The following is a 72089-nucleotide window of genomic DNA, read 5'->3' on the forward strand; positions in this document are numbered from 1 at the left end:
GCGTCATGGTGATTGACATCGAGGGATGGGTAGAATTAACATTTACATTTGCAAGCACAACTTATCAACCGATGCTCTACATAGTTTGCGCTGATCCTACTTCCCAAATTCCATCTTGATTTATTTGAGAAGCTACAGAGCAAGTTGCATTCTGACACCACCACTAACTTGGGAAATAAACACATCGAAGCAAAACCTGTGGACTGCCTATAATTCCCAGTTAGATTATTAAATTTCGTAAAGGCAATCGGATAACTCTACTTTCTTTGTTTTGTGTATTATATAATTCACAGCTTATGTATTATTAGTATTTTTTTTGTTTTTTTTTAGGATATGTTGAACTATAGAACTTCATTTTTAGCTAACCTGAATCAATATTTTGAAAAGTGCGCTTCACATGTAAAGTGAAGCGCATCCCGTTTCACTTCGCTAAAGCAAAACGGTCGGTCCAACACAATTAGCGAGAGGGAATAAAGGGCTACTGAATTAATTTAGCATGTTCTATGAAATTTGATATTTTATTGTTTTATACATGCTTTCAATTTTAGATTTTGTTTTGATTTGTAATTTTATTTAGACAACTTTAAGCTTTTAATTGTTACAACAAACTACTAGGAATTGTTCAAAGTGTTTATTTGTAGGTTCACATTTACTATTTTCCTTCAAGTTAGATATTGCACCACACTATTTTTCATTTTATATCAACCTTTAATTCCTGCTTTATATTTTATAATTGTTAATGAAGGTATTTATGCATCAATAGTTTTTTTATAAAATATTAGTATTTTAGTTAATAAATCGCTGCTTCGCTTTGCATTTTGCTTTTCGAATAAAAAATAGTCATGCGTATCATATTACATTTTGCGCTTTGATAACACTGACTTGAGCCTACATATAATGCAAATGTTTTCACTGCTATTAATTTTTTTTTTAATGCAAAATACAGGGTTGTCTCATTGCCGTCAAATCTGGACTTTATGATCTTCAATCATCGTGGCAAGCTGTCTCCTTTTGATCCCGAGCTCAAGTTGAAAACTTAAACTGCCTTCGATCCGGAAGCGTATTTCTTGCCATTGTCCTCTATCCAAAAGAACAAAATTTTAAGAGAGATTTTAGCATATCTTCTCCTCTTTATTATTGGTGTTACCAAAACTGCGAAGAGTTAGTTCATTGTAACCTTCAAACTGACAATACTTTTGTTTATCTTATTAATTATTTTCCTATGTAGTAGCTACTCTTGTGATTCTTTGAATCAAATATATATACCTCTGGGTCTCTTTGTGAATGCAATGCAATACCCAGTTGAACCCTTCATGTACTTGTATTGATCTCTATATGTTAGGTTAGTTCTTTAACGAATACATTGCAAAATAGATCTGACTATTTACATGAGGTCATTTTAATCAAGAAGTCTATAAAATGCTAAAGTAGTATGTCTGACTGAGCCTCCATTAAAAATTGAGAATTAAATTGACACTTCTATCGACGAAAAAATTTAAATAAAATTAGCACTAATGATAATTGGAGATCTACTTAATTAGAATTATGCATCTATAGATCCTTGACCACTTACTCCATTTGTTTATTCAAGCCACATTCATGATCTATTTATTAATCATATTAAATTCATCAAGAAATATGATGGCCTTCTCCTAAATAGAATATCGTGCGCAACAACAAAACCTTGTTAAATTCCTTATAAAAATGCATATGAGATGTTGTAGATGGAGATTAAACAGAAGGTATACACACCTAAAGCCAATGAATTTAAGTTTTATTTAGAAAATATATACTCACTTACAAACATTTATTAAATCATCCTCAAACATTTATATTATACTCCTGAGGTCTGAGCACTCATTGGCCCAAAACAGTTGTGTTAATTAAGTTAGCAAAAAGACACCCGTTGTCTCCTCTCAAATCTCTTTCTTGACAGCATATTATTGGAGTCCGCACGTAGAGTTACGTCATGAGTTCCGACGAAAAATTTTTCTTATAAAAAGACGCCTCACATACTTCATCCCATTATTACCATGAAATTTTTTCTAGAGAGAGAGAGAGATTAGAAGATGGTGTTCTACAAAAAAAGAAGATAGTAGGTTTGATTATAAAATTCTTAATTATTTTGATTAGTTTAATTATTATATTATTAACAAGAATATATAAAATATTATAAGTTGATTTTCTAATTAGTATATTTAGAATCATGTGTTTTTAAAAAGAATTCTCAATCATATACTATTTATAGTAAAAGATAAAATTTTCTTCTAAAAATAAAAATATGATTATTTAAATAAGATTATAAGAATTGCTAATTTTGGGTTGCTATAATTTTATAATGCCAATAAGAGCCGGCTTGCTCTTTCCACCCCCAAAGTCTTACTCGAAGGAAATCCTCACATACTCCAACTCATCTTTTTAACAAATGAGAGGGAGAGAGGGAGAATAATAAAAGATTGAAAGGTGTTTTCCAACACAATGGAAGATCATAAGTTCTGATTATAAACCTCTTAATTAATTTGATTAGTTTAATTATTTTTTTAAAATAATAATTAATTAAATAATTTTCGGCATATTATATAATTAGTAAAATTATGACCATGCGTTTAAAAATAATTCTGAATCATATAATATTAAGTAAATTTATTTTTATAAAAATATTTAGAAGTTTAAACCTATTAAATCATGCCCCATCATTCCAAATATCTAATTTCACCTAGATAAGCAATGATAGATTATTGATAATAATATTAATAATGATAATATTCATTTGATCTAATTTTATTTATAAAGAAAGAACTAAAAAAGACCAATGTAAAATTTATCTTAAACTTTTAATAAAAAATGATAAATAAAAAAAAATGCAAAAATGACAACATCATCTTTTCATATGGTACCATATGATCCACATAAAGAAATTGCCCTTTTAATGACAACTTCGACATGTGGTGTCACGTGGCCAAGTGGGATAACAATTATATATATATATATATGTGTGTGTGTGTGTGTGTGTGTGTGTGTGTGTGTGTGTGTGTGTGTGTGTGTGTGTGTGTGTGTGTGTGTGTGTGTGTGTGTGTGTGTGTGTGTGTGTGTGTGTGTGTGTGTGTGTGTGTGTGTTACATAATTAATCATTTTTTTAATATTATTTTTTATAAAATTTTCCAACCTTTAATGGAGTGTTCAACAATCAATTCAAGAATGTGATAAAAATTAAGTTTGTTATTAGCTTTCTTATGCTCTATTCATTGCTTTTGTAAGAGTTACATAAAATCTATTCTTTTCTAAGCTTCTTGGTATTAGAGCATTGTGTGTCCTGGCTGCTCTGTTGAGAATTAGGCAGCTTGAGTAAGGAAAAGGAGGAGACAATGGCAATTAATGGAAGGTTTATGAGCAATCCAAACTCATAAATTTTAAAAAAACTAAATTTTAGATTATCTCAATCTTTCATGCTTAGGATTTTTGTAGAAAAACTAACAATTGTAATATTCTAAAGAGCCTAAATTTTAATTTTTGTGGCATCTTAGATCAATCAGAAAGAAACAAGGAAAATAATCCAAGCATGCAAACATGCAAGAAAAGTGAAAAAATAAGCCAAATATAAAATAATAAAAGGTGGGTGTCGCTACGTCCGTGACATATCCCATAAAAGAAAATGGTGATCTAACTCCGCATATACATGTCTGGTTCTAATTCTATACATAGATGAAATTTAATATTAAGGTACGAGACAAGAGCAAACAACTCTTGGTCCCCGTAACTTGGTTTCAGATCTTAGAACCCGTGCCCATACCTTATTTCTAATATAGACTCTCCTGGGGCTCTAAAAGTATAGAGGAAAAAGAAAAAAGAACACGACTTGCATGAAAACAACATTAGCGGGAAAACCAACAAATATGAAGCATATAATGAGCCATGTCGTTCCATTGAGGGGAGCTAAATGACACCTGCAAGGTTAGTAGAAATCATCACATGCTCCTCCTTAATGATACATGTGTGTGTGTGCATATCTATAGACCTAACTTTTTACAGAAGAACGCCCTAAAATACTATTATGCAAATCTTGCATGCAAGCACACCAAAAAGCACAAAAGGTGATGCATGACTAGGACAACCAAACCAACAGAGAACTATAGTCAAGATATTGAAAAAGACTACCTAGCATCATAGTTCTTAGTTAAACACCATTTAACCAAAATGTGTCCTAATGAGTTTTTAAGTGCTCAGGGTAAGTCTCCGGGTATGTATAAATTTTATGGGGTAACCACACCGGCACATCTTAAAGATCCAAGGGATCTAAAAAGTGTCACCCATGATGGATTTTAAAAAAGGGCTGACCTTACATATGATCTAGTTTGCTACATTCAAAATTTTAAAATTATGTCAATGTAATAAGTAGAAAAAATGTATATTTTTAGTTTTAAAATAAGGTTTATTGAATGTGGACCCATAACATGCAAGGTGACACGAGTTCTTGGATCCTTTGCATAGTCATACTTGTGTCAATTCGGATGTTTTAGTTTGCATTCCTCATAGCTTCTATCACATTATTATTTACATTTGCATTTGTATGCATATATGGATAGTGAGTCAGGCTCGATAGACAAGTGGTTGTGATGTAAATAATAATGTGATAGAAGTGGTGAGGAGTGTACTGTGGTGTCAGTGACTCGGGAGCGGGTGTGTCGTAGAAGCAGCAACCTAAAGGAATAGGTGTGTTGTGAAGGTAATGACCCGGAAGAATGGACGTACAGTGGAGGCAGCGACCCAAAGGATAGGTGTGTCGTACAGGCAGTGACCCAGAAGGTTGGGTGTGCTATGGAGACGGTAGCCAAAAGGAATAGGTGTGTGATGGAGGCAGTGACCAGGAGGGTTAAGCGTGTTATAAAGGCAGTGGCTCGAAGGAATGGGTGTATGTGGAGGCAGTGACCTAGAAGGGTGTGGGTGTCATGGAGGTAGTGACCTGAAAAGGTAGGCGTGCAGTGGAAGCAGCGGCCTTAAGAATGAGTGTGTCGTGGAGGTAGTGGCCCAAAGAGGTAGAAATTATGTGGAGGCATAAGCCTGCAGAATGGGTGCATCGTGGAGGCAGTGACCCGCAAGTGTGGTTGTACCATGAAGGTAGTGGTCCGAAAGGGGTGGGCGTGGCATGGAGGTAGCGACCCAAAAGATGAGTGTATCGTGGAGGCAGTGACCTGAAAAGGGTGTGCATTCCATGGAGGCAGCAACCCGAAAGATGAGAGTGTTGTGGAGGTAGTGACCAGAAAAGGTGGGCGTGCCGTGGAGACACTGACCCGAAAAAATGAGCGTTTCGTGAAGGCAGTGATCAGAAGATGGGTATGTCGTGGAGGCAATGACCCGAAAGGGTGGGTGTGTCGTAGGAAGTAGTGGCCAGAATGATGAGTGTGTCTTGTAGGCAGTGACCTGAAAGGGTGTCTGCGACGGTCCAAAGCAGTGTCTTAGTAAGTGTAAGGATGTAACTCTCAATAGAGGGAATTACAAAACGGATTAGCTTGGTGACGAACCATTCATTCACATGATATGGGAACACGAGGGATAAGTTATGAGAAACACAAATCCAAGTGCAACACATGTAAATGCACAAGTCATGAAACATGCAGGGTGCTATGCAAGCAAACACACGAAGGTGGGAAGTGCAAGTGAAAACCACATGTGAAATGGTGCTAAATGACATGTGGATGTCACAAAGTACATGTGGCGTAATGTGCCATTGGGAGGCACAAGTCCTTGTTGCTTGCATATGAAAGTATATGTTCAACATTGCATGACAAGGGTCCAAGTGATGAATGTGCTGGTACTGAGCCATGCAATCAATACCAATGCACATGTAAAACACACACTATGCAAGTGGAATCGATTGTCAACCCGTTGGGTCGACCGAGGTATTCAACTCGAGGCAACATACCTAATGGGCTCAATCGGGCTAAGATGGTCGCTTGGACAAAAAAGAATGGTTGACCAAGTCAGGGTGACCAAAGTGGTCGGTTGACCAGGCCAGGGGTGACCGGTCGGACTAAAGTGGTCAGACGACGGGTTTGAGGAGGCCGGTTGAACCAAAGTGTCGGTCAACTTGGTTGGGGTGGCTCGTCAGAGCAAAGTGAAATGCTGACAGGGCCAGGGCGATCGGTTGAGGCAAAGTGTGATACCGACCAAGCTGGGTCGGTCGGTCGAAGCAAAGTGTGATGTCGACTGAGTAGGGGTGACCGATTGAGGCAAAATGTCATGTGTTAAATGCAACATGATATGATGCATTTGATCACAAATAATAGAGAACCGCATTGGTGCTAATTATCTCACATAAACACCTAGGGTTTTAGCTCTTGGATTCACGACATAGTCGCCTTCGGCTTTGGCGAGAAAATGTTGAGAACTTTGCCCCTAATTTCTCATAGGAAAAGTTCTTCACTGCTCGTACGGTAGACTAGTCACAAAGTTTTTTTCGTCCTTCATACCTCTTACGATCTTGTAGAATGGGCCAGCTACAGAGTTTTTCCCATTCTTCAAAATTGAATAATCCCAACCCCTTCAAGGAAGGTTGGAAGCGCCAAAGCCGTAGGAAAATTGGGATACCGACCAACTTAGGTGTAGATCTAAAGCTTATCACGAAAACCCACTCAGTTTGACAACGGATGAGTCTAACGAAAGCTTCCTAACCTAGGGCTTCCTTTAGGAAATCAATGATCAATCCAAAGCCATGTGGCCGTGTTGACTAGTTTAGGCCTACCAACTTGCCTCGTGTGAACGACCAAACCCACAACATCAAGTGAAAATCTAATCCTAAGAAAAATGCATGGGTTGAGAAGGTTATACCATCGCAATGGTTGATCAAAGTCCATTCATTGCTCGGGAAGAAGCTCTCTTCATCACGAAGAGATTCCGGTGACACTCCAAGTACCTCCCTCCGCTCCCCTCAGATGATGAATCTCTCTTTGCAAGGAGTTTTTAGACGTTGGCGCAACACCACACTTTGCTCTTCCTCTCTGTTTCTTGGATCAATAAGATGGCCGAGAAAAAAAATACGAGAGGAAAGCGAAGGAAATAATATGGAGAAATGAAGGAAGAAGAAAAAGAATGAAGAAGCTCTGAACTCTCCATAAACTCTCAATACACTCTTGTGACCCCTCCCAAGCCCTCCGCCTCTCCCCTTTTTTCTCGGTCCAAGACAATGACCAAAAAATAAAAATGAGAGAAGAGAAAGAAGAAAGAAATGGAGAAGAGGAAGGAGAAGAACGGCGAAAAAGCTCTTCAAGAACTCTCCAAAAGTCTCCCCCAGTTCTCTATGATTGCTCCTGGCTCTCCCCAAGTAATTTGAGTGCAATCTCCCCCAGTAGGAAGGATATTCGTAGAGGTTTGAATGACCATCTGCCTCTTTTGGCAAGTTTCTAGGTTCGTTCTGATGCTATTTTTGTCTTAGGACCTATGCAATGGCTTATCCCAATGGTCGGAAGGTGTCCGGATGGAAAAACAGGGACCAGACAATGAAACAAGTTGATTATGGGTAGCGTGGCAAAGATGGGGCATGGCACACCCTCATGTGGCCATGACCACGACTACTCTAATTGGGGTAGTTTCTTGATTTATGGTAATTCGGGCCATATGACAAGACCTGAAAGACCCTCCCCAAGTGAAAACACGTTCCAGACCGATTGACGTTGTCTGTTCCATCATCTGGAGTCATCTAAAGCATAATTCCTCACGAGTAAGCCAATGTATGGCTTGATTTGTTCACGTTGAGCCTAACAAAACTTGTCCGGTTGAGGTCGTCTCATAATGTAAAACTGGTCGACCCTCGCCTCTTTGACAGCCAAAGCCTAGTAAAACAATTATGGCAACGTGCAAAAGGATTGAAGACGGATGTCCGTGAAACATACCCTAAGGTCGTTCAAGTGGACATCCTATACACGTGACTTAAAAAATTAACACCAACATATGAATTAACACAAATTGATTAGCTTTTACTAGTGATATATTGTCTTCCGTCTTAAAATCTTCCTTTTCAAATCTATATATATGGTTGACATTACTCATCCAAATAATGGGACTACGATTGTTAAATTTCACTTTAATTGCTTCAAAATATCCAAAGCATAATGAAGTTTTATCTTTGCTTTTAACCTTCTACAATAAAGCCTTTAGGTTTGCTTTATTATCAATATAACATTTTAATATCAAACAAAATTGTAGGAATAGATATATAAAATTATTAATTAAAACTTTCAATAGTGAAAAGTCATTTGAGTAGTGTTTTTTATCTATTGAATGAACTCCTCCATCGATAATGCAATGGTTAACTAGATTTTGATTTCTTCTACTAAATCTATTAGTAGGTGTTTGAGTTTTCATTTTATTAGAAATTTTGGTCTTAGATCTCATTGACACAAGATAACGAAAAAACAAAGACGATGAGGACTTAATCCATAACAAGGGAGATGGAGTGATCTCCCTTGTTTTGCATATTGATTTGCATAAAACAAGAATAATAATATATAGATATACGCAGGAAAAATTGATTGAGGCGTATGTTGTTGCATGTTGTGCTACACGAATTACAAAAAAATAGACTTTGAAATAAGTCATGTAGAGCTCAAAGAATCCTCAAGGTTAGTCCTATCAATTGTAAGAGCTTAAGTGGCGTATGAAGATCAAGTAAATTATTTGTGTTTCTGAAAAGGACACGTCTTTGATTTATGCTAACCTTTTTGTGCTAAACACCTTCTCACATTTATATCATGCTTAGCATATGCCTGAACAAATCCTTTATTTGAACATAACAGCAATTGGTGTGGTCACAATATGCTTCCCTGAATCCCACTTAATTTTCCCTCGTCTTATCATGTCACTTCTCAGGCTCGGAAAATCCCCATTTAATGCGAAATGTATATCATAACTCACCTCCTGGTCCACCCTTGTAAATTTAAGTTTGTAAGTTGAAAGATTTATTGTCACTCCTTCTGGCTCTGTAATCTCAGCCGTGTATTCCTCTCTCACATCTCCCACATTCTTTGCTGTCCTTGTCACCTTTTGACTCATCTCCATTTGTGTCAATTTTATCACTATCGATGGATAATTAAGTTCTGTCGTAGTGAGATGTTTGACCCTGCTACAACTCATTGGCTTTCCCACTGTCATTGCCACCTCCCTATCACTGTACCCAAGCCCACAAATATATTCAACATAATCTTCAAAGGTAAGCCCAAACACTAGCCCCGGATCCATGGCCTTGATCGGGCACACCATCCCTGCCCCCGTGGCATATATACCTGCAGTGTCATAGGTGTTATCATCAACAATAAGATCCCCTGCAGCTGTCCATGAGTCATTTGCGGTTGTCACAATTGCTGATATGATCTCTGCTGGAGTCCACCTATGGTGTTTGGTCCTCATCAATGCCACAATACCTGCCACATGCGGTGCGGCCATGGAGGTGCCACTATCAAAGTTGAAGGTGTGGGTAGCCAATGGGTTTGGGTTTGGGCCAACATCTGTGTGCCAGGCAGCTAGGATGTTCACACCAGGCGCAAGCACGTCAGGTTTAATGATCCCACCATTTATGTTGGTTGGGCCACGAGAGGAGAAGGATGCTACGGTAGGGGAGGGAGTTGATCCAAATTTGGTTCCTTGGAAGTGTATGGCTGCAGATGCATTGGTTTGGTCTTTGAAGAAGTATTCTGAAATTTCTAATCTGGCATGGTAATCTACGCTTGATGCAGGGAGCACGTTGGCAGAAGAAGAAGTGGTGCGCCCTTGGACAGGCTGGTTCATTATAATCATTCCCTCTCCACCAGCTTTATATACAGCCTGTCCCTTTACCTCATCTTTAACTATGCACGACTCGCAAATCACAATTTTACCTGAGATGAGACATTTATTTTGAGTTTAAAAAGACAAATTTTGATAATAATTATATTATTATTATTATTATTATTATTGAAGTCTTGACCCAAGATATTACTGTTTATTTTAGTATATTATATGTGAGCTAAATAGTTACACATCCAACACAATGTCAATACACATGCATGAGTTCATATTAATTGAAAAAATAATAGATTACTTAATTCTCTAATGATAAAATTTTGCACTCAACGATGCATCTCAGATTTTTTTTTTTAATTCATAAAGAAATGGCCGGAGGCTATTATATGAGCTCCGGTCATCCTTCATGTGGCTAAGAATTTGAGTACCACACTCTATACTCTGGAGAAATCGAACTCCAGACCAGAGGGGACTAACAACTGACAAGTAAATGTCCTACCAACTTATCATTAGATTACGCCGCGAGTTATGATGCATCGGATAAGTGATTTGAATTTATGATGGTATTATCACTAATTTACCTCTTAAGTTTAAACTAGCCAATGCACTAGGCACACAACAACGGCCTGGGAGACGAGCATACACTCCAGGATATTCAAGCGGCCACATGATACTTGAATCCCACAACTTCGGCTGGTACGCTGACTCTCCAATGAATGATTTTCCATCACCAAGCTCTACAACAGATTCTATTCTTCTGTCAGTAGTAGAAGCACCAACTACCAGCATCCATGGAGCACTATGGCTAAGCGTATCCGCATTAGGCCCATCATTTCCTGCTATTGTGACAGGAACAATCCCATGTTGGATGGCAGCTATAGAGCCTCGAGAAACTGAATCTTTGTAGAACTTATAATTCCGCCCTCCAGTAATAGACATTGAGATTATATCCACCCCATCTTTTATTGCCTGATCAATTGCTGCGTATGTGTCAGTTTCAGCACATCTTGGAAAGCAAACTTTGTAAATGGAGAGATGAGCCATGGGTGCCATGCCAGATGCTGGGCCACCACTTGCCATTCCGAGAACGTTTGCGTTTCTGACAAAGGTTCCGGCTGCAATGCTTGCCACATGTGTTCCATGTCCATCAGTGTCTTCAGGGGAAGGGTTAAAGCCACCACGAAAGGCCTTGGCTCCGATGATCTTATTGTTGCAATGGAAGCCGGTGTAGGAGCAACTGCCCTTCCATTTTGTGGGAGGTGGTGGTGGTGGCATATTGGTATCGTCGAATGAAGGATGATTGGACTTTATGCCACTGTCTATTACACCGATAATTATACTTTGGCCCATCATCGTGGATTCCCATACGCCACTTGTTGTTAAGCCAAGGTATCTATAAAAGTGCATATGAGAACTAAATTAATTGCCACATCTAATGGATCAAAATGTATTTTTGTTTGTCCAATATTAAAACACATACAGATTTTCATTAAATGGAAGAGTAAATATTAATCGAGGCGATCATAAATTAGAATGAAGGTTTGATGGGCCGTCGTGTGATAGATGGAGGCTTGGCCATATTCAAATCGTCATCCGAAATATGCTGTGCCTAGGGGTGTAAACAAGCCGAACACCAGCGAACCCAGGCTCTGCTCGTGTTCGCCTTGTTATATTTCGAGCTAAAAAATGTGCTTGTGTTCGACTCGTTTGCTTAGCGAGCCGAACGTGAATTATTCACGAACAAAGAGTCGTTTTGATAACACTAATCACATAGCCATAAGATGTTAAAGATTAGAGCAATATTTAAAATTTAAAAATTATTATTTATATTAAAACATCATTTTAATCTATTTTGATAATTTTTATTCTATTTTCATAATTAATACTTTAATTGATTATAAATCTCTATAGTCTTGAAGTCAACTAAATTTTTTAGAAACTTCACTCATCAATATATAGAGCATCCTACACATCAGGGAATATCATTAAAGCGAAAAGAGAATCTTAAGGATCTGACAAAAGGGTGACTCAAACAATCTTCATCTAAAGAGAATAATTAATATATATATATATAATTAATGAGTATTATTTCGAGCTAAAACGAGCTGATCAAGAACGAACAAATTTTTATTCGTATTACTCTTTAACTTCTTAACGAGCCGAACACGAGTTGTTCGAGAACAACAAGCCCTTTTGACAGCTCTAACTATGCCTCACATAATATTTTCTCTAAATGTAATGTCATGTTTACTATTTTAAAATTTGGAAATTTACATGCATAGAACCCAATTCATATGCATTTATGTATCTTACATAAAAATTTTGATTTTCACAAAAGCAGCATCTTAGTTATGCCTGAAATGTGGATTTCAATGTTCCACTGTTGAAAAATGTGAATTGGGCGTTCCGTTTGTAAAACTAGAAGATTTGTTGCTCTGTATGTAAATTCCCCTTAAAAATATATATTAATGTTGAACATAAACACTCCTTCCTACTAAAGTCAACATTTTGATATATCTGATAAACAAAAATCAAGAGAATAAGTTTCCATATACTTGGGTGTGTAGGTTGTCCCAACCGGATAATGGCGGTCGCGCTGTGCAAAGAGGAAGCTTGGCTTGGACCTGACAGTCTCCAACTCTCCTGGAGTGAGGCGGGCGGCGAAACCGCTTAGGACATGGCGGTAGGAATATAGCAGCCGCGGTTCACCGGAGTCAAGAGTGGAGTTTGGGAGGAAGGAGAGGTGAAAGCTCTCAAGATCGCCGTCGCTGAGGAGCTGGTGCTGTTCATGTCTCTCCACGTCGATGATGTACACATCTCTTTCATGGCGATCATGTACTTCGACTATGGGGAGAAGCTGAGAGTCACTACATTGAAGAAGTAAAAGAAGAAGAAGAAAAAAAAAGAGGATTGGGATGCGGTTCATCATTTGGGTGAGAGGTCATGAAAGACTAAGATGTGTAACAGCATAAGATGTAACAGAAGGAACATTTATAGCTGTGTATGACTATTGCAATTGTGGTTGAATTATACAGGACTGTTGATGAGGAAGCTTCCTAGAAGAAATGGAGCATATGGCTTCATGCTAATTATCTTTCATAATGGTGACATCACATGGAAAAGCATCCAAGGGGTATGTTCTTAGAGAAAATATTAGGTGAGGTTGATTGTATGTCTAGACGATGGTTCGGATGTGGTCATGCTACTATATATGGTGGAGCGGTTCCTATGAACCATCGTTTGGAGGTACAATCGTCCAAGTAATATTTGCTCCATTTTTAGTGATGGAGGGAAGAAATATAAATGACCAGATTTATGTGCATGAAACTAAACATAATGTAGCAGAAAATGAAAATTGACATTAGAACATTACAACGAATACAACTTGCCAAAGCTTGTCGATGACATACAAGCACCTTTCTTGAGAAAAATAATTCATCGAACTTCATTTATATTGAGAAATAAATAATAAAACATCTTAAATTTATGATCTTAATTGTTAAATCTGAATTTGTTCTGTGAATCGCACCCGAGGAATAAAGCGTAGTACATGAGAGAGACATAGAAGAAAAAGTGTGCATTAATGACTAGTAGAATAAGAGAATTGTGTAAATTCTTTTTCTTAAAAAGACCCCCCATTTATGTACAAAGGGAGTGCAATAGGTGACATTATGTTTATGACACTACTTGAGTAAATACTATGCAGGTTATTCTAGGTATCTCGCTTTTGTGAGCCTAGGACCTTACTGCTCTCGGGTTTGGTTGATTGGGCTTATTAGGGCTTCGTCGGGTTTTGCCAGACGGATGGATCTTGTAGGCGCGACTGATCAACAGAGCTATCAGATTCTAGGCTGGTGTATAGTTGGAGAGCAAGCGACTCTGTTTATGTTGTTGGGAATGGGGGTGTCAGTGAGTCAAGTCAACTCATGAGCTAGCTCGAGCTAGGCTTAATAATTGGCTCATAAACTGAGCTCATTAGACTAACAAGCCAAGCTCAAGATAGCCCTGACTCGACTATTTAGCTCGTGAACCAGCTCGTTTAAAAAATTATTAATATAAAATATACTCAAAATATATTAAATTTGAAGACTTTATAAGTATTAAAAAGGTTTTAAAAAATATTTTGTATTTTATATTAAGTGATTTCTTATTATTTTTCTCTTAATTTTTCATTATATTTGTCATTTTATTATAACACTAACAAGCCGACTCATGAACTTGCTTGAACTCGTAGACTTAAGCTCGAGATCGAACATGAACTCCAAAAGATTAATCAAGCTCAACCTCAAGCTAAGATTGGCTCGAGCTCGACTCAGCTCGTTTACACCCCTAGTTGGGTAGCTAATTAGATGTGTAGACACTACCCATCGTCCTGTCTTCTACTGGTTAGAAGTAGATAAAATTGATCAACCAAGTCTACCGATTGGCATGTATAATAAACTTTGGTTATTTGACTACAAACTTGACAAAAAAAGATTCAAATTAAGGAACTCTGAGGCACAAATTTAGGTGCCTATGAAAATTATTCATATTAATAGCAATACTTCTCATGAAAATTTTGCTTAAATTCACACAAAATTTCTTATGAAGATTTTAAATTGTTTTCCTCAAGAAGAGTGCATTGACATAAGAGTAATGAATTTAAGTTTGACATACCCAAAACAATTCAGTCTCTAATTTATTAAGTTAAAACATTCACAAATTTTATTTAATATCGTAGAGCTAATCTAATTGATTGAGACAACTTCAACATCATGTACAGCAATAGGACTTATAAAAGTAGCAAAAAGGACATACGAAAGAATAGGAGAAAGATGTTGGTAGAAGAGTTCTTGAGGTATATCCAAGTATCACTGATTACATTAAGCATCTTATTATATATAGAGTAGGTAGTTTTGTAGGCACTTGCATATACAACTCATAAATGCAAAAAAAAATATAAACTTTGCTATGATCTTAACACCATTTGGATGAGATAATTTTCCATGTGCCGACAGTACCCCTCAAATTAAGAATCCAGTGCTTGGATTGTTAATTTATCTCTAAATTTATGACATTTGATACTAGATAGGCTTTTGATAAGTATATCTGCCACTTGATCCTATGGTGCAATGTTGTTAACTATGATTCTTTTGTTTTAGATGTGATCCCAAATAGAGTGAAAATATATTTTAATGTATTTAGTTTGGGTGTAAAAAATGTTATTTGTAGTGATAATTACTGTAGAAATGTGACCGCAGTAAACTGGGGTAGGTTTGTTATTGGAGAGACTCGAGAGAAGTTTTTGTAGCTAAATTGTGTGCAACAATTCTACGAGGGCATAATATTTCGCGTCAATAGAAGATCCTGCTACCATCATTTGCTTCTAAACTTCTTACAAGACTAGACTATTCCTAAGATAGCCACAATATCTCATGATAGAGTGACAATCAACTGGATCATCTACCAAATTAGAGTCAGAAAATGACTTTAGCTACAAATTTTGTCTGGTGAGAGAAATACCATGTGTTATTGTCCTTTGTAAGTATTGAGTATGTGTTTAATTAGTTGGAAATGTTACTGTTTTGGCTCTTCCATATGTTGACATGCTTGATTTACTACATAAGCAATATTTGGGTGTCTTATGAAATTATTGAAGAGCTCCAACTAGTCTGTGGTGGAGTTCAGAATCTGAGGATGGTTCTTTGAGGTGGAATTTTCTTTAGGCTTTCATAGGAAGATGTTTTGGAATTAGCTTACGAGTATCCATTCCAAATTTGTGAAGAAGAGCGTTGATATATTGAGATTGATTTAGAAATAATCATATTTTGGTTGTGCGAACTTGAATGCGCAGTAATGTAGATACAGTTCCTAGGTTCTACATTTGAAAGCGTTGATGAGGATTTTGAATGAGTGTGGTAATGTACGTGTCTTCATTTCCAGTACTTTAGATGTCATCAACATAAATGAGTTAAAAAGTGTGTTTGTTTTCATTGAAGTGAAGAAATAAGGATGAGGCTATTATAATTTGATTGAGTCTTGTTATTTGAGATGGCCTGAAAAGGTTGAAAACCATTGTTGATATGTTTGTTTTAGATCATAGATAACTTTGCATAAATAGTAGAAGTGTGTGTAGGAGATTAAGCATCTTGGAACCGTGGAGGTTACTTCCTATATGTTATGCCATCTAATTGTATTTTTCAATTGTGGTGAATGCCAATGGTCAGCAATATTATCTTATGGTGAAATTTTTTGCAACAATACTAATCATACTCTTGACCAAACCCCTGAGCAACTAATCATGTTTTATATTTATCTACCAAATCATCTGAGTGATAATTGGTGTGGAAAATCCATTTTAATTGTAGGATTTTGATTTTTGGGTGGAACTAATTTCCATATGCTTTGATTTTGATGTATGTATGCATGCATGCATGCATGCATGCATGCAAGTATGTATATATGTATGTATGCATGCATGCATTTATATATGTATGTATGTATATATGTATGTATGTATGCATGGATTTATATATGCGTGTATGTATGTTATGTATCTATATGTTTGTTTGTTTATTTGCTTGTTTGTTTGTATGTATCTATGTATATAAGTCTTTTTGTATGTATGTTCGTATCTATGTATATATTTTTGTCTGTCTGTCTGTCTGTCTGTATGTATCTATGTATGCATGTCTGTCTATATACGTACGTTTTTGTGCGCTCGCGCGCATGTATTTATATAGAGAGAAGAGAATTACCTCTTACATATTTCAACCTCTGATTTATAAGTTTTAAAAATTCACCTAAGTCGTAAACTCGTTTGAATCATTCTATTTAATTTAGCCAATTCAGACATTTCAGCACTAGTCCAATTACCACAGCAAATTGCACATTGATTTAGCCTTCAACAGGTGCCTTGGACCTAAGCACAACTCCACAAAAAATCTTTAAAATATCATTGATTAAATCACATGAAAAAAAAAAAAGGAAAGTCCATGAATACAACAAAGAATAGCTTGGAATAACAGTTAAGGGAGGAAAGCCTCATGCCGGCCAGCTAGACTAAATAATCAATATAACCCATTCAATTCTTCTTTCATTAGAATTTTTTGCCATGCACCAGGTCTCCAAAACTCCAAAAAGTATATATATACCCCCTCCCCATCTCCTTCACAATTCACCAAGCAAATTCCTAAGCAAAAATTTAATTTTAAAAAAAATGACAATGAGATCCTGCCTTCTGCTCATTGCAGTTCTCTCAGCCAGCCTCACGGTTCATGCTGCTGATCCCGACATCCTCACCGACTTCATTACTCCTCCTGGCGTTAATCCAGATGCCAAATTCTTCACCTTTACAGGGTTCAAAGAAGCCATTACAGGTGGACCAAATGGTGTTCCCTTCAAGGTGACGAAAGCTACAGAATCAGAATTCCCTGCTCTCGCAGGCCAAAGCGTCTCCTTGGCTGTTCTCCAGTATGAGCCCAGTCCCACCGGAATCAACCCACCCCATATCCATCCTCGCTCTGCAGAGCTGTTACTTGTCATACAGGGGGTGGTTAAGGTTGGCTTGATTGATTCTGCTAATGAACTCTACACTCAGACGTTATATGCCGGAGATGCATTTATATTCCCCAAAGGACTTGTTCACTTCCAGGTTAATGGGGACTCCAAATACCCTGCAGTTGCTGTTGCAGCTTTTGGCAGTGTTAATCCTGGAGCCATTGTTTTACCCAAAAACATTTTTGGTAGTGGGATTCCCAACTGGGTGTTGGCCCAATCCTTTAAAACTGATGTGGAAACCATCAGCAAACTTGTTTCAGCTAATTTGGGTTAATTTATGTCGAGTTATATGTCATCAGGTTCTATTTATGGGAGTTGCATGTGCAACTTTTAAATTTATATTATCTATGTTGTTTATGTTGTTGTTGTTTTTTGTAATACTGTTGATTGGTTTGCTACAATAAGAAGTAATAAAAGAAGAGTGCTGTTATATGCTTCTGTTTTATCAGTTTGAAGAGATTCAATCTGGCTATAGTACTTATACTCTTATGATGATGTAATAATTATGATTGGAGGTTTAGATTTGTTTGGTTATATTGTCAGGCCTCTCTAGAATCATTATAAGCCTTTCTTTGGAATTAAATCAAAATTATTAAATATTATGAATATCTAGAATGTATTTACTAAAGTGTCATTTAGTATTCCACATCTATTAGAATCTTGAAAACTTGATTGTGGACTTTTCTAGATTCTTGTAGTATATGAAATTTTTTTAGAATGATCTATTTATAAATAAAAATTGGTCTTTAGTCTTGTCATTTTGAGTATAAATGAATAATAGTAAAGTTTATTTTATTTTGTTGTCCGCACAAATTTCTCAAACATCCATTTATATTCTCCTCATATATATTTGTTTTATCAAATTGGTATCAAAGCCAACATTGTTACAAGATAGCAAGTGGTTTGAATCTACAATTGTCGCGTCTTACAAAGAAGGATTACGAGAACTGGAGTCTTCATTTGAAGGTATTGTTTGGTTCCAAGGATATTTAAGAGATAATTGAAAAAGGATATATCGTGCCACAAGATGCAACATTACCAACAGCCCAAAGTGATTTGTTGAAAGAAAATGGGAAGAAGGACAATGAAGCCCTCTTATTCATTTATCAAGCCTTAGAGGAGGCATATTTTGAGAAAGTGACTCACGCATCCACATCTAAGAAAGAATAGGAAATACTTCAAATTGCTTATAAAGGCATAAACAAGGTAAGTAATGTTCGTCTTGAAACACTTTAAGTTGAGTTCTAAGCATTTCAAATGAAGTAAATAGAAAATGTAGAGGATTATTTCACAAGAGCTATGACTGTTATCAATCAACTATGAATATATGAAGAAAATTTAAAATTTGTTAGATTGATTGAAAAAAATTTGCATTTGGCGAATGATAAATTTGAGCACGTTGTAGTAGTTATTGAGGAAGCTAAGTGTTTAGAGACTACTGTTGGGTTATGTGGAGCCCGGTCCACTACACTTTTTTTAGACAGTTTCACATCTAGGAATATATTTAAATTTGTATTTAATTCATAACATTTGTTTTTTTGTTAATTGCTTGCCGCTTTTGGTGCTTTCCATATGCTCTTCCTGCCTCCTCAGATTTCCCATCATAGAAAGCATTATGTTAATGGGATTAAGGTTTTACCTTAATGGGATTTACGGTTTTCCTTTAATGGGTTGAATTAAGGAGGTTAAATAGGCATGGCTGGAATCAAACAGACTACAGATTCTAGTTTATCGCATGAAGCTTCTCCTTTTTAATTCCTGCGACGTGAAGCTCAAAGGAAGGTGGCTGCTCCTTTGTTTGTTCTTTTTTCTTCTTCCTGTAAGCTCTCGGCAAAAAAGTGAGGAGAGAGGAAAGAGGAGAGAAGAGAGAGGAGAGGGAGAGAGGAGAGAGAGTTTCTTGTAAGTCGACGTGGTCGACGGTGTATTCCTCAAGCTAATAAAATTCTCTACAACTCCGTGGACGTAGACAGTTTGCCGAACCACATAAATCTTGTGTCGTCCTTTTTATTTCTGGTGTAATTTTTTTGATCTGTTTTTCGCCTTTACTACCGTCGATTTTTTCACAACAACTACGACCTTAATGAAATTATGAGATATTTAATGGCTTACAAGCAAAGAAAGAATGATAAAAAAATATGATACTATTGAGCAAATTCTCCGATCAAAGCTTACATTAATGAGTGCAAGTGAAGACTCTAAAATTGATGATAATTCAAGTGCTCAAAAAGTCCATGGGCAAAGTTATAGTCGCGGTCGTGGTCGAGATCGTGTTTTTTGAAGAGTATGAGGATATGGACATGGAGGATATTAAATAAAATAATGAAAATAGTCAAATCTCAAGAAATGAAAGCTGAAAGAACGAGCCAAGGTGACATAGTACAAAACATTTTATGTTTATTGTTATATTTACAAAAGGGTTGGTCATTACACTTTCAGATGTCATTATAATAAAGAAGAAGCTAACATGGATCTAAAAATGAAAGAGCGACATGTTTTATTACAAGGGAAAAAAAACAAGGAAAGCGAAATAATTGATACTTAGATATCGGAGCAAGTTATCATATGTGTGAAAATAAAGACATGTTCGTAGAAATGGAGGTAATGAAGAGTCAAATTTATTTTGACAATTCTTCAAAAGTTCTAGTGAAAGCAAATGATAAAATCCTTATTCCTCTTAAAGATAGAAGTCATCAATGTATTTTGATGTTTACTATGTTCCAGATACAATGAGTAATATTTCAAGTTTAGGACAATTACTTGAAATTGGATTTGATATTCATATAAATGATGAAAAGTGATCGACGCGCAATTACGCATATATTTGTATTCCAAGAGATTGTCAAAAATTTGGCTCAAATTATATTTAGCGGCTAGTGTGAATAAATAAAATGATTTAGAAAATAAATAATAAGCATTCACGCTAGAGGTACTACGCAAGTATACGTATCGTCTCAGGTAATAGAAGATTTTCTTTAAAAACCCCAGTATCGAACCCACAAGAAAAGCTATAACTTTTTAGTAATGACTTAAGAAAAACTTCCATCTAAACTGCAGATAAAAATAATAGGAGAATGTTGTCGAAATAATTGTAAAGAATTAAAGCTAAATTTATGTGCAATCTAAATTTAAGCAGAAAGTAAGAACAAAGTTTAAAAGTCTAATAAAGTTTAAAAGACTAAAAAAAATTAAAATACTAATAAAGTTTAAAAGAATTCAAATATTAAGAAAAGATCTTTCCCTTTGCAAGGAGATCTTAATCAGTGTAGGAATTGAATGATTAAAAATATGAAATGATGCACTGTGACGAATAGGATCATACATATTCTTTATCCCCTCTTGGTGCAAGCAAAAAACATTGGCTAACCTTAAGTTTGTTCCAGCTTGTGTAGTAGTGCTGAGTAGGATCTAGCCTTTCACTTCTAGATACCCGTTGTGCATTCTCTATAGGACTTACTAGGGACCCTTAGATCCAAACTCAAGATCGAATTGACGAAAGAATCTAGCATGTCATTCTAGAAACATCAATTCTACACCCATCAAAACTTATCTCTCTATCTATTTGCACTTCCCCTCAGATAATTGTGACGAATCTATCCAAAGTTAAGTGAGGTACTCACAAGTTGAGTGAAATCATAGCCCTCCTGGGTCATTATGTTTCGCAACAGATTTTAACATCACAAATGACCAGTTTGTAAAGTAAATTAAGAACTGGTGAAAATATCATCACATATTTAAAAATAAAAAGAAATCTTTAAATCGTTTTCATCCCACATGATTAATTCCCATATGTAAGGAGAAAGAAACAAAAATTACCCAGAATTCATGGAGAAAAAACAAAAACACATGTTTGTATTGAAAGTCAAGTATTAACAACAAAAACTCAAACACAAATACAAAATACTTATCTTATGTCTTCTCCCCAAACAATTCCTGAAGTTTTCTTCAAGCAATCTCCAAACTCTTCTTACAAAATCAAAGACTCACAAACTTTTACATACACTCTCACCACTAAGAACTCACACACCCTCTAGAGCCTCCAAAATTCCTCTTCAAAGCCTCAGTTTTGAATAATCAATGGCCCCATTTAATAGAACTCTGAAAATAATTAAGGGTTACTTCAAGGAGCCCTTCAAAATTTGTCCAAATTCATTGCATCTTCTAGAGAAACCATTTCTAGCGCTATGACGTCCATAACAGTGGATAGCTAGCGCTATGACACCATATGATGTTGTGTCATTTTGCTCCATTTTGCCCTCATTTTCTCTAAAGATCCATTTCTTGTATCTGAAACTAAAAACATGAAAAATACATTCCTTTAAAGTGCAATATTATAAAAAATATGCATAAAATGAACATTAAATGTATATTAAAAATATGTAATCTACATTAAATGTATAACATTAAATGTATATTAAAAATATGTAATCTTAAGGTGTATCAAAAAGCTTACTACAAGTGGAGATGACAAGTAATATAATGTTTAACCTCAATATAAAGAATGAAATAATAGAATGCTTAAAGACTTTTATAAAATATTCATCATGGATTTGGCATACGAGGCTCAAACATTTAATTTTTGGAGATTTAAATAATATCTAATGAAAAAGAATTCTAAATGGGTTGTCAAATATCAATCAACCAAATCAAATTTGTGAAGGATATATATATAATGAAACAAGCTTTAGGCCGTAGAAACCTCCTCAATTAATTCACATAGTTGTATATCGGACCTGTTGTTCCAATATCCTTTGATAAGCATCACTATTTTCTTACCATTGTTGATGACATATAAGAAAAACTAGGGTATAATTTTTGAAATAAAAATTAGAAGCTTTTATCATTTTTAAGAAAATCAAGGTAAGTGTGGAGAATGAAAGTGGTAATTCAGTAAAAACTATCCAATCAGATCAAGACAGTGAATTTACTTCTAAATTATTTGAAGATTATCGTAAAGAGCATGACATGTGACATCAACTAAAAACATTTTTTTCACCAAAACAAAATGTTGTAAAGAAAAAAAATTGCATTAATCTTAATATGGCTCAAAGCAAGATTTAAAGCAAGAATATGCCCAAGGAATTTTGGGCCAATACATCGACATGTACTGTCTATATTCTCAATTGGTTCACAACTTCAAGTTTACATTATTTGACGCCTCAAGTTGCTTAGATAGAGAGAAAGCTAATTATCTCTCATTTGAAGGTGTTTGAGAGCATTGCATGAAACTTGTTCAGGACATTATTTCTCTTTGCTCATCTCGAATTTACTAAATGACAATCTGGTAACGGATTAGAGTTGAATTTAACCTGGATATTACCTAATTCCTACCAGATGGTCAATTTGGACAAAATAAAGCCACAAATTTCATAAATCCGAATTCCACAGATTTTGGTTGTAAATTCCATTCAAATTTTAGTAAATCCATATCTATGGAATTTACTAAATCCTAGAAACTTAAGAAATGTATCCGGGTATATATTCATCTCGAAATTGTTTTGAACTTTATGTTTATTTCTGCCTTCTATAAATTTTACCATCCTAAAATCTCCCCTTTGGCTTAATTGTATGCCAATACTTGTTAATTCTTCTTCAATATTTTTAAGTTCCAAAAAATGTGAAGGGTTTAACACTTCACTACCACAAGAAACACATATGACACCTAAATTTTGGATTTGTGAGAGATCTGAATTACATATATTGCATAAAAAGATTGATCTATTAATAATGAAATTGCAAATGATATTAAAATTTTGTACCCTTGAATGTTGCAATCATTCAATTGAGTAATGAGATATATGCAACATGAAACTAATCGACCTTACCATCTGCATCTGTTTCCTATCTATTGGAGCAAGATTTAAGACTATAAATCTAACTTTCTTAAGTTTCTTATATTAAATGTTTCACAAAAAAGATGGATTGAAGCAACTTCACTTAAAGTTATGCTCTATAATGTAGGATTCATCGTCATTCTTTGATTTCATGCCAAACAACACACCCTTATAAATTTTGAGGGACCTTAAATAAACCTTGAGAACTATATTATTTTCAATTAAGAAAACACAAATGTATAATATTCCTTTTGAGATTTGATACATGTTTGATTTTGATCAATGTCTCAATAATACCATCATTTATTAAATCCTAATATTCTTCTTGAGATTTGATAGATATTTGATTTTGATCAATTTTTTAAAATTCCTATTGAAGAAATGTAAGAAAAAAAATTAGATCAATTTATAGAATTTGAGGAATGTAGTAGTTCTTTATTTTGAATTATTCAGATGTATTTTAATTTCTTATTAATAATGGATGCACCATGTTATAGTAATAATTTAGGTTTTAATGTTACAAGAAAATATTGCCTTATGTAGAGTATTTTATACAAATTTAGTTGTGCCCATTCATGACCTTTAGAATTAATTTCTTTGACCTTTGAGATGCTCACCCTCCAATAGACCCCTCCTATTGAAAATTTGGTCTTTGTTTTACTATTAGAGGAGAATAATTCATGTTTAGTATTACTTAGGTGTTTGTACTTTAGCAAAGAGATAGAATCATAGGTGCTTTGTAAGAATTCTAGATCTCAATGAAAATGCATAATATTGACCTTAATATAATAATGCACTTTTTTTCTACATTTTAGACAAGTATTTTAAAAAATTAATTTAAATCACTTGGATCAAAGTCTACAGCATTTACACTTGTCTAATCTTGTCTAATATTTAATTTTCAATTTGTCTTCAAGCATAAAGCCACTTATCCACCTTCACTTTCTCATCTCAACAACATGTAACATAGTTTTATGTTTCTTAGACTACTATCGCCAGAATATTGTCACCCACCTTGATTGCTAAAATCATAGTACACTTATACTTATAAAACAATGATCATCATCAATATTGATTACACTACATGATATGTTGATTGTTATTATTTTGCAGGTTTTTGTATGGATATTCACATAGTAAGGTAGTGGATGTATAATCAACTTTATCTATGTACAAAAAGAATCACTATGGAGATTTTGACAACGTCGAGGCCTTTGTGGTAGATGCATCTAAATTGCAATTTACATATCAGATGATAGGTTTTGGTGTATACGTTTGAAACAAAAAAATCGAGTACACTTAAAGTCTGATGAAGTGAGAGATAATTTATATAGTCGGGAATTTCAGCCTAATTATTGGATTTTGACTTCACAATGAGAGTTTGACCCTACAACATTCAGCTCTACTCTTTCAATGAGCAAAGAACCTCTATCTGGATTTGAATCAAGCAGATTTAAGGAAATGATTTTTGATGGGACAAGACAAAATTAATCGAGTTAATTAAAACAGGAAGAGGTTCCAAATCCCGAGGCTCTGAAGTTTTATGATTTACTAAATGCTGCTCAAAGGCCATTGTGGGAGGGTTGTACATCTCATTTTGAGTTATATGCAGCGCTAAGAATGCTAAAAATTAAACTGACTTTAACAGTGCTTCAATCATTTTGCAGAAGTACTAAAAGAGCCAAATTCACTTAAAAATTTTGTCTCAGAGAAGATTGATTATTGTGTAAACAGATGTATGCTTTATTAAAAAATTAGCATGATAGAGACTCGATGCATATTTTGTTATTCTCATAGATTCAAACCTCATAGTAGAAAATGTAACAGATAGAAGGAAGTTCTGTTTAAGTGGCTCTTTCATCTATCGCTTATTACACATCTTCAGAGGCTATACAGTTCTATGATATATGACGTAACATCATAACATATCAGGGAAAATCAACTCAATGAGTCATCTGACTGACGAGGAGGCTTATAAATATTTTGATTGCTCATATCCTAAGTTTCTTATGGAGTCACTTACTGTGTAGCTTGGCTTATGCTATGATGGATTCACATCATACAGAATGCATAGCCCTACTCTTATTAGTCAGTGATTGTTAGACATACAATCTCCTACTTGAGAGGTGCATGACAATGTCTTTCTTCTTTCTGACACTGATTATATCAGGTCTAATAGCCCTAAAGACAGAATTGATGTATATTTGCAGTTGTTGATAGATGAGCTATAAATTCTTTGAGAAAGAGGCGTTATAACGTTTGACGTTTCCATGGAATATAATTTTTTGATGAAAGCAGCATTAATGTAGACAATAAGTGATTTTCCTACATATTAAATGTTATCTGGGTGGAGCACCGTGAAAAAATTAGCATGTCCATATTGCAAGGATTCATCTAAGGCATTTACACTTTAGCATGGTAGAAAGAATTCACGATTTGAGAAACACTATATGTTTCTAAATGCTAAACATTCCTTCAGAAGGAACATGAATGCATTCAAAAGAAAAAAAATATTGAGAAATTAGTGCCAACTACAATAGCATCTAAAGAAGACTTACTCCAGATTGTTAGTGGCATTCCAAATATTACTAATGCCTGACCTTTTTTTACATTGTTCATCAGTGTTTGGTGTTACTCATAACTAGAAAAAAATGTCATTTTTGGGATTTGTCTTGCTAGAAGGAAAACATGATCAGACACAATCTAAATGTCATACACTTTTTTTTTTTTTTTTTTGGTAACATCTTCAACATTGTGATGGATGTTAAGAGAAAAACTAAAGATAACATGAATTCCAGACTTGATGTGAATGAGACATGCAAAAGGCGGGAGTTGGAGATCCAAGCAGCTACTGTCAACAAGCTCATGAGGACCAAAGCAAAATATTCTCTTACTTTATCCCAACAAAGAACAATTTGTGATTGGTTCCAATCACTAAAATTCTCGAGCGGGTTTGCTTAGAATTTGAGTCCTTGTGTTGATTTGGGTGTAGAAAAAATAATTTGAATAAAAAGCTACGACTGCCATATTTTTCTTCAAAAATTGATGTCAACCGCATCAAACTATTTACCGAGCGAAGAACTTAATTTGTTGATTGAAATTAGTGTGTTTTTCAGGGAACTCTTGCACTCTTTTAAAATTTGATGGCGTACGCTAGCTAGAGGCACCGCCCATTTTTTTCAACTCGATGGAGCATTTGCTTATATATTTACACAACAAGGCATTAATTGGAGGTTCAGTACAATACCGCTGGATGTATTCATTTTTAAGGTAATTACTCATGTACTATATAGTTAATCACTTATTTATAAAGAATATTGTCAATTTGTGCTAAATAACATTTGTTTTTTAGTTTTTTTGAATAAACTGAAGAGAACTATGATGAATAAAATGCGGTCAGAAGGATCGATATGTGAGACATATTTACTGTAGGAGACTACAACATCCTACTCCTATTTCGGGCAAGAAGATTTCATGAAAGAGATAGTGGATGTTGTGCCTTCATCGACACTTTTTGCTTTCCAATAATTAGGTGAATCATCAGGGAGGTGCATACCACGTTATGTTCATGATCAGAAACGTCAAGCAATACCACTTTATGTTCTTCTCAATTGGGAGGAAGTGAAACCCTTTATTGAGTAAGACAAATTTTATTATAGTTTTTCACTCTTTCATATGGAAATATCATGTTGAGCTAATCCAAGAATATTTCAATGTGTGAATAGTTTATTCATGGATTCATTAAATTCAACTGAAGAAGAAATCACCAACAAGAAAATTGAGAATAAATTCCCCCAATAGTTTGCAATGCATGTGAGTTAGAATTGAAAAATTCATTACTCATCTCACATGTGAATTTTCATTAACACGTGATTTCTTATGTATTAATATATTTATGATTGCAAATATGGAGTATCAAATCAGGGCCTAATAGACCTTACTTGGGAACCTATGTGCATCGTGAAATCTGTCAAATTTACGATGTGAAGGGTTACAGATTTCATACGAGATCCTAGTCCGAAGACAAAGACTTCTTATCCTAGCTTTTGTGTTAAATTAAACAATAAATTGAACGACGAGATAGATTACTAAGAGATTCACGAAAAAGTTGTTGAGCTATCTTATCATTGCGCCATTGAAGGATGTGTATTCTTATATAACTGTAATTGGTTCTATCCTATTCCTAATTCTGGAACAAGCGTAAACCAATCAAATAATATAATAGAAGTGAAACTGAACAAAAGGTATGCTAAATTTGATCATTTCATTCTAGCAAAATAAGCGATACAAGTTTATTATCTTTGATATCCTCATAGAGAAAAAGATATAGATGACTAGGCGGTTGTCATATTGAAAAAAGCTAGAGTCATCATTAATATTTAAAATAAGATTGAATTTGCTCTTCATGAAATTAAAATGACAAATCTATGTTTTCCACTCGATTCTATCTATGAAGAGTTCAATTTAGAAGATGCTAGTGGCAAACATGAAGAAATTACTCTCGTTGATGAGTACGACTTTGACAATGTGTCTGATGAAGGAATTCTGACTACAACCTTTAGTCACACATCAAACGATGTTGAGAAAGATGGGTAAGTTTAAATATTTTAAGCATCAATCCCTCTAGTATGTAGACTACACTTTACAGTTTTTCCTTTGGTTATTTAGCATGTAAGTTTTGTCCAGTTTATTGCGTATTTTTGTATTTTCAGTTTTACTAATTTGAATCTTTATACTAAAATTTTGACTACTTGTTTACTACGTATGTATTTTTTGTTTGCCGCCTACTGTTATGTTTTTATTTTACTACATAGTATTTTTTTATTTGCACTAATTAAATAATTTTTTTATTTGTTGTAAATGACGACTTGGAGGCGGGGACGGTCTCCCTCCTCGCTCGGGGAGGGGGTGTGGAGCACAGCAGTACATCATGAAGAAGTCCGTCCAAAGAGGCCACCCACCCTCTAACCCCACCCCTACCCCTACTTCCACCCCTACTCCACTACAGCGCTAGCATTGCCACTAACTGTGACTACAGTAGGTATGAGTTTGATAGAGGCCCACGCTGCATCTACTGGGAAGGAATCAATAGGCAGCAGTTACTACATTGAGCATATGGGGAACGCACAAGCTTTTTTTTAGGTTGAAAGTAATCTTTTTAAAAAATAAAATTGAGTAGAAAACTAACCATTTATATTTTTCAGGTTCTACCCCCCGACACAAGTTATTCAGGCCATTAAGGATATCCTTCGGAGCAAATGCAAATCACTGTACTTGTTCTGAAAGGAGATCTCAATGGCAATTCAGGATCTTTAGTTCCAGGAGTTTGCGATATAAATTGATTACGGTAATCTCAAGGTATGTTTGTATATTCATCAATCTAATATAATTCATGTCATTTTATAGTAACAATTCTCTTGACACCCTATGCTCAAAGCCCACATCCGACGCAACTTTGAGCTCAAGGGCAGCAACCGCCTTTAGGACATCTTCAGCGATATTCAAAAATCATGGCAGTGTCCCATGTCCCTCAGAGAGGATGTTCTTGCCTCACTACTTACGTCCTGGAATTCTTTGGAACATCATAAGAAGAAAGCGCAAGCAAAACAAAATCGGCACTCAGCTATAGGGGTATGGGAACCTCCAAACACACTGATGGGGCGCTCCTACACATAGAGTACAGGCAGAGGATGATAAGATTTCATTTCTACTTTAATTATATTATAAATCAAACATATATTCTAACTATTTCATTACATTGACAGGATGTGAAGTTGGAACGAGAGTCTTGCACTGTCGTTGTACTCGAACACATATATAGGCGGCAGTCGAACCAGTCATGGATTTACGACAGATTCTGAACGACATAATAATTCACGAGGTACTCTAACTGTATGTAAGCACTTTTTGTAGGAAGAATTCTAGTAGTAGAAGGAGAAGAGATCCCAGTAGGACAGTATCAATCTCTCTCTCACCATTTTTAATAATTGCTTGGAAGATTATCCCTCTGTTCTTATAGGGGTGATCATTGGAAAGATGGAGAATTCAACGAGGAAAATCACAAACACTCTCGTCTTCCGCACCTTCCTAACAAATGTCTAATATTCAGAGTTCTAAGAGCCCGAGCAATACATACGCTAAAAGAATTCAATATATAAATACATATATAAGAGAGAGAGAGAGAGAGAGAGAGAGAGAGGGAACAACCGCGTTAAAACAAATGGCATATATATATATACATATATAAGAGAGAGAGAGGGAACAACCGCTTTAAAACAAATGGCACACAATGAATTACATTTTGACATCTTCAAACCACTTCAATCTCTTAAACATCTACTTAAAACTCGTTTGTAGCAGCCCAATTTGACTTTGCCAATGTCACTTTTTAGCACTGGTTCAATTACCACCAATTGCCATTGATTTAACCTCTAGCGTGTACTCATTCGATCTAAGCTCATAAAAAAAGAATCATAAACAAATCCATTGCTTAGTAATATATATATAAGTCAATGCATACAGCATTACTAGCCCAAACTAATCTGTTTCCACTTGAATTTCTTCCAAGCACCAAGTCTCTAAAAATCCCTATATATCATCATGCCACCACACTGCACCACCCAACCTCCCAAGACAAATAACCCAACAAAAAACATAATGGCAATAAAAGCCTCCCTAGTATTCCTCTCTGTTCTCGCCGCCACCCTCACAACTCATGCCGCCGATCCCAACATCCTCACCGACTTCATCACCCCCCCAGGACTAACTCCAAATGCCACCTTCTTCACCTTCACAGGATTCAAACACGCCATTACAAGTAAACCAAATAATGTTCCCTTCAAACTCACCAAAGCTACGCAAGCCGAATTCCCCGCCCTCACCGGCCAAAGCGTCTCCCTAAGCGTTCTCCAGTTCGCCCCCAGCCCCACCGGCCTCAACCCACCCCATTTCCATCCTCGCTCCGCAGAGCTCTTGCTCGTCATACAGGGGACAGTTAACGTTGGCTTGATTGATTCTGCCAATCGGCTCTACACTCAGACGTTATATGCCGGCGACGCATTTGTATTCCCCAAAGGGCTTGTTCACTACCAGGTTAATGGCGACTCCAAATACCCCGCAGTTGCTGTATCTGCTTTTGGCAGCGCTAGTCCCGGAGCCATCTCTCTGCCCAAAAACCTTTTTGGGAGTGGGATTTTCGATTGGGTGTTGGCCCAATCCTTTAAAACTGATGCGGCCACTATCAGAAAACTTGTTTCAGCTAATTCGAGTTGATTATTTGTTGGTTTTCAGATTTGCTTTTCAATTGGTTTGTTCTGTTACGTTTAATTTGGGTTGAAGAAAAAAAATGTAATCTTTAAGGGGGCTGGCGGTATACTCTTACATGAATGTTTATTATTAGATTTCTATGTATCGTTAATGTTGAAAACTATTGATATGAATAAGATGAAACGGCCATGGAGATTGGAAAAAAGTCAACTTAAGAAAACCAAAGAACAATAACAACATCGGCAATAACAATAAATGCAGAAGATAAGGAATAGGGCTGTCAAAAAAATTGGTTGTTCGTGAAGAGTTCATTAGAGAGTTCGTGTTCGGTTCGTTCGAAAAGGAAATAAATCGAACACGAATAATTTTTTTTCGTTTAATTTGTTAAACGAATCATCTGCTCGTGTTCGGTTTGTTAATGTTCGAAATATAAAATAATTTAAAATAATTATATATCAAAAAATTATGATATTTTAAAAATAATTATACATTCTAAAAATTTATCATATTTAAAAAAATTAAATTCTATAAATTATAATATATAATAAATATTAATAACATTAATAATATATTACTATTGATTATATTAATATAATACACTATATATTAAAAAAAACTATAAAGACCTAATTCTAAACAACGCTTCTCTCGTTTCGACTTTTCCGAGCCTTCTTCTTCTCCTCTCAAAATCACGAAAGCTTTTCGCGCCCACCATGAGAGTTTAGGATTTGTCTTTTATGTTAGATCTCTAATCTCTACTCTTATCACCCCTAATAAGGAAGTTTACACCCCTAACAAGGAAGTTCCAATTGGAGGGATCAAATTAAAATATAGGATTTGCGGAAGACTGGTATCAAGGCATGCATTTGGCTTTAAATTTGTGTGATATGTACGTAAATTTATCCATTTTATAATATATATTTGTAAAGATTACAGAAAATGCTACAGATAAATTATATATATGTGAAAAGAAATAATAAAATAGAATAGGTTTGTAGTTTTAATGTAAACACGAACTTGGCAAAGGGCTGGCTAATGAAGCCACCGATTCGGCTCATTTATATTTCGAGCTCAAAAAGTGTGTTCTTGTTCGGCTCGTTTGCTTAATGAGTCGAACACGAGTTGTTCACGAATAAAGAGTCCTTTGAACAATCCTAATCATGTCGCCATAAAACAATAAGGGTTTGAGCAAGATTTAAAAATTATTATTTATATTAAAACATCATTTGAATCTAATTTAATAATTTTTATTCTATTTTCTTAATCAGTATTTTTAATGATTATAAATCTTTGTAGTCTTATAGTCAATTAGATTTTTTTTAAAATACTACTATATATATATAAACTTGCTGAGTAGTATTTCGAGCCAAAACGAACCGAACACGAACGAACACATCTTAGTTCGTGTTGGGCTCGTTAACTTATCGAACAAAATTAACGAGCCGAACACGAGTTGTGCGCGAATAAAGAGCCGTTTTGACAGCCCTGAGTCAAAGTGTGTCTAGATCTCTAGTTATAGTCGACATGTTTTGCCTGGTGATCAATGAAAATTTGTATGGATGAAGATAGTGCCATTTTGATGGGGATTTTTTATGATGGTCACAAAGTCTAGTTTTTTATTGGTTTGTAAACGCATTGAATCAGGTATAGAGATGCTATCTGACTTGAGTTTGATTGTTGGGCAATTCTCATCGGACACGTAGCGAGTTTATGTTCGGTCTGGTTCAATGAGCTGATATTGAACCCGACTTGGTGAGCTCGTCCCCTTCATAGTTAATGGCTAGTAGCATGTTGTGCCCTCATTTAATAAAAAAGAAAGGATAATTACATATAGACCACCCAAAACTTTGATATTTACAATTTAACCATTCAGGTGATTCTTTTCATTGTCAAACTAATGTATTTAAGTGTGGCACGATCAAGCTATGTGGAATTTGATAAAGATGAAATATACGAGTTGGCGTTTTACTATGAATTTTGATATTCAGGCGAGAATTTGAAAAGTGGTTGGAAGAGAGTGGTTGATTTGTAAATATCAAGTTTCGGATGGTCTATACGTGATTATCCAAAAAAAATAGGATTATTACATAGTGACCACCTGAAATTTGTTATATATAAATCAACAACCTTACACGCACTACTGAAATTCAGTGATTTCTATCGAGCATGTCCGTCAAAAATGAAAGAGCACCCAGGTAGTAGGGGTGTAAACAAGCCAAACACTAGCGAGCCCAGACAGCTCGTGTTCAGCTCGCTTATATTTCGAGTTCAAAAAATGTATTCGTGTTCGGCTCATTTTCTTAGCGAGCCGAACACGAGCCGTTCACGAACAAGAGTCATTTTGACAACCCTAATCACACAGCCATAAGATATTAAGGATTGTGGCAATATTTAAAACATCATTTGAATCTAATTAAATATTTTTTATTCTATTTTCTTCATTAATACTTTTAATTGATTATAAATCTTTGTAGCATTGTAATCAATTAAATTTTTAAAAATTAATACTCCACAAAGATATATATATATATATATATATATCTACTCATCAAAGATATATATATAATTAGTAGTATTTCGAGCCAAACAAATATTTGTTTGTGTTCGGTTTGTTAACTTAGCGAACGAGCCGAACACGGGCTTCTTAACGAGCCGAACACAAGTTGTTCGTGGACAACGAGCTGTTTTGACAGCCCTAACAGGTAATAATAATAATACTAATAATAATAAGGGTCATTTACATATATATCATTCAATTCCTACGAATTTACATATCTAAGATCTAAACTTAACGGCCGAAAAATAACTTTTTTTTACAATGAAGTCATCCTAATTTATCCCATTACATCAAAAATATCTGTAGTTTAAATTTTAAGAAATGAAATGTACCTTTTCATGCATAAATTAGGTGGCATGTAGTAAAAATTAAAATTTTGTGGTTAGATGTATAAATGCATAAGAATTGAGTGGTATACATGTAAATCTTCCTAATAATAGTAAGAGGACTCTTCTATCTAAATGGTCACCAAAAGGATCTCCTTTTGACTTTGTAATTTATATGATAGAGATTGGTTGCATAACCCATAATTGTTTCATTATGGCTATCCAATTGGAGATAATATTATGAATGGAGTTTGGATGTATCTGAACTTCAAGTACTACAATATTGTACGTCATTGTACACATAATGTACATAAATTCCTTATGCATCTGGACTCTGCACATAGTTAATTTTCCAAACATTGAGGGAGATAATTATTATTATGTCGCAATAACTATCAAACTTCTATATGTAAATAGAGTAATTATTTATGATTTATCTATCCATAAAATCATTATGATAATCAACAAATTTTAACTTGATTCTATTATTTCATATCAACTAGATACTCCATCAATAAATTTACATCATTCGGAATGAATCTCAAGACATGACATGAATCTCGATGTAGTTTTTTAAGCAAAAAATGTTCGAACTTTGATTAAAAGTCATCAAGAAATATGATTTCAACAAATTTATTATCAAATTAACGGGCTCGACTAGACGAACCCAATGATAACAAAATTGGTCTGATCTGAGTAAAATCAAACCAAGTTCAAACTGATAAACTACTTTTGAAAGCTTTCAGTGCATAATTGGAAGGTCAAATGAATTTTGAATATGACATGATTATATTCAAATTGAACGTCTCAACATGATCAATCTAATGATCCCAAGATCACTTAACTCCAACATCATTAAGCCAGTTGCAAATCTACATAGCATATTCTAATCAAGAGAATCTTTCAAGGTCGTCCAATCATAGTGATCTAGATTTATTTCTTATTTGCAATTTGGACTCTATAAATAGAGAGCCCTACTCTCTCTGGAGAAGAGAATTAAACCCTAAGCTAGAGGAAGACTAGAGTCTGGAGAAGGAGTTGCAGTCTGATATTCTACACTGACGATTTAACGTACAGTCCCAGCTTCTGCAGCCACCGACCATCATTCTCCACTGATTGTCGACCACCACTGACCGTCATTAGTCGCGACCTACTCCTTACAGTAAGATACCATACGAAGTAATAACCCAAACCACAGAATAGCATAACAACCGTTAAAGTAATGAATTATCATGAACATTAGGTAGATATCGAAGATGGTTTATCGAAGTTCTAGCAATTACTCCACAATACAAGTGCTCCCTAATGTGAGGCAACGAGTTATTGTGTGCATGAACCCGACAACTTGAGAAATTGTGTAACACTTTCTCCACTATGTAATAGGTGGTTGTACATATAATCACCAACTCATAGTAGAACATTTTAACTGAGTAAGGCCCCGTAATTTTTTTCCTTCCTTGGTTTTCCACATAATAATTTTTGGTGTCTCTGTTGGTTATTTACTTTTATTTGAGTGTGTGTTGGATTCTCGTATGACACTAAGATGATAATTCATTACTCAAGTGTCGTGAATCTTCTAGCATGCATTAATTTAACATTGTTTGTGGGTAGGCCCAATCTCACCATTAAAGTACTTGCGAGACTTATTTGCATGACCACTATAGTAAATACTCACAATAATATAGCATCCCACTCCAACACCTATATTCATGAGTGATAGTCACGGAGCTAAGGGCATCAAGTCTCCACATTTTTCCACCCTGGAATGCATTACCATGCTAACGAAGGCTCTCCGGGTCCTTTGGAAGTTCATGTACGAAGAATGGATGAGTTTCAACTAGAGATTCTCTAGCTCATATGAGGAGCTCGACAACTACTGCCCAAATAGCTAGATGAAGCTTACTTACACCAATTCAGTAGCCAATGAGAAATGCCCCACTCGAACATATTCTTACAGAGGCCCCTCCCTACGATGGAACCATTCCTTGTCAGGCTAGGATGTTGATCTCCTTGATACTGCAAATTTTACTCGTCCAACTCACTTGGCACTACCATACCGTATTGGCACCCCTGATGATGTCAGCCATGATGAGCTATTATGTCTGGTTCGCAAAGAGTTCCCTCTGGAGGATAAGGATCGCTTCCCCTCTCACCTCTATTTTTAAGAATCCTATCCTCTCACTGAGGCAGTCCTCCAACACCCCATATTATCAGGTTTCAAGCTTCCAAACATTAATTCCTACGAAGGCGTAGTTGGCCACTACAAGCATGTCAACCACTACTGAAACATCATGAACATTCAACATGTCTCTGAAGTTGTATTGTGCCACTTGGCATAGGTCATGCTCCTTAGCCCTTGAACTCATCCAGTGCATAGTTTCTTGTGCACATTCTCTTGTCGCACTATGTCACTTGACACGGGTCACGTTTCATAATCTCTAAACCTATCCGATGAATTTTGTTTGTACACATGTACATTTCTCATCATGCCACTTGACACGAGTCACACTTCCTGACCTCTGAACTGGGCCGATACACGATGTTTTCCCACTTAGGTGCATGACTCTCACTTAGCTCAGGTCATGCTCCTTAGCCTTTGAAACCATTCAGTTCACGAGTCATACTATCCATTACCCATGACAACATCCTACACTGTCGTGAGCATGTTTTTTTGTTCATCATGCATGTTTGTATGATTGCATGGTGCATTCCATATTATGTGTGTCTGCCACTTGCCTGTATGTTTGGACACTATTAGGGCAAGTTTTAATCCGCATATGGTGTTATATACAACAAGTAGCCAAGCACAACATCACCTATGCGATGTATCTTGAATTTACATCTTTGCACTGTTGACATATTTGTCATTAGTTCATCCTTGTGCCGAATATTTACTATCTTTTGGTCACTCCTACTTTGATGCAACAATCACATTACATTGGATAACTGCATCTGCATGTGCATTCCTCGATCATCTCGATGACGAATCTCACTCCTTAGTTGAGTGACCCATTGCTAATTGTAGTGTGTTAATGAGCACTGCTCACAAGGATGTCTCGATGAGCAATGACAGTTATCACATCGTGATTAGCATGTGTATGTTCTACTAATGTTCCAAGGGGCCTAATAGGTGTCACTTAGGATTTTCCTTCTTAGGACCTATTTTAAAAATAAAAAAAATTATATTCTTATTATATGTATGCATCATATTTCAATATCTATATTGAAACTATTTGCATCTGTAGCTTATATCATACATGGGATCAATCTTTTAAAGCTTTTGTTCATAGAAAAAAAAACTTGCACCTAGTGACACCTCATAGAATCCTTGGATCTTTAGAGTAGGGTCGGGGGTCGGCGACCCCATCAAAACATACGCCAGTTTTTTACCCACACTTTTGCACACACCTAGATGTTGTGACTAGAGCACCCTATTTCCAGATGATTGTTATAATAGAGCTAGGGTGTAGCTAGGTTCTTCATATGTCTGACTGTTGTTCTTTGGTTTGTGCCTAGCTAGGCATATTTGTATGTTTACTTAGTGTGAGACGTATGCACTAGTATATTAAGGGTGATTTTCTTACTGTGAGTCATATATAACAGGAAGGGAATATTATGATTTCATTTAACACAGTTTCTACAGGTGTTGTTTAGTCTCCCTCTTACGACACATGGTTCACTACGTTGCAGGTAGATAGCTTTTTTGCTAACCTAATTTTCATGCATGTCCAATCTTTTCTTAGAATTTTTTATGTACTTTTTAGAGTCCAATAGGCTCAAGTCTGTGTTAAAAATAATGTACGAGCACGGATTTCAAGGTGTCTAATAGGTAGAACTACGTGACAGGGACCAGGAGCAGCAAACTCGTGTCCCGTACCTTATTTCTAAATCTTATTTGATGTATAGCATTATGACCATATGTGTATATGTGGAGTTTAACCACCTTTTTCCTTTTCTAAGATATTTTGTCAACCTAGCGACACTCGGCCTCTTATTCTTTGTACTTAGCTTGTTTACTTTCTACAGGTCATTTACACTTTCTTTGGTTATGACATGTCTAGGCTCAACATGAATGTAATTTAGGCTCTAACTTCTTCTACAAAAGCTTAATAAAATATTGAAACTAATTAAAATTTAGGTTAAAAACATCCTAACTTTTCAAAACCTATGTTTACTTTCTTGCATACCTTCGGGCCAGATTTAAAACTATTTGCATAGCATAGATCTAACCCAAGTTATTCATAATAGGGCCTTCACATTAGGACTTGTTAGCTAACTGCATCATTTTGTGTGTCTCAAGGAGAAGTCCCCGTGCTTCTTCAGCTTATTGGGTCAAGCATAAGATTTCTAATTAAGTGGTTACCTAGCGACTTAGGGTGTTAGAGGCTTCCCCAACCCAGACGGAGGATAAGTCATTTGTGAGAGTGTCTCGGCCTTGTAGTCTTACCTCTATTTTCTTTCCACTTCAGCGGCTTCCCTGCCACTTTAGTAGGTATAACTCCCATCACTACTTGCTCTACCCACAAAAAGTCATAGGACTAAGAGTTTTCTTCTCTTGAGCATAGTGCTACAAAATTCTGCTTGGACGACACAATTCATGGATTGCTGACAAAGGGTCTCTGGTCGGGTTGGGCCGACAACCTTCACGACCAGGTAGACTTAGGGTCTTAATAGCCTAGGATGATAGATCCTTGGTATCCTGACCCAACTATCTCTACCCAATTAAGATTCATCTACCTTTTCATTTTATACCCACTTTGAGCCATGTTGCTCCTTTGATGCTTTGTCAATGTCATCTCGTATAACCTGATTACGGATAACAACCACTTATTTGAGATATGGTGATTTCCTATCTACCCTTATAGCCCGATTAGGTCTGAAAGCATAGTGTTGACCCTATGGGATAACTTGGTTATTTCATAGGCCATGGTCGTCGATGAGTCGTTTTCTATTTGGGATCGTGAGAGGCTCGATCTCTGCCCTTATGGATTAGTGTGAGCTCATAAAGCATCAAGACACTTCTATGAGATAACCATCATTTGATACATCCCTTTACTAGTTGTCACTTAAATGTAAGCAAGATTCATTTAATCGAGAGTATTCTTTGACATCTCCTAGGATGTAATTAACCAAACGGGATACTTCCCTTTGGAGGTGCTCTTGAGCTCAAAACAAAAAAAAAAAAAATTTGTTTGTTATCTAGTTATGTGTTTTCTTATGTAAGGATCCACTTCGTAGATGACATGTTGTAAGGTTTCTTAGTCCGATCTCGTTCTAGACATAAACTCTTGACCCATCACACAAGATTATTCCCAACATAAGTTCTCTATGTTCTTTCTCAATTTATCTACTTAGTTTTTCTCTTACGTTCCTCATTTTCCGATCCATCGTCTTCTTGAATGGTTCTGATGATTCAAGTAAAGGGCTCTTTGGAAAGAGAATACTAAGGTGATTATTAAGTAAGCTAGTGACTTTGAGTTTACAAAAAGAACCAAAATACTCGTTGCTTGCCTGCTAAGCATATTGGGCACAACTTTCTTCTTTCTCTAAAAAGCGCAACAACGACACAAAACAAGATGACTTGAACAATCGGGGAAAACTTTTTTCTTCCTCTTCGACGGACCCGTCACACTACATGAACCTGCCAACCCAGAATGGGCCTCAACCTGCAGTAGCAAAATATATATAATTCTGTGAACTTGAACAGTCTACATGGAGAAAAAACAGCCTCTTCCCAACTACGCTAAGCATGGTTTCATACTTATAACCATATGCACTTTGTTCTTATTTAAATGTGAACTAATAATATATATATAGTTTAAGGCGATTGATGAGTTGTAATTGGCGGGTATGAAGGTTAGGAGTTATTGTTGGGTCTTCAACCCAGAACAATACCGGAAATGGTCTCATTGTTCTCGCACCTCCCTCCCCCCTCAACTGAAGAGAATATAAGCTCCACTAAAGGGGCATTTTGTCATTTAGCGAGTAACTCCCATAATTACCCGATCGAATGACCAATATCGATTCCCCTAGATCATAGGGGATTTTTTTATGATCTTGAAATTAGGTAAGGCTCATTTGATAAATGCTCGATTTATTATAAGCATATCGAATTTGGAGTTCATTTGATCTTCCAATCAACAACCCAAAGTTTCTGAATTTAGTTAAATGGCTTGATTCGAGCTTGGTTGAACTTGGCTTAGACCAATTTTGGTATGATTTGGTTCTTCTTGTCAAGTCGGGCAATTTGACTATAAGTTTGCTAAAATTGAAGGTCTATATTATTTTTAATTTGAATCAAAACAATTCTTGCTCAAAAAATACCTCGAGATTCTTATTAAATGATTAAATTTGTTAATTATGTATCAATTGCCCCCTACTTTTAGGTGATTTACTTTGTATTATCTGAGAATAAACAAAATAATAATAAATAAATAAATAACATAAATTTCCATAAAATTTGACGGTCGGAAATAGCGACTGACAAGGGTTGATGGTCAAAGGGAACAACAAGTGCATGGGCCAGCCATGCCAGGTCGGGCCATTGGAGGCGGTTGTGTGGGCTAACCAGGTCAGGTTAGGTCGACAACAGTGGTTGGAGGGCTGGTTAAGACAGGTCGGGCCAAGGACATGGGCGACAAGCGGTTGAGCTATCCTGGCATTATGGCCCAGCAAGCTAAAGATTGGGGACTAGGTCGAAGTGGCTGACCCACGGAGCGAGTCACAAATGTTGTGCGCCTGCATTTGCATTCATTTGTGTGTGCACGTTGGCAAGGCCCCCCACATCTGCAGTAGTTTAGGGGTAAATGTTTTTGTTTTCTTTTTGTTTTAGGTCAAATTTTCATAACTTTTTTTTTTCTATAAATATAGCCATTGGAAGATGTAGAAGGCACACTTCCCCACTAAAGTGTCTAGAATCTCGTCATGTCGTCGTTCCTCCATCTATGTTGGCATTACACGACCCATAGAATTATTTTGGCCACTTGTTGTGCCTCCTTCTGCGTTGGTGTGTTGTAACCCCGGGAGTTCCTTTATCCATTCGTTGTGCCTCCTGTTGTATTGGTGTAGTGCAACCCCTCGAGTTATTTTTTGTTGCTATTATACTCCTTGGAATAGATTTTTAGCGTCTGAGATGTCGATGCATGTGAAACTTGTCCCCCAAAAATAAGATAAATTATTGGAATCTCGAGGAGTCGATATCTACACTTACAGAGAATGTATTGATATTGCTTCGAAATAAGTTTTACTTTTCGAATGATATGGTGGTGAAATTTCTAGGTCTGACTGATCTAGTCTATTCCCCTCCATGATACATTGCAATTTATGGGTAAATTTGCAAACCAAGACGTGATTTCCACTGATTTCCAAGTTGATGAATATTTTAAAAGTTGTCAAAGTTAACATTTCATAGCTCTCTAGTCGAGCGACATCGATCGTCATTGGGCCGCCGCCTTTTTCTAGAAGCACAAGACAAGTTGACACCATAGAACCTAGCCCAATTCGGTAGATTTGTTAGAGACACACGTGCTCATGTGTCCTTCAAGACAAAAGTATTGGATCTTCACATAAAGGAGTCAATAAGATACATGTCAGAATGATTTTTTTTTTTTTTTTTTGCAAAGAATAACTAGAGATTTCATGAGAAAAGGGAAAAATCACAGCAGATACTTATCTTGCTCCAGATCACAGTAGATGAGATATTGTAGATGCTTGAAATTTAGGATCTCAAAGATATGTAGTTCAAGGTACAGTAAATTAACAAATTCATAAGCGAGGAATTTCTATTCAAGACAGGCATTTCAAACCATCCCAGAAAATATTATACAATGATGTTGAAGAAATTGAGAAGAAGCGCATCGAACAAGCTCCTGCCGCACCTCCGAGCACCCTTATCAAATAGTGACTGGGAGATTATTCCTCCAACGTAGAGTAAGAAGAGTGAAGGATCAAAATATTCTCTAACCGGTCGTTCAAAGATGCTTATTCCAGAGAGTGTGTTAAATCATTCATGTAATTGATATTAGCAATTTGAGAAATTTGTAAGCTTTCTTTTTCATGCGTCAAATTTCTTTATTTTGTAGTTCTTCCATCTCACAAACACATTTATTTATTTCATATGGCTAAAAATATGGAACTTGGAGCGGGTTTCAATCTTTCCTTGTCATAATGGAACTGTAAATTTATCAAGATCAAATTCCTCCATGATGAGTATAAATACTGATATGATTCTAAGGTTGAGAGAGTTATGCCATAGAAACTCAGTCAATGGAGTGCAGGACATAGCCATCCACGATGGAGACTTCTCTCTTATTGTAGTGTCACAATTTAGAGAGCACTTGAGATGAACTGGTGGAGGTACAAACAAACCTTACTTAGAGTTCTAAGAGCTTGAAGCCTTAAGAGTGGAGATTTCTATACTGGAGGAGAAAAAAAAGAGATTGAAGTCCGAGAAGGAGGTTGACAAAACAGGATTTGGCTTGAAGGCGGTGAAAGACTTTATGAACTCATTTTATTTTAGGAGCCTTATTTTGGATCATGTTGAGGAGGCTCGTGATCATATTTATGCAGTCAAAGTGAAGGAGATACATAAGGAGTGCAATGAGGAGGGATTTATCTAGGGTTTCATGAAGTGAACTCGAGCGATGCACCGTCGAACCAGAGCTGATGTAGAGTGACTTACTCCCAGCCAGGCCTTCGAAGGCCCCCTTTCCTGATCATAAGGGGAAGAGATGAAGAGTGACTTACAGGAGCCTATCCTAGACAATGAGGAAGATATTGTAGGTAACTAGAAGTTTTTGCTTTTCAATTTGTTTATTCTTGCAATTTTTTTTATGTTGTTTGTACATATCTTGATAGTGTATTCGTTTGAACGTCTGTAGACTTATAACTTTCTAAACTTTTTGATAACTGGTTTGTTTCAACATACTTCGTATTACATCTTCTAAATGTTTTTTTATTTGTTATGTCACGATACAATCTTAGATTGCAAATCAAGTTGAGAATTGCCAAAATTTTGGATTTAGTCAAATAATGTCAACCCATTCTAGGTTGACTTTCCAGAGATGAACAAAAATCTCCCTAATGAGGGATACACAACCTATCCTAAGTTGTTAGTCAAAACATCTACTTAGTGACCTAACTTGTGATAGAAGAGCTTAAAGAAAATCTACTAAGAGTTTTTGACATATTCTAGATTATTAGTTGTAGCCTTTGCTTGAAGTCTGTAATATGTTATGAAAAAGCTCAAATTGAGTTTCCCTAAAACCCATTTTTAACCCATAATGAGGTGCCAAAAAATATTTTTTTATTTTTTTAGACAAAGGCATAGATGAAGATAAAATATACTATTTCTTGGATATACGGTTGTTAACCTCATTTTTTGTCACATAGGACTCGCACTAACATCACCTCATGGTCCAACACAACCAAATTGTTCAAAAAGGCAACCTGATCATTTTTGGTCTAGCGTACTGGGTGTGACCACACACCAAAATACCTCAGTGTGGTCACGCCTGGCCAGGCGTGACCGCGCCCAGGCATGTCGAGTCAACGATCTGTGGCCTTCGTCCATTGATCAGGCCTCAAATTGTCGCACCCTTTCGTTGGTGGCAATCTGCAGCTCACTAACCATCAGACTTATCTCCATCATTGGCTCACCACCTCATCGGACGGCTCCAGGGGGTCCTGACACTGTATTCCACATCTATCTGACAGAGAGAATGGGATGGTTCGGACACTACTAGCAGAAGAAGAAGAAGTGCAGAGGGAGAAAAAGAAGGGAAGCAATTCTCCGACAAGCCTCCTCCTTCACCGATCAGCCTCCTCTTCTCTCGGTAAATTCTCCTTCTTTCCTTAATTTAAGCATTTTTATTTAACAGTCTTAAAACTAGGTCAATCAACTCAAAGGTCTTGGATTAGGCTTGGGTTTAGGCTCAACTTAGGTCGACCCGAACCCAGCCAAACTCAAACTCACCTAAACAAATCTAGCCCAAACCCTAAACTTAATCCAACCTAAGTCTAGCCAAACCTAACCCAAACCTAGGTCTAGCCCAAACCTAACCCAAAACCAAACCTAATCCAAACCCTAGACCTAACCCAATCAAGGTATAGCCCAAACCCTAGACCTAACCTAACCTAGGTTTAGCCAAAACCTAACCCAAACCCTAGACCTAGCCCAACTTAGGCTTAAGCCATGATCCAAACCCTAACCTGACCCAAGTCTAATCTGACTCAAATCTGACTCAACAAAGACTTGATATAAACCCTAAACCTAACTCAAATATAATATGACACAGTTTTGACCCAATCCAGACCTAAACCAAACCAAACCCAACCCAACCTAGGTCAACCCAGCTTAACTTGCGCCAAACTCAAACCAAACCAAACACAAGTCAACCCAGCTTAACCCAGGACAAACTCAAATAAAACATAACCCAATTTGGGTCAACCAAGCTTAACCCTGGTCAAATCTAAACAGACCATAGTCAACCCAGCTTAACCCAGGTCAAACCCAAATCAAATCTAAGCTTAACCTGAGTCAAATCTAACTTCCAAGCCTCATAATTGTTTTGAGGAAAGGGTGTCTAAATAACATTTAGTGGGGTAGAGGGGCTTACCCCCAATCCTAGGGAATTTTTAAAGAATATGTGTCTTAATCCCATTTAGGGGCTTACTCCTGATCCTAACTATTGATTTTGATTTTCTTCTCTTTGAACGACTACCTTTGGTGGGAGAGCATTAGACCTTCTACGGTGGTCTCACATCCAATCCTAAGAGAAAAATGAGTCGATTCAATTTGGAGAGAAAGCCTTTATCTTATTAAAGGGGCCTCTCAACCAATTCTACATTTGTTGAAGGGTCGGGAACCCTGCTCCATTTAAGGTGATTTTACCTTCGTTCCCAAAATTGATTTGATAAGTTTGTTTCATTAGGTTTGGAAATATATTCTTTCAATCATCTTATTAAAAAATGTCAGCTTAAAATAATTTAAATTTTTAAAATTATTTTTAAAGACTTCATTTACGTGCACACACACACACACACACATCTCCAGTACTGAGAAAAAACTACATATGTTTAAACTAAACTCGACACAAATCTTGTCAGGATGAGCCTAAATTTCTCAGTACCTTTTAAGGAGCTTTGTTGGGCTTTGGTCAGGAATGAGAGACAAATGAGAATGGTAAAACTGAAAGTAATTAAAGACGGTCCATTCATGATTCTACAAATATAAAACTAACAATTTCTTTAAAACTATATCTCCTTTCAACATGAATAAATACATTTTAATCAATAGATGAAGGACTTGAAACTTTGTGATGAAGAGTAGAGAAGAGAATTAGCTACTAAAGAGTATCTAAATGAAGAATAGAACCACAATAGAAAAACAATAGAGGCCTACAAGATTATAAAGATGAAAAAGATGACCAAGCTAGCCAAATAGAATAATAAAAAAGATAGAGCAAGAATGCTTTAACCAACTACCTGTTGAAAAAAATTGAAGAAAATTGGAATCATAATAAAATAGGCTCCAAATACAAACTTGTATATGCATAAATTTATGCATAAAAGTAAATGGGCACACGTGAGGCTAGATCAAAGTGCGCGAATCAAAAAATAAGTAAATTTATCATCACTTTTCTCTCCTCTCACTTCACATGGCCACCCCCTTCAGATTAGAGGGAGAGCATAAAGTGCAAGGAAAATAGCTCTATTTATATTATTTGTTTTACTTTCCATGCCTTCTAATTAAGGTTATACTTTAATGCAGTCAAGCAATTAAGCAATTATTATGTTTAAAACTCACTATATGCCCTCTTCTAATTCTCTCCCTCTCGTCATTCAATATCTAGCAAGCACTCTCCTTGCTTTTTACCATGAAGGTCAAAGAAGGGGAAGAGAAAACAATTAATGAAAGAAGAAGGCAAAAGTGTAACAAGATAAAAGATGAAAACTCCCACTTTCTCACTTATATTCATTCTCTCATTCTTTTCGAGTTCTCTATATGCATTCTTGTCAATTAGTTCAACAAATCCTTAAAAATTGACTTGGATCAATTTTTATCGGATTGGTCTACTTTAGATTTGATCAAGTTAAATAATCCAAACCAAGATCAGAAGAATAGCAATCAAATGATTCATCGATTCAATATAGACATCAATTATTATATTAGAGTTGCATGAATACTGAGGAGGATGTGATGACATAACGACACCGTAATTCAAAGGAGTGTATCAATTATTGGCCTCCTAATATGCTCTTAAAATATAGCATATTACAAACCTACCATTATTGCTCAAGAAGATTATGAAAATACAATTTTTTCTAGAGATATTGCCAGTCAACTATATCTCCACCATCAAAATTAGAGCCAAAATGACATGAACCTAATAGTTGGATCAACATCTCAATTAATAAAGTTTTCCAAAGCCTAAATTGCACCTCTCAAGCCTATCACCCTACATTCTCCAAGTTTAAACTACACATGAAAGTGACTAGGCCCTGCAAGGGCATCCCATCTATTTGTAAGCTTAAACAGAGATGGTTATAGCTCACATAATTTATTTGAGCTTCAAAGGCTTCTTTTAATGGAAAACAAGCTCCATAAAAGTTCCCCTCTCTTCTTTAAAAGTACAAAACAAACCTACTGTAATTGTAAGTGTATCAAAGATTGTATATGCTATAAGTGCAATGATCACATCTATTGTTTTCCTTCTAGAGAAAAGAACAGAAAACTACCAGCATACACCCTAGAGAAGAGGATATAAATAAGTAGAAGTTGGACATTAAAGGATATATATTTTAAAATAAGTTTTTAACTATAAAATATGCTGATGTGTGGCAAAGTACGGATTTGTTACTGAAGAATGAAGCAGTAGTAGTCATGATGAAGAAAACTTCATTACATTTATATGTAAGATTGAAACACTAAGACAATCTACGCATACATGAGACTTGAACTATAGCATTCATAAAGCTAGTCTTAATAGCAGCAATTTGGAGTGGTATGAGAGTAGCAAAATGGCTTTGAGACATACTTACTCGGTTGAAATAACAATGTGGCACATACAGACTCTGAAACTTAACTGAAATTCAATGATAATTTAGAGTGAAAGCGTTTCATTCTTTGTTGAGTGTAACCTCGAAGGAGGCTTTACCTCTGCTTCTTTTGATCTCCAGCATTTCATTATTTGCTTCGTGTTCCTATCTCTAATTCTCATGTTCCATCGAATCATCAGAATCACTTCTTTCTGGTTCTCCATCTTTCACGGTTTCAGTAGGAATAACATCTGGTTTTGTTGCGGGAACCTGGGCTATTTTCCTGCGCTCACCATTTGCAAAGTCTGGTTGTGATCTTGCAAAAAGGAGTTAAGCAAATGAGGGCAATGATATCAAATAAAATAGGCAAATTTACATACGTAGCACAGAAATCTAATTTATTTACATATCTCACACCTAAACTTTCATAATTACATACATTGCAGTTAGGTGCCCTAAACCTATACATAAAAAGGTGTATTTTATATTTAAAAATTGATAATAATGCTATTTTTTATGTGATATTAAATATTTGAGTGATATGTGTGTAAACTTGGAAGTCTAGGTGTGAGATATGTAATTACATAAGAACTGTGTGCTAGAATGTATATGCCCCTTAAAAATAACAGGCGGTCAGAACATAGAGAAAATAATGAGGAAAAATAATTAGGCAAGCACTACTAAAGTGAAAGAAGAGAGATCAGAGAGAGGAGAGAGAAACTCAAGTGATAAAAGACAGATTAGAGAGAGAGAGAGAGAAGAGATTAGAGGCACAGGAGTGATAAAATGAGAAGAATAGAGAACGTGTGAATTTCTCAACCACGCTCTTCTCTCTCTCTCTCTCCCTGCGTGTGTATTCCCTGGTTCTACACAATGATGTGTACCATCTGCCTAATTAGTGCAGCAATAGTTCCAACAGCGATTTTGAAAAAAAAAAAAATGAAAAACGCTGTATCAAAGGATATTTTCCACTGTCCCACCAGACATGATGTTCAAAAGATCTTTCTCAACCCGTTGTACCAGCTCTGGCTGCACAATGAAAGAGAAAAATGTGGCAGATCCATGAAGAAAATTATAAATAAGCATAGAAGACTTGGATTCTGATTGTATACATTGAGATCGGGTTCTCTGCGGAACCGTCGCCTACGAGCATCCCTCATTGGAGGGGTAAGACCGTGCCTGTATTCTATTCCTTCCGGAGCGGGTTCACCTTCTTCCCTCACCATGATTATCTGCAAAATAAGGGGCTGATTCACAAATTGCACTTAAAAAGGCAGAAGGAATGAAGTTGATATTATACCTGACCAATATCAGCAGTTTTGATTAGTACTGTATCATCGTAAGTTTTATAAGACTCCACAATGCCAGGAAGATCCAAGAGAGAGGCAGGAAACTTATCATTACCAATGCAAAAAGTACCAGTCCTTCCATCATCTGCAGAAAAAAGTCTTCTTATTGCTCAACTAAGTTTACACTGAAGCAAACCAACGACTTTAATCTAATGTTGCATAAAGATTCAAGATTGGAGTTTTCTAGTGCAATTAATATGATGTTTGTTGTGAATTCATGTAAAGGAACTTTCGGTTTCACAATTCACAATCCATCAATCAATTCAACAACTTATTTTCATAAAATATAAATAGATCATATTAGAATTAGAAACAAAAATAAACAAAATATAAGATATACAACAAGAATTTAAGATCATGTAAAATTAGTGAGAAAATTGCAATTTAATTTCTGCAAATTGAATTTTCCATGCGTCAAATTTGAACAAAAAAATTAATTAATTTAATATCAAATTACATAGATGAAAGAAGAACAACGAATAAAAAAACCAAACAAGAAAAATCAAGCCTTAGATCAATACTAACTGGGAATTAGATAGTCGCACTGTTCAGCACTAAGGAATCATGAATGCAAATTGCAAACATAAAATTGAAAACCAGAAAACATCAAATGCCTAAAAACATTTATTTATAAGCTCTTTATATCCTCGGTAATAAATATGGTTGGCACAAGATCAGCTCAATTTAAATTCAATCTCAAAAGATAATAAAAACCAATTTAGCCTTTAATTTCAAATCCCCAAAACTCCTCATCCACAAAAGTTGAACTATCAAGTGATCAAAGATCAGGCTCTGACATAACTAAGGCCAAAAGAAACGCATGCAAACCCACACACCATAGATTGCAAAAAAAGTAGTATATCAAATATTGCATGCAAAGGAAAAAATAGCATATCCATAACAAAACTCATGGCAAGGCTTGAAAAAAAAAATACTCCATTTAACTGAGTATTATAATCATCATGCCAAAAAATAATTAATTTTGTGATTCTGATAAAGCACTTCAAGAATCATTACAAGTAGATCCATAATGCTAGTCAATGAGATAGATATCCCTGAAAGTAGTCATCCATAATAAACATAATGTCGTCATCCACTATAGTCCAGAGACGAGCTGTATAAAAATATATGGTTGATACTTGTATGTAAACTCACACGAAAGAAATGAAAAGAAATAAAAAGGCAAAAAAATTATGAAACAGACAAATCAAACACAATTAAAAATATATTTATGCTATAATTTTTTTATATTTTAATTTGCAACCATTAGTTTCAATACGTCGAAAAATTTTTAGTAATTCTATTTATCCTTACATAAAATTTCATAAGCGCTCCTCATGGAAGTTTTTCTATAGTTAAACATATCTTGACTATATACCACCAGGCTTACATTTCAACAGACATCTTGTTCACACCAGTAAAAAGCTAACACTTTTCATTGTTAGCAGTCAATGAAATCTTAAAAATACAAATACGAACGACCTATAACTAATTTCTAGCAAATGAAATACTGCTGCAACTGCAAGCAGACAAGCCACAGTTATTTTAAACCAATTATGGACGGACAACCTTTAGAAAAACTATGTGGTCATTTAGTTACCTGAATTAGCAGTGAAATATAAATGAAATATAGGGATTTTTAGAATTTTAATGTTTGGTTGGAGTGAATTTATAATTCAACTTGTAATTCAAAATTGATGTATTTCAAATTCGCCAAATTTGAGTAATTACCAAATCCACTATATAATGCACTCATTTTCGCCACCATCATCGGCCGCTATTCACTAGCGCAAACCAACACGTCCACAGTCTGCCGCTGTCACGTCCACCGCCCACCATCAACCGCCACAGTTGCATGCCGCCGCCGAATCTCAACCGCTGCCACCGCCTACCCACTCCAACCTTGCTTTAAATTATTTCAATTATCTTCAAACTAAATATAAAAATATAAACTCTAATTTTATTTTACACTGAATCAAACAATTTAAAAATTTTCAAAATGTATGCATTCCTTTTTCAACAAATCAAACAACTGCTAACTCAAATACCTTCAAAAAAGTTGGGATTAATTATGCACTTTAAGCATTATCTAGATGGATTGAGTTTTATATTTCAAGCATTTTTTAAGACATTTACTATTAATAAAGTCTCTAAAACATTAACTTAACTCTCATCATAAGGTCCATTCTATGAATTTGTAAGTTAGTAAACCATGCAACAAAAATTTACTGCACAACAGTTTCATTATTTATTATAGAAAAAACATCAACAGATAACTCATCCAAAGTTGCATTTTCAAAATGCTAAATTGATTCATCAACTATAAAAGGTATTACTGGTTCAGATTCACAATCAAAAATAATTTTAGTTCTCATTATAATTCATGTTCAAGTGTGATCTCATGTTAAATTTTACTTTCAAAATTCAGTTCTAACTATTCATCAATTATAGTTACAAGTTTATGAATATGATCTTCAAAATCATTCAGAAATTCATGAACTACCATTTTTTCAACCAGATCAACTTCAATTATATATGATAATAGTGCTAATGTATTTTCAATAGGATCAAGATGATTTTTTATTGCTTTCTCTTAAGAGACATTAATCATAAGTACGATGCTCTTATTAGAATTATTATAATACATTTCAACATCCAAAGTTATGTACAAAGCCTAATGTAAGGTGCTTGGTGAATTGCAATTAAATGCATCCATTGTTTCTAGCTTTTAGACCTTTAGCAAAACCAAAAAAAAAATGATAACAAAGTAATCCAAAACAATAATGCTCAATCACCCCAATAAACAATAAGTATTACTCAAAAAGATCACTTTTAGTTTCTTTAAAATCATCAAATTGATTATGTTGTTGATCACCATTATAAATCATGCATAATAGTCAAAAATATCATATTCACCTTCTTCAAAATCCTTAAATTGATCATTAGAGGAATTCACATAGCATTTTGATCAATTGCAAATGAGGTGTGATCTGGTTGAACTAGAGGAGCACACCATAGCCCGTTATCTGGGAGTCCGAAGCCAGCTATTAGCAATTTAATGCATCTGCAGCCTTATTCATCACTTCAAAATGTTCAAACATTAGCCCTAAAGATGGAAAGGCACCAGAAGCAGAGCCAGCAACAGTCGTCCTTCAAGTAACAACCATCAAGCAGGCAGTCATATGCAGTTACCACGACCGACAAAAGTACTCCAGGAGACACTAGAAAGTCTAGACAAAAGAATGACACTCTGGGTCAGAGTGAGAAGAAATAGGAGAAAGGTAGCTCCTCCAACGGCGTATTAGCCAGAAAGGATTACAGATGTCACGGCTACAACCACAGCCTCTAGCTATCCCACGAGCAGGATAGTCACACTCACAGGTCAGAGTGTCGTGGAGGAGATTAGCAATGTAGAGAAAGCTGAGGAACGGGGTGAGGTGTATCAGCTTCCCCCATATGAAGGAGAGGCGCTCGTGATTCGACAGATCCTAAAGACTGAGGACACAAGAGATTCGCAGTGGCTTTGCCACAACAATCAAGTATGCAGCCTCATCATTGAAAGCAAAAGCAACAAGAACGTGGCATCGATACAGATGGTAGAGAAATTGAGACTTGCGACTCAGAGACATTCCCAGTCGTATTCACTGATGTAGTGGAAGGAGAATCGAGTCAGCATCGATTGAAGATGCTTGGCAGAGTTTTCGATTGTAAGCCAGCTGCAGGGCCAGGTGTGGTGTGACGTGGTCCCTATGAATGTCTACCACCCTCTGTTGGGAAGATCGTGACAGTTTGCCGGGAGGACTAAGCACGATGGATTCAGAAGCATATATTCCTTCACCAAGAATGAGAATTACATCATTTTGCGTCCTTCGGCGAAGTCTAAGATCACAGAAGCCCTCACCAACAGAGCAGCTTTAGTGGGGCCCATTTTAGTGATAACTCATGACAAGAGGACTGAGATACACACTCCAGACATGGAGCAGAGACGATAGAAGGTGTTTCAGAGCCTCACGATCGACACCTTACTACCTGCTCCACCACTTGACGGGACGGTTCAGGCTACTCAGACGACACGTCAGATTGAGCCGACCGTCAATTATTTTGGGAAGATTTAGGAGTACAGGTGAGACCCACAGTTTCAGAAGAGTGGATCAAAATAGATGTGGGCTCGCAAGTGTGAGAAAATCCTCAGGTGTTTTGGGGAAATATGCAGTCGCTAGTGGGATCCAGGTGTTTTTAGGACGGTCGACTAAGAAATAGAAGCTTCGACCTATTAAGGTGAAGCTTCCCTAACCCCGAGAGAATGACGCGAGCTGGGCACTTGCATGCACACCACTTGCAAAAGGTGAAAAGGTTACATCACCTGAATCTGAACAAGTTACAGGCACACCGCTTGCAAAAGGAAAAGAATATACATCGCCCTTTAGGGCAGAAACTAGAAAATACACTCTCAAAATACATAAAACTAAGCTTAAAACTCAAAAATAATAAAATACAACAATAAATAGTCTCCTAATAGAAAATAACTCTAATTAGAAATAAAGAAATAGGAAATAAACCAAAAACAGAAAAAATTTTCTGTTGAATGTGATAACTGGGCGGTATACCACCCGCAATCGTGGGATTTTTCCCGAACCATGGGATTCCCGCACCAGCGTCACCAGATTTGTAAGCAGAAGTGCAATTCTTTTAGCTAAGTTACTTGAATATCTACATAAGTACATAAATGTTAAAGAATAGGCGATAGAATCTTATCAACAGCAAATATTAATTTTTTTTTATTATAAATGATGAAAACACATTCTAGTTTGTAACATATCAAACAGCCATATACCTGTAAAGGATAAATCCAAGGAGACATCTTCAGAAGTAGAAGGATTTTCACTCAACAAGCGCTCTATGCATTCAGCTATTGATGGTGGAACACGAAGTATGAATTGTTCCTCCATTTGACAAGCCTTGAAAAATAAAAACAGAATAAAATATTAATGAAATGCTCTACATTAAACTAAAACTAGCTACTCCATCAAAATATACTTAGCAACAACATACAACAGAAAGTACATTTATCATCTATTTAGATCACAAAAATAAAGAATAGGTAATATAAGTAATTTTTAAAAAGGATATATAACTGGGATAGAACTATGTAGAAATAAATACTTTCCATGACAGAAAGTTAACAATTTGGCAGATTCAAGTTAAAATAACATAATAAGGATAAAATGCAAGGCATTTAACGCAACAGACATAAGTTAAAGGAACGACCAGTCACAAAGCATTCATAAACCACGCATACACAAAGCTAGAGTGTGCAAAGAACATTAAGGCTTGCCAAATGTATCCTGTCATTAGAATAAATACAAGAAAGCTATCCTGCCTTGCTAATAAGAAAAGGTGCAGATTTAATGAGATGAGAAAAATACTACACATGCAAAACTCATAATTTTTGCATAGTTGTTTGTCATGATATGAAAAATAGCAATATAAGTTTATGACAACCCTCATATGCTTCATGCTCCAAGAAAAAGCACAGTGAATCCCAACAAACTTCATGCTTCTAGATAGCAATTTTGAGAAATAATGAAGATACGCCCATCTTTGATGTAGGGCAACCTTAATATATGTTGCATGCCGGAAAATTCACAGCGATAGAGTAGTGATTATTTTAGAATCATACAAAAATTCAACACACACAAATAAGATAATATAGTAAAGGGAAACACCGGAATTTGTATGTGAAAAAACCTTAAAAGAAAAAAAAAATCATGGGGCCTAGCCCAGTCAAACCAATTCACAATATGTTTGTAAGTACAGGGGTACACCCTTCTCTCATGACAGGGAGCACGGGTTAAAACCCTAAAAAGGAAAAAAATATGGGGCCTAGCCAGTCAAAACAATTCACAATATGTTTCTCCTTCTCTTCTTCTCCCCCCTCAAAGTGAAGAGAGGGAGCCTATTCCCTTCGATCATGTGTGTGTGTTACATGTCTCTACACAAATCAATTTATAGATAAATAACGGAATAACAAATTAGAATTGAATTGCTAACAAAGAGCTCGTAAATTACTAAGAAATTAATGATAGACTGAAACATCTCTAATAAAACAATGAAATGACCTAGAGGACTAAAAGACATCAATATATGAAATATTGATGACAAAATAGAATTCCAAATTCATGCACGCATCAATTCCCCTAAAGCACAAGCATTGTTAAAGACTAAAAGTGTAATAAGCTCGAAGTAGATATCATGTTCTAACAACTATGAATCATTAATTGGTAAGGTTGTAACTCAAATCAACATGAGAACATGGGTGGTACTTTATCAGGACTTGTGTTGATACCATTGAGCAAGATAATCAAATCTGTTGAGTGAATGAATGTAGCCAGCTAATTTGGAAGAAAGCAAGTGATGAAGGTAATGAAAATCTGATCTCTCTCTATCTTCCCTCATTTCCTCTCTCTCTCTCTCTCTCTCTCTCTTCTCTTTTCTCTTTTCTTTCTTCTATTTTTCATATTTCACAGTATTAACACCGTTACTATTCATGAGAAATAATAATTATTGCTAATTGTTCATGCAAACCACAGAGAGTATTGTTCATGAGATTCAAAGTCCAACTCACGCTGTAAGAAGATGCAAAGGAAAGGAAAAATTGCTCTGTCAGGTGTTTAAAGCCATTTAGGCCATGAAGTTAGAAGTGATTTTATTGCTCACCATTTTTTAATAGTTTTTAACTTAGACTGTAACTAAATTAAAGGGTTGATTTCAATTATAATTTTTCTAGTTTTATAATTCAAGTAGAAGTTATGCTGAAATTTTAAATGATAAGGATAAGTGGTTATGCTTGTGTGGTGTAGTTGTTGGAGAAAGACGAGAACAAAACTCTGCAAATTTTAGAAGGCGCAATGATAATAACCAATTCTATTATGATCAGAGTTCATGTAAAACAATTATTTTAATAAGCTAACTCTATTCGTTAAATTCTTAAAGTTTGTTACACAATTATGAGAACTATTATTTAAGAAAATCAGGGTTGGAAGATTATCTTATAAATGATTTGTAAGTTGGAAAACCTATCTTATAAATACCAACCTTATTTAAATCTTTAACAATTATTTAAAAAAAAATTTAAATTTTTTTCCACAACCTAAAATTTAAACCTGTCTTATTTATAAATTGGAAAATCTTTTCTTGTAAATGATTTGTCTTCCTCTTTTTCATGGCCTTATAAACTAAAAAGAAAACAATAATAACAATTTGCTTCTTGCTGATATAATTGTATTCGCATAATTAGAGTGCTAATTAAACCAAAGAAGAGTAAAGTGGACCATTTTTAACCGCAAACCTACATCAAAGAAAATAAGGATTGGAAGGCATGTCAGAAGTTTCAATAAGCATAATCTCCAAACATGGTCTCAAACATTGGTACAAGTCGCATGCCCAAGACCTCTAGAGAGATTATCCAAAACTAATCACGATAAAACTCTATTTTAAATGATGTATTTCAAATCAATCTCCCTTTTGACTCATAGAGCGATCAGTAGCCTCCAATGATGTACATAGAAAAATAGAGAGCCTTTATTCCTCTCATTTACTTATGGTAATCCAGCACACCTTCCCTGCCAAAGCCACCCACCACCACAACGAGTCAGCTCAACCCCAGTCAATCCTACTTATGCAAAACATATGAACTCATCAACTCAAGGTGCGCATCATTTCTATATGATTCAAATAATAATTATCGAACTACTATGTTCACCATCAGTGTAAGCGCTTTATACTCATTTTAACCGCAACTCAAATCCACTAAAATTTTAGGTTTGATTGGATCCCTAACAAAATACCATCCAAACCTAAATCAAAGTATGTAGCTTAATCACTTAATTGAGAGCTTAAGTTTTTCCAGGAGCTTCATCCCTAAGGAATGACTGATGTCCCTTACTATGGGTAGTTCGAGTGCAAGAATGAGATTTCTAAAAAAGAAAATTTGGATTCTCCCAACAAGTAGAACCTGTCCTAAACAAAAGTGATAATTAAAAATGCTCCATAAAAAATTATATTCAATTGCAGGGGATAATCAAGAAGTATTTTAGAGATAAATCCAATGAAATAGCCAACTTCATCCAAAAAAGATACTTAAAGATAGTTTATTCCAAAATTTGATCGATAAACTCAAGAAATAAACCTAAAGACATAGATGATACATATTATGGAATGACAGTATGAGACATTAATGAGTTTAATTGCAAAGGTTATCTTTTTTTTAATGAACAGAAATCTAGCACCCTCTATCATCAATTTTTCAAATCTTCACTCAAATATCAAATTAAAACCCCAACCCATATTTTTCAATTTTATCAAATTCTCAATGAATCATCGTGGCACGCATAAATAAATTAGTTCGGTATCTCAAAAATATCATATGGGTGCTAGATTTTCGTAAATAACAATGTTTCGGGTGCTAGATTTTTGTAATTATCCTCATTGATTATAAGTAGGGCACAATACCAGCAAAAATCTATAACAAATAATTTGATTGATTATTCCTAGGGATCGATACCAGTTGCAGATACATGAATTCTACCCAGAAAACAAGGCACTAACAACTGCAAACCTGTGAACTGCTCGCGTTACCGCTCAACCTGCAAGACTGTTGCCACTCCCGCGAGCAGCACCGCACAATGCAATCAACACCGCGCAGCGTCGTCGCCTTCTCCTCCGTTTGCTTCACGCACAGGCTCAGGAGAAGAAGCCGGAGTTGTATTGATGAACCTTTGTGCGCGAAGGAAGAAGAGAGGAGAGGTGTGCGTGCAGGAGGATTCGCGTGAGCGGGGTCAGCCTCGCGTGCGGTAAAGGCCAAACCGAGCCGAAAGACGGGGAAATTTTAATTTTAGATTTGTTTAATTTAAATTAATATATTAATTATTAGGTCCAAATTTTAGCTTAAATTAAATTATACTTTCTAAGAATTGAAAATATAAAATGAAAATGTTATATCCTTCATTAAAAAAATGATTTTTGACAATATTTGTGAAATATGAGTTCTTAGAAGAAATGAAAATGAAAAATATAAGAAACTAAAAATTGAAATAATAAAAGTTGTTATTAAAATGAAAACCTTAAAGCTTGTTTTATAGTTTAATTATCATGTTTCTTTTGAGCATTTATGTGTTTAAGCATTTGCATAACAATTTATTACATAATAAAAGTATAATTATTCACCAAGGTATTGTAAACTTAATATAACTTTTTTATGTTTATTTTAGGAAAAAAATTTGTTAGATTAATATGATTGCTAGAAGAGAATTTATTTATAGATTGATAGAAATTATTGAAAATATGTAGTAGATTGTTTGGTTCCTATGTTAAGTTTCTTTATTTTTTATCATTGTTTAAAGTTGCATGATCATATGCATTTTGTTAGATGATATTTAATGTGGAGTGTGCATTAGTAAGTTTTTTTATCATTGGATATTATTAAGGATTATGGTTGTTGTTAAATTTTATGTTACTATTGTACGACCGTCTATTACCACATTGGTACTCCATGTCTCTGGGTGGAGTCGTGATAGTGTTTAGTCTTTTGAAAGTGCATTTTTTCTATATTTGATGAATGATATACATAAATCCATTAATAACTTATAGCAAGCATTACAAAGAAATGAAAAAATATATATATTGTGAATGTTGATCTTTTGTGCAAGCATTTTAACAAAAATTGTAAGATATAGAAGGCACCATGTATTTTTTTTTATACAGTACATTCATTCTGTGAAGAACATAACATTATTGTCTATCATATGAATTATGTGGGTAGCTCAAAGATGAACATATCACTGAATTAAAGATAAAGTAATACATATACCATCATCAATTATAGACATTATACTGTTTTTCACCCTCTTCAAATATATAATTAATAAAAAGTTCAAATTGAATTAAAAAATAAAGGGAAAAATTTTTTGAAATATGTGTTTTTTGTTTATAAATCTCAAAAACTTGTTTCAAATAAATAAATTATATCTGCACGCTACTTATTTTTCCATATATAGTTATGATATAAAAGTGTTGCATTGGGTCATTTTGATCACGTAACATTACAAAACATCATTAATAATTAGTATTTACATAGTAATCAAGAAAAAAAATCTTGTTAAAACTATCACCAAAAGGCGTAGCATGAACAATTTGTAAATTGCAACACATTTAAAAGAAAAATACAAAGTGAATATTTTCAAAGAAAATGGAAAATGACACTCTAGTTGAGGCCTATAGAATAACCATCCATTCCAATGATAAAAAATAATAGAAATCAACAAAAACTTGAGTGAGTTGGCTTTGTGCAGTAGATCATGGTTAGAAGATGTTAACATAGTTTTGGATTCACAATTGTTGAAAATTGAATCATTGAATAACATAACCCTTGAAACTAATAATTATAGTCCAAGTCAATTTATATGCAAGCATAAAACAAATTCACATAAAATATACTAATAGTAGAGGGGAAGCCTAGAGAAATAGTTAGATTGCCTCCATTATGGCCAAAACCTTGAAACATCAATGTAGAATATACTACTCATGTTGCATTGGCAAGAGTTGTATGAATTGAAAGACCCTTCTTTTGGACAATCAGCTAAAATTCAACTTTGGTATTCATTATATATTGAGGATTGTGGTTATATCTCCTGATCTGACTACAATTTTTTTTATTTTTATTTTTTTTTGACGATTGCAAATAGAGCACCTGAAACATTACTATTTATAAATCTAGCAAATTTTTTCATCCACTTTTCAAACTCACTTATCAAACTCTATGTTTTTATTGTGCCGCGTGTAAATACACATGTTCGGTAGCTCAAAAATCATATGGGTGCTTGATATGTAAATAGCAATGTTTCGGGTGTTTTTTATGTAATTACTCCCTTTTTATTTATTTTATAATTTTTAGAGAACAAGTAAGGTTACGAGTTTGAAGAGTAGAGTCGAGTTCGAGACGCCATTGGCTTGAGCTTATGCTTGATTAATTAAACAAGTTGGAACTCAAACTTGAGTTTAATTTTACCAGTTCAAGTTGGCAGCTGGCTTGTATATTATGAAAGAGATAAATTATTATCAATTCAAGTTCATGTTATAAATAAATGATAAATAGAATGAATAATTATTAGATAAATAATAAGAAAGCATTTATCTAAAATTTAAAAAAATATATTTTTAAAATATTTTACATATTTGGAAAAAATAAATTGAATTTTAATATACTTTGAATTTATTTAATATTAATATTTTCTTAAATGAGTGTACTCACAGGCTAACTAGTCCAATCGATTTTGGCTTGAGCTTAGCTTTTAGCTTATAAAACTCACCTCACGAGCCATTTATTGAAACAAATCCTAGCTCACGAGTCAACTTGGCTCAATGACAACCCTAAATATGGCTTAGGTTTGATTTATAGTCCTTTTTTGAATGATTTATTAGACTGAGTTTGTTTTTCATTATTACTATTATTATTATTATTATTATTATTATTATTTCATCTTTGGATTTGAACTAATTATTTATGTGCTTGATACTGTTAAAAAATATAAAAATATATGAGAATTTTTGGATCTTCTTAACATGAGTGATGAGAAAAATAAATGTTGTGGAAGAGCTTTGACAATCACTTCAACGAATCTTTTATAAAATCTATTACTATAATATATTAAGTGTTGCAAAAATCATTAAATTAAATAGATCATTGTACACCTGATCTCAAAGCTCCATTACAATTTGATCACAATTCTCTATTATAGCTACTAATTATCCACAAAGATATTATGTGATGCATGTATGTAAATGTCCCTCTATATACCGAAATCAATTAGTATCAAAGATTCTGATCTTTAACAGTCCTGCAATTAATAAAATACAAACAGAATATGAAGCACAGAGTATGCAGCACAAAACTACAGGCTTGAGAAATCAGAAACGATGAAGAAAATTATACCATAATGAGTTCCAACGTGTAGATGATACAACAAAGTTGAGGGAAAATTGACCCAATTACATGATTTGCCCGGAACCAACAGAGCTGGCTCACGCTGCAAAACATCAAACTATTTTTGCAAAATAATAAAACTAGAGGATAACTGATACAGCATCACCTGAACTGCTAAATAATTGCTAAGTACTGGCAATTATCATAAACTTTAACCATGTTACCTAAGCTTTGGCCTCTTAGAAGGAGCGGCTTTCAAATCTCTTCTATCAGGAAGGCGTGATTTTCCCAGAGCCTTCGCCTTCCTCCATTTCCTCTCCTCTTCGCTGTCAGACTCGCCGCCTCTTTCCCGGTCAGCTCTGCTCGCCTCCTTCTCTAGTTCCTCCCATGTCTTTCCCTTGTCTTCCTCTGAATCCTCCTCTGAATCGTCTTCCTCGTCTTCCTCTGACTCCACCAGAGACTCGCTATCATTATCATCATCATCGGATTCAGACTCGACCTCCATATCAGACGGTGCGTACCCTTGATCTGATTCCTGAGATGCATCAGAGTCTGAATCGCTGGCTTCCAGGTTGAGAAACTCCCACCCACCATCTTCAATGAACTTTTCCGGATCATCAGTGATAGTTTTCAATATAGGTCTCCAGTTCAAGTTCAGCCTGCTCTCGTAGTACTTGATATCAGTAGTATCTAGCCATTCCTTCACTCCATCGAGCGAAGAAGACGGAATTGAATCTATGCGGAATACATCCTTACTAAAATCCTTAAACACAATGGCCATGTCAAAGCTCTTCTGCCCTAGACCCACCCTCTCCAAATTAACAATTTCAATTTCGCTCAAGGTAATCACTAGAGGCGGCGTCTCAATCAGTTCAACTAAACAGCTTGAAGATGGAACAATGAAGGATGAAGCCTTATGGGGAACTCCATGGAAACCAAGCTCTCTGAGAGGCTGATCAAACTCAAGATCTAAATCTCTGAATTGGGGTTGTCCCCAATGATCATGCACCTTATTAACAAAGTTCTGGAATTCCAGGTTTATTTTGTTCTTTCTATCCCTCTCCCGCTGCTCCTCCTCGATCTCATCAGGATCAAGGGCTGATCTCCTCCCACCCCCAAGCGTCTGAACAACATCCATCACCTCTACATAAAACTGAATGTCTAAGGTCTTCTTGTTGCCTACCATTATGTGATTATGCAAGCGAAAGTGCAAAAGCGTTATCATCTCTCTCTCTGCAGGCTGGAAGAAGGCGTGCTTTATATTTCCATACATGATATCGACTCGCTCATCAATTTTCGAAGTAGAATAACGAAAACCATTAATATGAGCTTCCAAAGATCCGGTGAGCTTTCGTCCACGACCAGGGAATGCAGGTCGTATCGACAAATCCAACAATCTTATTGGTTTCATCCTATTACCAGCTAGTTGAAGTTTTTCCTGAGTGACTAAAGTGGCCCTCTCAGCTCTCTCCGACTCCCTTGATGCGACTTGCCTTCTAAGGGTCTTAATTAACTGAACAACTTCGCTGCTATGTCTTGGGTCCTTAGAACGGAAGGTCGCCTCTTTCAAAAATATAGCACCCTGGTGCTTGATAGAGTTGGCATCATGAGGCGAGAATGGGGTACCGGGCACATTGAATATAATGCGAACAGTGCATGTTCGATTATCTTGATTGCTGGTAACACTCTTGATAGTGGACACATGGAAAGGCACAACAGTGTCAAAAATTGGGATGAGAACAGCTTCATTCTTCTGATCCACTTGGATCATAAATTCCTTAGCATATGGAAGATCACTAACATTTTTGTAGGTCATCATTTCACTCGAAGCTTTCACAGGCCCACGAGTATTCCCGGTAGCAGGGCCACCCACGGCCAGCCGCCTGGCCGTTTCCTCATTCTTTTGCCTGGCAAGTTCTGCTTGGTGTTGCCTCCGCAGTTCTTCCTTTGATACATCATGCTTATCTGACCTCAAGGATGCCTTAGATAAGACGGCCTCAGCGATACTGACATCAGATTCCTTCTTGGATGGTTCCTCCTCGTCTTCTTTGAAAGAATAAGCAACATCCTTGACAGCCTTAGAGCAAATGGAAGTCAATACTTCTGAAGGCTTCTCACTTGCAATAATAACTGTATCAGCCAAAAGCAGAGAGAATGTTTCAGTCTTTGGATTGTTAGTCTGAGATTGCAGGTTCTGAAATCCAAGAGAAACATTGAAAACCATCCCCGGTTTCACCTTGTGATCATTTCTTGCATTCAAAGTCAACCCAGATTCACGGAACTCCAAACCAATTCCTGTCCCAGCTGACTTGGAAAGATTTTGAAGAAGCTCAGGGGCTTCGTTCTCAACAACTGAAACAGCAGCTCTGTAAGCAGAACTGAGCATGTTCCCAGGCTTCAATGCACTGATGGCAGCATTCTGTGCCTTGAGGAGAACCTCATATGCTTTGATCTGTTTAGCGTTAGCATCAATAAGAAAAGTCCGAGCAATATTTGAGCAATAGCTGCCATAGCGTGCCCCTAATGCACATAAAATCACACTTGAAGATTCGTAGTAGAGATTATCATCATTGCATGATGCGCTCGGCCTCAAATCAAACTTTCCCCCACTCTGAAGAATCGGAGGGTAGCAAATATCAACATTTTCAGCCTTCAGCTTGACCTTCAATTTAATAGGATCGTTAATTGCCTTCTCCGTCTCTTCCATAAGAGTTGAATGGGAGACCTTCTTCTCCTCATCAATAGTTTGCTCAAGCTTTGGAACGACAAAGTTTTTCATCACCATTGCAGTGAGATACGCTCCCTTCCTCACACAGTTAAGCTCAGAGGCATCCTTGATAGCAAACAATTCAGAAAACCCAGCCGTGATGTCAGAAAGCTGAAAATTAGAGCCAGCCAACTTCTCTGTCCAGCTTTCCATGAGCTTTCCTTCTGGTTCTTCTCGTTGAATTCGGCCAACAATTGGCTTCTCTGACTCACTTTGAATGGCGTGTAATAAAACATCAATCAAAGCAGATAGATCATCACTTTTTTGCTTGACGTGAATTATGATTTCAGCATCAACAGCATCCTTTGCCGATTTTTTTACAGTTTCTAGGACAGCAGCCTTCTTCGGACTGCACAAGAAATGGATCTTTTTGTTCATAAAAACCATAATCGTTTCTGGAAATTCATATCCAAACAACCAGATATGCAAGGCCGAGGATTTTAGATATCGAATATCATCAGAAGGAGGGGGTGTAGTAATAGCAATAGAAGATGAAGCGCCCCAAAGATCAGACTTATTTTCCCGCCAGTGAGTGTAAAACACTTTCAACCGATTGCTGAAGTTAACAACATCAATTGTGTAAGCGCCAGCAGATCCAGATGCTGGAGGTCTTGTGTTACCATTTCTAAGATCAGCCATTGGAGCCATCAATTAAACTAATGCTTTGCCTGCATAAAAATCCCAGCATATAGGAGTCAAAACAACTGTAACATGTTTAAGAACTAATATATACAGTAAAATGCTATTGTGGCTTTCATTCTTCATTCAATTTTTCATCAACAAAAAACGAGGGTGAGAGCAATTCAAAATCAATTCCTTCTATCACTTTCATTATATCTCTTCTAATTCCTTCAAACCAAATGGAGCAGAATGGTGTAGAGCAATATCAATAAAATAAGTAAAATCTATTATATAGAACTATGAGAATTTTGTGTAGGGCAATATCAATAACAAAATAGGATGGTTACGAGCTAGCATATAAAATAAAAGTATGTGTAACATGGTAGCAGAGAATATGTTTGTTAATTAAAAGTCTCTCACATGATAACTTAAATTTCCAGTATGAAACCAAATTATTTATGGTGTTAGCAACAAAAAAAAAAACGAAATAAAATTAAGAACCAGGCCTTTTAATGCAAAAATAACTTTTGTACCCCCAAGAATAAAGCAAATAAACATTGCAAATGCATGTTTAATTAATCTCAAATCTAAAAAAACAAAAAAAAAAATCAACATTATCTCATTAGAAAACCTGATTAAGCAAAAAAAAAAAATCAATCAATAAAGAAACATTAACAGAAACATCAAGATTAAACTCAGCAAGCAACGTACATTCCCATCAAAAACAAAGAGTTTTCTGCAGTAACTAGGGCAGAAAATGAATGAATATGAACCAGAAGCTATTTTTGGCTCGCTTGGTTACAACTAGCTCATGATCATTACATTAACTAATCAAACAAGCTTAAACATATTTATAAATACTCTATTGATAAAAGAAAATCTTGAACAGCTTGATGGTCAACTCAATTATGATAAAAAACAATATCAATTAAAAGTCATTAACATGCTCTTTAAGAAGCTCATTTAAAGCTGGGTAATATGCTCATTTAACCTCGACTGTAAATTTATTCAACATATGATTATTTGAACTTTTCTTTATTAGATTACTTTATGAATACTCTCGCTTACTAATGCTCATTAAAATACTTTTTAATTTAATAGTTCATTCAATTATGATTTATTTTTAAGCTCAACAAGTTGCTTGTATTCAATAACATTTGTTTGAACAACTAACAAGCTGCTCAATAATGTTTCTTGTCTTAAACTAAACTCAAAAAGCCATAATTTTAAACGAATCATGATTATCGAGCTTGAACTCGGTTTTGGCAAACAAGTTCAGGCTAGAGCAAATTACTGCTTGGCTAAGCTTGGTTCATCTGAGTCCTAGAAATAGCATTTAGAAAATGAATTACACAAATCCTAGCTACAGAATGTGTGATAGGAGCAAAAAATTGTTTCATAAATATCAACAGTTAAGTAAAAACAACAAGCACGCCTTCAAAACTTGAGTGAAGTAGATAAAAGAACTGGGAGGGATGTGGCATAAAATATTACTGGATAAAAAAATGGTGGATACAGAACACGAATGCTTTTGAATCTTTAGGTTCAGCAGCAAATTAGGAACAGATATTGCAGGACAATGAAGGCACAAATGAGAAAGTGGCATAGGGCAGCATTGGATGAAGGTATTTTTCCTTTTTTATTTTTACTTATTTATTTATTTTTTTGTGGTAAAGAGTAACATTTCTGGATTTCTTTTTTTACCCTCTCTGGGATGGCCCCCAAAAGATAAATAAAGGAGTCACTTCTTTGGAGAGATTGCACCCTTCTAAAAGAAAGGGAAAGAACCAATACGGTGGCCCTTCCTGAACTCATGCCTCGTTCTTTTAGGATAACATTTCCATTTGGGGCTTATGTTCAATTAAATTTTAAAATGTGAAATACATAAAATGATAAACATGTAATGTAATGAAGCAGAAGAAAAACACTACTCTCTTAACCCATCACCAAAAAAAAATACCTCTTAAGCCATTCTTACTAAGATTTACAAGGCAACAAAGATAACATAAGGTTTGATATATTAGAATCAAATGCAAAGAATCACAAAATAGAGAAAATACAAATATTATATTCCTCAAAACCTAAAAAGCTATAATCTTTCAGTTAAAAAATTTCAAGAAACTAATCTAAGCAAAAAAGTATTAGCAGCCTGGACAAAATATAAATTTCAGTTCAAATAATTACTTTCGAGATGTCATTACTTGAATTGACAGTGCAGCCCGTTTTTCATTATGAAATGAACCTCAACGATATCAAACTTGAAATTTAATTCATAACAGATATAGAAAAAATGGAAAGTTTAATCTCTCAGATTATCTGTTCAAACTTTAACAATACAAAACATTCCTTTGCAACAGAGAATCTAATGACTGTATAGCTATAGCTTAAATACTACCGCACAGTATAGCTTATGGTTAATCCAATTACACCAAGCACATTATGTTTTTGTTAATTCTTGTTGGAAGCATCGCATCAAGCACTGCATAGCAAGTCCTGTTCTTCAGTACTTGGTTTATTTTTTATTTAGTTATTTCTATAAATAAAAATATGCTAGTAATGATGACTGATAAGAGGGATGTATTTTATTTCCTAGTACAAGATTCGTTCAAATGATTTGAGCTTGTTTCAATTTTGATTTGATTTAGATTGATTCTCATATTGATAATATAGTTTTTGGTTTAAAGGGCCCAAATTACATACAATAATGAATGCATGCAAAACTGAAAATTTGTTTACTCAGCAAAAAGGATATTCCTCTAGTTTATGGAATTTGAAACAAGTTTTTCTAGATTTTTCTCAACAAGTCATCTTCATTCCTAATTGTTCACTCACAATCAACAAATTTTGTTGAGTTGTGGCTTTTTGTGAAGATTTTTGTGGAGCAGCAATTTTATCTTAAGAGATTATCAACTTATTATATATGTGTACGGTATTCTATACTTCCTGCGACATGTTCAGCTAATAAAAAAAGAGTTGGTTATTAATTTAAATTAAAGTACTATCTTTTAAAGTTTTAATTCAAAATTAAATTTAGTTCATCGTATGCCAACCAAATCTACTAGACTAAAAGATGAGTCCATCAAAATAAATTCAAAAATGCTAAACTGAAATTCTCTTTCTAGCTTTCAATCTTGCGCGGAAAATCAAATGTGAGTTTCTTTGAATAGGGTGCAAGGGAAACTATCCAAATCCAAGAAAGCAATCTTATTAAACTAAAATGAAACCAAGGTTTTATTGTTTAAGTACTTCTATTTCTAGTTCTTATTGCCATCCACATAATTTGATATTAGCCTCTTAAGTGCTCTTCACTTTGTACAAATTAGACACCACTAAAACATAATTTATAAAAATTAAATTACAATTGTTTATTAACTAATGTGGTTCAAGATTCTCAGAGATTTTCAGATTATTTGGTTTATTTCATTTTAATTTAGACTATAATTCTAACTAATTGTTTACATTTAAGGAGATCAATTTGCTGACTTAATTGGTGGCTTGTAATTTATGAATTCTGAAATTCCCTTGCATGAAATATGAACAGTGCTGGCCATTTTAAGCCGTAATACCTAACCATCATACACAATAAAATTTGACAATAATTGGATCCTAATTCAACAATCATTTCTTTATAGTTCGTTCCAATTACTTGTAAAGGTCTAAAGAATAACCTCAAAATTCATTTTAAGATGCTCTCACAGAAGGACATGCATCTTCGAGACCTAGTATCCTAGTAGTTCCAATTGCATAGCCATATGCAAAATGTAAGGCTTTAATTGGTTCAAGTTTCAAAACCTACTTCAATTCAATTTATTTCAGTTCTAAGCTTTAGAGGTTCCACTTTTTATCAATCAAAATTAACATATAATATATTAACATAAATTTAAATATTAAAAATAAAATAAATACTCTTAATAATTTTAATTATCAAACTCCCAAAAATTAGAAAAGATACAATGTGCAATCCTAAATAAACACTACACCTAAGTCAAACTATGAACCCCAAACCTTTTCTTTCTTTGGAACAACTCCATTGCAATCAAACTCTTTTAGACCCATCCAATTCAACCATTCAATGAAAATTGTAAATATCAATTTGGAAATTTAGTTGTTCTGCAAAATTAATGGGTTTGGCAATCCAATATTTACCATGTACAATCCGACAAATGATTTTTCTACACTAATAGCACAAACGTGTTTAATATTCTTGTAGCTCTAAATAAGTTGTTCAGCAGTAGATAGAAGCAAAAATCAATAATGTAATTTTCTTTCTTCTGGTGGAGAAAGCTAAGTTTGCACTGTGTCTGGATTGGTACATCACAATACATTTTGTTAAGCAATACTTAAAAAATTGTCTTATTGATAGCCGGTATTAGTCAAATAAAGAGTGAGCCGAGTTTGATTTTATTCCTTACTGAATTTCTGACTCTTCATTAAAGAGAGATTCAGGAAAATATGGTTAAGGAAGATAACTTTACAGAGTTGAGATAATAGGTACTGAAAAGGTGAAGTCAGCAAAGTAAGAATACATCAAACTAACTTCTGAAGCTGAAAGTTTGATTCAGAGAACAAGTAAAAGGTCATCATTTAGTCAATAGAAACACAAGTAAATCATCATACAAAGCAAAAGAAAAAAAACTTACCACGCAGCTTACAGCGCTTCAAATAAATCGCATCATTCAAACAACTTCCAACTGCAACAAAACCAAAAATTAGGATTATGGTTTCCCTAAGAGGATTTTCCAAAACAAAATATAAATGATAGCAAAAAGTAAACAGTAGAAGCACCAGAAGAACAAGCAACGCCCATTTTAGAATAACATAAAACCAAAAGTAAAATTAAGGCATTCAAAACACGGGTGTACAAATTGCCTTCACAACTTTTCCACCCGGATTTGCTTCAACTCCAAATGACTTCAAGCAGCCGTGAAAACAGCTGTACTGGGCTTAGGGTTAAAGGTTCAAAATCTTCCAGGCACGGAAAGAGATGATGGAGTAAAATCAAGGCCCAATTTAGTGGCAGATTTTGAGCAAGATTTAAGCAATATTTAACTCAAAATTATACCAAATAGTAAATGGCTGCTAGGAAGCAGGATTTAAGCAGGATTTAACCTAAATCCTGCCAAACAGCAAAAATTAGACGAGCGAAGAGTAAGAATGCCAAAAACAGGCTTACCTTCCTAAATGGTTTCTGGTAGTAGCGGAGCCAAAGGATGAGAAAGATGGGAGTTTCGTGGTCCTTGTAAGCCGCGATCCCGTCGTTGCCTTCCCAGGTAGCTCTAATGGCGACTGTATCGTGAAGGTTCGTTCACGAAAGCGATGGTTTTGGGAAAAACCGGGAGGCAGATAAGCGAGGGTTTGGGCGCCGATGGGAAGTTTCGGCGAAACCGGGAGGGAGATAAGCGAGGGTTTGGGCGCCGATGGGAAGTTTGGGCAAAACCGGGAGAGGAGAATGTAGGCTAGGGCTTCGGACAGAGAGGGGAAGGGGCTGTCACCAAATAGGATTTAAGCATAATTTAACCTAAATCCTGTCAAACAGCAAAAATGACAAATTTATATCCTACAGCGCCTTCAATCCCGTTTCTCCTACGTTTTGCCTTAAATCCCAGATACAGTAAATCCCGTTAGGAGGTGGATTTAGAGGATTTGGCATAGCTGAGGCGCACGAAGGGGGTGTAGGAGGAGGAAAGAGAAAGACGAGGGTTAGTCAGGTAGGAGTGGAGTGAAAAGGGGAGTTTTACCAGGTTTCAGAGATCTTGGTGCGTCGCGGTCCCGTCGTTGCCTTCACAGAGAGCTCCAGTCCGACTGTAGCACTAGGGCTTCGGGCGCAAGAGAGAAGGATGAAGTCGAGGTATTGTGATGATTTCGGGCAAACCGGTAGAGGGAAGCGGAGGGTTTGCTCCCGCACGAGAAATAATATAGTTTTATTATTAAGTTAATTTTTATTTTTATAATTACTAATGATTATAAATGATTTTAATTATATATCAAGAAATTATATTTATATACATTTTTGTCTAATTAATTTACTATGAATTATTATAAATTTAATTGTTCATTAAATATAGTTAAACATTTTTATCTAACAAATAATTAATCATTATTAATTAATTAATTAGATTATTATTTAATAATCATTAATAATTAATTAATAAGATTATTATTTAAAAATTATTTAGTTTAATTGATTTGGGATTTTAACCAACATAGCACACAGAACAATGAAATTTACATAAAAATACTCGATTAGAATAGAAAAATTATTACATCCGGATGTCCAGAGTAAAGTGAGAATGTGTCATGTGACAAGTGGATCTTATTCATCTAAAAAACACCCAACCAGTGCATTATAATGAGACTTCAAACATAAATTTGTGTATGGTGCCCTGATACAATAAGAACTCCCTGAAATGATGAAATGAGGTTGTATTTTCCCTCACTCTTGAAGGTCGCGAGTTGGAGTTAGTCCGAATTGTTGGAAGTTGATAGTGGAAGCTTCTTAAGAGTGTGTTGTGAGGTTCCACATAGAAGGGAGGAGTCTGAAATTTTGACGCAAGGGATATAAAGTATGGGAAAACGACATTTTTCGCCGGAATCTGGCGGGTTCAGCGGTCCTTCTTCCTCGCAATCGCTTGCAGATTGATACAACTCCTTGCAGTCGGGGCAGTTGACGATTTCCTCGAGGGCGTCAAGGTAGCCGTGCGGCAAATTTTCTAGTCGGCATGACCTTGCCATCGCGGGCAGGCATGACGCAGGAGGAGGAGCTCATGGCACCGTCCATTTGGGAGTGGGAGACGTGGGCTCGATCCTGCCCATGATTAGTTATAACGCAGTGCTATGCATATAAATCTCTCGTTAATTATTATTATTATTTAGTTTTATTAACAAATTTATAATTCAAAATTTAAATCAAATTTAATGAATTTTGATAATTACAACATTAATATATAATATTAAATTCATATTTTCAATAAACATACCTAATTATAAAATAAGTTTGAGACGGTTTCATAAGGTTTAATCGAATTTAATCTTTGTCATACGTATTTAGTAATCTTCTAAATCCTACATAAAATGTTAAATTTTTTTTAGTAGTGAATTTAGTAAATCAATTTAAATCATGTCAAATTATTTGAAAACTTCTGATGGGATTTAGAAGGTTGTTATATCTGTTGGACTATAAAATATATAATAAAATTTTGATTATTTTATTATTTTGAAAAAATATTAATCATTAAATTATATTATTTTATATTTAAATAAATTGAAGTAATAAATAAGTAGTTAATAATTATACTTGTTAATAACTACTTATATATTTATTGAGTAAATCAAAATTTAATATGTTTTTTTTTATTTATTAACAATTAAGTAATAAGTATATAGTTATTTTATTAGAATAAATATGATAATACATTTATTAATTATTAATTATTAATCTATTAAAATAATTAAATTATCATGAGTAAAAATAAAGCAAAATTAAACATTGTTGAAACCACCACATTTTCCCATCTCATCTCTCTTTGCGAAACTCTCATATTTATCATTTTGTTCCTGCCAGAAATCATTTAGCTAAGCCTGTTTGCACCATTCTTTCTCTTTGTTCTTCCCATATTTACTCAATCTAAAGATTCACGAGATTTAGTAAATATAGAATTTAAGGCCGAAATCAGTGAAATCCAAAATTTTCAAATTGCAGCTTTATTTTGTCCAAAATTAAGTGAGATGGGAGTTCTAAGATAAACAAATAACTTTAATTCATTCTTCTCCTTTGTTTTTTTTTTTTTTGGTTACCAATCAAAAGAATCTGTTCGGTGATTCTAATTATAAATCATGAATATAAATAACTTACAATTGATAATAAAATGATATTCATTTTTAAAGACTCAAAACCATTAATCAAAAGAGGAAAATATTGTTAAAATTTATGAAAGAAAATTTATATGTCATAAAGTAAATGTAACAAAATTTCTATTAGTTTAGTTGGAAATCCAATCAAAAAAAGAAAACACAGGAATGATTTAATAACAACTCTAATAATGAAGATTCATGAGAAATATGTAAAGAACATAATAGTGCGTAATGTGCAACAATGAAGAAAGCAAGACAAGCAAGATCATCCAAACAACATTCGTTGATAAACAAAAAGTTTCCAGGTATTGTTATGAATCCTGAAATAAGAAAATGAATCCTAACACTAGAATGGGTGATATGCATATAAGTGATGTATAAAGAAAATGGTAACATAAATATGCTACAAAATAAATAAATAGGGGGCTGTCGGGAAATTAGAGCAAAGAAAAATAAGAATCGACAAAAATTCAGAAGAACACACATACGTTTAACGAGATTCGGCAAAAATGCTGCGTTCTCGGGAGTATAGCGGCGGCTTTATTTCAATTCTAGAAAAGATTACAAAATACAGAATATAAACTGAGGATTATAAATAGACCTACATATAACACTAGATAAAGCACCCGTTTGGGGCAGCTTATAAGTGCGGGCGGCGTTTTCAAAACGCCGCCGTACCGGTTGGGTTCGGTTCGCGAGTTTCGTCAGCTTATCCGAAAAGCGTTTGAGTTTTTACACTAAACCGCAGGTCACGGGTAAAACCCTGCGGCCCGCCCTCGGGCCGCGTTTCAGGATACGCAGTTTATCATGAAACGTATAAACTGCCCCAAACGCACCAAAAATCTTAGAGTGGATAATGTAATTCTTAAATTGTCGGTGTTACCGTTAACCATCACGGTATCGACCAAAAATATCCTGATAAGAGACACGTGTGTGAATGTAAATGGACGGTGGTGATTGATACACAACGGTTTCCATTGGTGAATGGATCTGCGGATGTTTCTTGGCAACTAATACAATTACAAATTTATGTGGTTGCAGGGTCATTTCTCCGCGCTTGGAGCTCGGTGTCTCAGTAATTTTGATTTCCAGCCAGAGGTTGTTCGAAATCATGGCGCGGAATACAACATGCGTGGTTTCTATAGGTTTGGATGCGAACAAATTATGTATTTTTTAAGGGGAATTATTTACTC

At 35.2% G+C, this 72089-nt stretch overlaps 7 protein-coding genes across 12 annotated transcripts in view; 4 read left to right on the plus strand and 3 right to left on the minus strand.

Annotated features, from left to right (window-relative positions):
- LOC110031657 (membrane magnesium transporter) overlaps positions 1-1221 on the plus strand; it is a 17926-nt gene extending 16705 nt beyond the window's left edge. The window contains exon 4 of the mRNA XM_020734984.1: positions 947-1221. Coding sequence (XP_020590643.1) covers positions 947-1040 — 94 coding nt within the window. The 3' untranslated portion in view covers positions 1041-1221. The remainder of the gene's footprint in view (positions 1-946) is intronic.
- A 7295-nt stretch (positions 1222-8516) lies between these two features.
- LOC110031781 (subtilisin-like protease SBT1.2) lies at positions 8517-12763 on the minus strand. Its single transcript, XM_020735179.1, has 3 exons — positions 12327-12763; positions 10353-11164; positions 8517-9866 (listed from the first exon to the last, which is right to left on the minus strand). Exons 1-3 carry the CDS (start codon positions 12698-12700, stop codon positions 8773-8775), a joined length of 2280 nt encoding a protein of 759 aa, XP_020590838.1. The 5' UTR covers positions 12701-12763; the 3' UTR covers positions 8517-8772.
- Positions 12764-12809: 46 nt separating this feature from the next.
- On the plus strand, positions 12810-17584 carry LOC110031576 (putative germin-like protein 9-2). Its single transcript, XM_020734826.1, has 2 exons — positions 12810-12904; positions 17004-17584. The coding sequence occupies exons 1-2, from the start codon at positions 12886-12888 to the stop codon at positions 17582-17584; spliced, it is 600 nt and encodes a 199-aa protein (XP_020590485.1). The 5' UTR covers positions 12810-12885.
- A 12214-nt stretch (positions 17585-29798) lies between these two features.
- LOC110031795 (putative germin-like protein 9-2) lies at positions 29799-30414 on the plus strand. The gene has a single exon (XM_020735194.1). The coding sequence runs from the start codon at positions 29799-29801 to the stop codon at positions 30411-30413; it is 615 nt and encodes a 204-aa protein (XP_020590853.1). The 3' UTR covers position 30414.
- A 15760-nt stretch (positions 30415-46174) lies between these two features.
- On the minus strand, positions 46175-56543 carry LOC110031643 (transcription initiation factor TFIID subunit 7). Of its 3 annotated transcripts, none has more exons than XM_020734962.1 (6): positions 56295-56543; positions 52512-52635; positions 47629-47762; positions 47441-47560; positions 47294-47357; positions 46175-46639 (listed from the first exon to the last, which is right to left on the minus strand). In XM_020734962.1, the coding sequence occupies exons 2-6, from the start codon at positions 52624-52626 to the stop codon at positions 46500-46502; spliced, it is 573 nt and encodes a 190-aa protein (XP_020590621.1). In that variant the 5' UTR covers positions 52627-52635; positions 56295-56543; the 3' UTR covers positions 46175-46499. The 3 variants fall into 3 exon arrangements, with proteins under 3 accessions (XP_020590621.1, XP_020590619.1, XP_020590620.1); XM_020734960.1 differs by having other exon boundaries at positions 46175-46645; XM_020734961.1 differs by having other exon boundaries at positions 46175-46645; positions 56285-56543.
- Positions 56544-59554: 3011 nt separating this feature from the next.
- Positions 59555-68937, minus strand: LOC110031589 (FACT complex subunit SPT16). Of its 4 annotated transcripts, none has more exons than XR_002294749.1 (4): positions 68219-68937; positions 67686-67736; positions 59667-63092; positions 59555-59571 (listed from the first exon to the last, which is right to left on the minus strand). XR_002294749.1 is itself a non-coding variant. In XM_020734846.1 (4 exons), exon 4 carries the CDS (start codon positions 63070-63072, stop codon positions 59878-59880), a length of 3195 nt encoding a protein of 1064 aa, XP_020590505.1. In that variant the 5' UTR covers positions 63073-63092; positions 67686-67736; positions 68219-68530; positions 68784-68937; the 3' UTR covers positions 59638-59877. The 4 variants fall into 4 exon arrangements, 3 of the variants coding, with proteins under 3 accessions (XP_020590505.1, XP_020590504.1, XP_020590506.1); XM_020734846.1 differs by lacking the exon at positions 59555-59571 and having other exon boundaries at positions 59638-63092; positions 68219-68530; positions 68784-68937; XM_020734845.1 differs by lacking the exon at positions 59555-59571 and having other exon boundaries at positions 59638-63092; positions 68219-68570; positions 68784-68937.
- Positions 68938-71887: 2950 nt separating this feature from the next.
- LOC110031771 (craniofacial development protein 1) overlaps positions 71888-72089 on the plus strand; it is a 22191-nt gene continuing 21989 nt past the window's right edge. The window contains exon 1 of the mRNA XM_020735159.1: positions 71888-72041. Coding sequence (XP_020590818.1) covers positions 72008-72041 — 34 coding nt within the window. The 5' untranslated portion in view covers positions 71888-72007. The remainder of the gene's footprint in view (positions 72042-72089) is intronic.

This window comes from Phalaenopsis equestris, unplaced genomic scaffold (genome assembly GCF_001263595.1).
Source record: "Phalaenopsis equestris unplaced genomic scaffold, ASM126359v1 Scaffold000840, whole genome shotgun sequence".
Classification (NCBI taxonomy): domain Eukaryota; kingdom Viridiplantae; phylum Streptophyta; class Magnoliopsida; order Asparagales; family Orchidaceae; genus Phalaenopsis; species Phalaenopsis equestris.

Coding starts and splice junctions, on each gene's coding strand:
- LOC110031643 (XM_020734960.1), bottom strand. CDS start 52,626: ATGGAGGAACAATTCATACTTCGTGTTCCACCATCAATAGCTGAATGC. Junction 47,561..47,628: donor AAACTGCTGATATTGGTCAG/GTATAATATCAA, acceptor CTTATTTTGCAG/ATAATCATGGTGAGGGAAGA. Junction 46,646..47,293: donor GTCTGGTGGGACAGTGGAAA/ATATCCTTTGAT, acceptor TCCTTTTTGCAA/GATCACAACCAGACTTTGCA.
- LOC110031589 (XM_020734847.1), bottom strand. CDS start 63,072: ATGGCTCCAATGGCTGATCTTAGAAATGGTAACACAAGACCTCCAGCA.
- LOC110031781 (XM_020735179.1), bottom strand. CDS start 12,700: ATGATGAACCGCATCCCAATCCTCTTTTTTTTTCTTCTTCTTCTTTTA. Junction 11,165..12,326: donor GGGACAACCTACACACCCAA/GTATATGGAAAC, acceptor GCACTTTTATAG/ATACCTTGGCTTAACAACAA. Junction 9,867..10,352: donor GGCTAGTTTAAACTTAAGAG/GTAAATTAGTGA, acceptor GTCTCATCTCAG/GTAAAATTGTGATTTGCGAG.
- LOC110031795 (XM_020735194.1), top strand. CDS start 29,799: ATGGCAATAAAAGCCTCCCTAGTATTCCTCTCTGTTCTCGCCGCCACC.